The sequence below is a fragment of the Malania oleifera genome, chromosome 4 (genome assembly GCF_029873635.1).
Source record: "Malania oleifera isolate guangnan ecotype guangnan chromosome 4, ASM2987363v1, whole genome shotgun sequence".
Taxonomy (NCBI): Eukaryota; Viridiplantae; Streptophyta; class Magnoliopsida; order Santalales; family Ximeniaceae; genus Malania; species Malania oleifera.
Genome location: NC_080420.1, coordinates 121,123,524 through 121,184,471, shown reverse-complemented (window position 1 = coordinate 121,184,471; position 60,948 = coordinate 121,123,524). Strand labels below are relative to the sequence as shown.

The 60,948-nt window shown below is 37.0% G+C and overlaps 2 protein-coding genes and 1 non-coding gene across 3 annotated transcripts; 1 reads left to right on the top strand and 2 right to left on the bottom strand.

Annotated features, from left to right (window-relative positions):
* Positions 1 to 3,855: 3,855 nt before the first annotated feature.
* LOC131154539 (pentatricopeptide repeat-containing protein At1g09190) lies at positions 3,856 to 5,544 on the bottom strand. The gene has a single exon (XM_058107366.1). The coding sequence runs from the start codon at positions 5,428 to 5,430 to the stop codon at positions 3,976 to 3,978; it is 1,455 nt and encodes a 484-aa protein (XP_057963349.1). The 5' UTR covers positions 5,431 to 5,544; the 3' UTR covers positions 3,856 to 3,975.
* A 1,504-nt stretch (positions 5,545 to 7,048) lies between these two features.
* Positions 7,049 to 23,332, bottom strand: LOC131154538 (uncharacterized). The gene is made up of 10 exons (XM_058107365.1): positions 23,116 to 23,332; positions 22,913 to 22,993; positions 22,783 to 22,810; positions 22,536 to 22,618; positions 21,886 to 21,918; positions 11,979 to 12,057; positions 11,829 to 11,881; positions 7,962 to 8,022; positions 7,715 to 7,797; positions 7,049 to 7,482 (listed from the first exon to the last, which is right to left on the bottom strand). Exons 1-10 carry the CDS (start codon positions 23,134 to 23,136, stop codon positions 7,393 to 7,395), a joined length of 612 nt encoding a protein of 203 aa, XP_057963348.1. The 5' UTR covers positions 23,137 to 23,332; the 3' UTR covers positions 7,049 to 7,392.
* TRNAP-CGG (transfer RNA proline (anticodon CGG)) lies at positions 23,307 to 23,378 on the top strand. Its single transcript has one exon. It is a non-coding gene; the product is annotated as a tRNA-Pro (tRNA).
* Positions 23,379 to 60,948: the final 37,570 nt, after the last annotated feature.

The window sequence follows — 60,948 nt, the reverse complement described above, 5'->3', positions numbered from 1 at the left end:
AGACTAGCCATGTGAATAATCTCAAATTGGTTCAGGCCCGGTTAGGAGAACTAGGTGCACCAACCTGTAAGGTGTTGCAAACGGTGTTGCTCCACCCGTGAAGTAAGCAACTAGTGGAATCCTCTTACTTGTGAGCTTGAGGCGAGGACGTAGGCAATAGTGACTGAACCCCAATAACTTATTGTGTGTCTGCTTTTAAATTTCTTACACTTTATATTCCTACACATGTATATTATATTCAATTGATTGTAAATGTTGCGCATGAACTAATTTCTTCATATTATATTTATCTGTGCAAATTGGTATTTTCTTAGACAGACCCTAAGTTGTGTTATACTACTGCTGGAATTTAAATTGATCAAAGAGGTAATTTTTAATACCCAATTCACCTCCCTCTTGGGAATACACCAATTCTAACATGGCTCATGCGAGCGTTTCCTTAGGGAATGAGGTAAGGGTGATAAATATTTAATTATTTGGAGTTTCATTAATAAAATGGAGTATATGAATCCAGGAAAAATGTGAATGTGATATTATTCTAGGGTTACATGATTTCAGGTTTTTTGAGTTCCGAACACCGCAAGCGTGGGTATAGAGTTTTTTTTAGCAGACCTCTCAATAATCAGGTAAGGAGAATAAGTTAAACCAATTAATTTCGGGAATTTTATCAATTAAAGTATAACATGTGTTTATAGAATTTTAGCATATGATTTACAGGATATTACAGAATATAAAATCTAGAGTATGGGATTTGAATTTTACATATGTTATATGTTTGTGAAAATTCAAAAATTTTGGGATATAAAAAAGTTTTATAAATGATATATATTATTTTTATATAACAGGAAAATATAGTTTTTCCCGTACAGATTATAGTATAAGAGTTTCAATTAAATTGTGTGGCATGAGAAATAGTAGATATAGTACAGAGATTTAATACAGAAATTTTTACAACTTTTACAGAACCATGATATTATAATTTGTACATAATTATGATTTACAGTTAATACAGAACCATGATATACAGTTATTACAAAATTATGATTTATAGTTATTACATAATCATAGTATTATAGTTTATACAGAATCACTGTAAAACATTTATATACAGAAATAGTATTATATAGTATCAAAACCCTGATGGACCAGAGCAAATCACAGAGCACGGTACCATAGCTAACACGATATAAATAGTGCAACCACACATCTCAGATAGAGTGTGGTGTTGATAGTCAATTGTGCCTCAGTGAAGAATAGAGTAACTCCCTGGCAGTCCGGACTAGGCTGAACAAGTCAATCGTACTACAGACATATTATAGTTTGACTTAACCTGGTAGGCCAGTTAGAGCTAAGTCCAGCTCACGGACTGCACAACCCAATCATGTGGGGTTAATCCATGATTACAGTTATCCATCCAGGGAAGCTTTCACAGTTATATAAATAAATATATATAGTTTTACAGAAAACAAGAACTATCTATTATAGTTAAAAGTATGTTCAAATAGAAAATTTATTTTAAAAGGCATAGGTGTGAGTTATGATATGTTTTATATTGAAATGTTATCATAGTTATAGTTGAATTAATAATTATGTTATTCAAGTAAAACTCATTTGCCACACAGTGGTTGTAACTTATTTTGTCTTACTAAGAGGTGTCTCAACCCAAAATTTCAAACTTTTCAGGTGATCCAGATAGGCGTGCGGAGCGAGCTCCGAGATAGAGGGAACTTTAGTACTGCTCTTATTGAAGGGTAAGTGTTGTATTAGGAGATGTATTTTGAGTAGTCCCTAGGAGTTTTTGTGGATTTTCTAGGAGATGTAAATGTACGTTATGGGAAATACTAAAACTTTGGTATTGTAAATAAGGTTAATGTAATTTTTATGTTTTCCACTGCATAGGTGGTATGTTTTGTGAACAGGTATCCTTGGTACCACTTGAAGTTTGAGACGTTATAGTCGACATTATTATAGGTATCAAAGTAATATTATATTGTTACAGGATATATATATATATATATATATATATATATATATATATATATATAGTAATAATTTTGGGGTTGTTACAGGTGAGGTTTCCAGTGTGGAAGAGGGTGATAGGATGCAGTGGAGTGATGTATCTATTGTGTGTGAATGACATGTTATTGGCTGAAAATGCTTTAACTGAGACTAATCAATTGGGAACCCTGTTTAAAGTTTTTGACATGAATGTGTTGGGTACGGCCAAGATGGATCTTGGTTTGCTGATTCACATGTACAAAACTATAGGGAGATTAGAGTTATCTCAGGATGGTTTTGTGGACATGGCTACAAGGAAATCAGAGTTATCTCAGGGTGGCCTTATGGATGGAACCACCAGGAGACTTTATTTGTTGTCTCAAGGGGGTTCTGTGGAGAATCAATATAGAATGTCTATCATTCGGTACCCAAGAACGGGTTGTGATGCTCGAGATATGTCAAAGGTTTCCCATGATTATGCAGTGGGGTGTTTCAGCAAACAACATAGTGGACTGTTAGTTGTAAGTTTTGTTGAAGACTATATAGGAGGCTGTGATGATATAAGGCTTGCAGCAACTTTTGTGTTTACTATTGTGGGATAGTCTTATTGGAAGCCTAAGGTGAAGTCTTTGGGTGTTGCATCTACAACTATATCGGGGTAGATGATAGCAGCTGAATCTGCCATCTGCAAGTTCAAGTGATATTGCTTTAACTTGGTGTTTGTCTCCAAGTGCTAGAAGGGAGACAAACCCAACTGAACTTTCTAAGGTCAAGTCTCCTAAGGGATGTATAATCGTCAAGGTGGAGATTGTTGTGTTTTTGTGACTCTTATACTTGGTGGAGTTTATAAACAAAGGAAGAAAAACATATGTGTGAAGTCATTGGTACTGTGCAGCAAGCATTTGTCGACGAATGGAGATACCGAGAGCAAATAAAATTCAAACATTCAGAAGTCGTCGACAAATATGCCTGATTCGTCGATGAATATGCTTGATTCATCGATGAATGGACTCGGGGCTGCGAGGATGATTTCAAATTTTGAATATGAACGTTAGAACGGTGGGGTATTTGGAGGGAAGCATTCGTGGGGTTGTTAAACATACTCTTCTGGGTATATTGTGAGTAGTGAAGATAATTGAAACTCATTGTGTTGTGTATTTTGTGATCTTCATAGTGAAATATTTGCCAATTACTCTTGTAGATGTAGGCTTTGCTGAACCACGTAATTCTTAGTGTCATTGCTCTTATTATTACTTTATTTATTTGATGTGGTTGTGGAATGATCTGGATAATCACCATTTATATTGTTGCATTTGGTTTTATTTGATCCTTTACACAATATACATATTCCGATGTGCATTGTTTGAGGGGCATTTTTCACAACAATATTGACAAAAGCTTTCCTATTGTCGAGTTCATGGTCTTATTTTGATTAAGATATTGATTTTATCATTTTATTAACATTTGATAATGAATTTGTAATTTCAAATTTATTTTACACATAAACATGAGACTTATGTATGGGTGCTTGTGCATACGTGCATGTGCGAGTATGCGCACACGTATCTAAATTATACTTGATATTAGGTGAGTTAGGTACTTCGATCGGGCTCATTTCAAGTGATGTTTGTCCTATGCCAACATATGCTCTACTCAAGCCCACAGAAACTATGCAATTATATTTAAAGTTACAATGTAAAAAAAGTCAAAATTTTATATAAACATGTTACAAACACTCGTGCACGGGCGCGCACATATTGTTGTGTTTGTGTGAGCCTGCCAGATTTTAAAATTAGCCAACTTGGGTTCAAGCTTGTACCTCTACATAGGTGTTATACTAGGGTTAGGTCTAAAGAATGAAATAAATCAAAATTTCTGATTTACATGTAATTTTCATATTTGTCTCTTCAAAATCCACACCCTCACATCATTTCAAGGAAACATAAAATTACAAGACTAAATTACTTGCTGCACAAATTACCTGACCATGCTTGCTCCTGGAACTTTCTTGACACTTCTTTCCCTCATCAACACTCTCACCTTCTCCACTTCATCCCATTTCCCCTCTTCAGCATAAATATTCGACAACAACACATAATTACCAGAATTCCATGGCTCAAGATCGATGAGCTCTTTAACTGCATATTCTGCAAGTTCTGTCTTGCCATGAGTGCGACAAGCACTAATAAATGCACCCCACAAAGCAGCATTTGGCCTAACTGACATACCTCTAATCAAGCCATGAGCCTCATCAATGCATCCACTTCGCCCGAGAAGATCAACCACACATCCATAATGCTCAATTTTAGGCTCTAAATGGTGATTTACAGTCATTGAAGCAAACAACTCCCGCCCTCTTTCCAGCAACCCAGCATGTGTGCAACAAGCTAAAACCCCCACGAAGGTAGCATCGTTAGGATTGACGCCTTTGCCTATCATCTCTTCAAACAAGTTAACTCCAAGTTCACCTTTACTGTTAAAAGCCAGACCAGAGATCATGGTGTTCCAGGAAACAACATTTTTATGAGCCATTTCCTTGAAAACCTGGAAAGCAGTTTCCAAACTACCACATTTACAATAAAAATCCACTAACGAATTCCCCACAGAGATAACATCTCCAAATAGTCCACTAGATTTGGCATTAGAGTGGATCCATTGCCCGACATCGACAGCTCCCAAACGAGCACAGATAGGCAGCATAGTGACCACCGTAGCCTCATCGGGTTCAAAACCGTGATCTTGCATTTCTCGAAATAGGCCCAAAGCCTCACTGTCCCAGCCACTTTGTGACAAACAAGAGATCATGGTATTCCAAGAGACAATGTTCTTTTCGCTCATCTGCCTAAAAAGATAAAACCCCATATCAATGTCTCCCATCTTGCAAAACCCACGAATCATCAAATTCCAAACAATGGCATCTCTCTGAAGCATTTCATCGAACACCTTCTTGGCCTCGCCCATTCTCCCAGAGACCGCGTACAATTCAACAATCCCAACACGAATCGAACCATAACATTCAAACCCACTTGTGAGAATCTCCGCGTGAACTCCTTCTCCGAGTCTGAGATCACCAAGACTGGAACACGATTTCAGCAAAGGGGCAAACGTGTACTCGTCGGGCCAAATTCCGCGGTTTTTCATCAAGGAGAAGAAGCAAAGGGATTCTTCAAAAGGCCCTGAAACGGAATGCCCTTTGATCATGGAGTTGAAGAGGATGAGATTGGGGTTTTGGGTTTGGCGAAAGACGAGATTCGCGTATGCCATTTTATTAAGGGAACCACAAACCAAGACGAAGTGCGCGAGTATCTGGTTCAGTTGATGGAGGTGGTGGCGGAGGAAGTGGGCGTGGATTTGGGTGAGCTGGGTTCGGGTTTCGCGGCCGTGGAGGAGGCGGAGGATTCTCCGCTCCACCTCCCGGCAACCTCTGCTCATCTTCTCATTCACTCTCTGTTTGATGATATGACGCAGAGAAGGTTAACCGAATACCTGAAATTTGAAAGGAAGAGGCTGGCGCTGGAAATTGATAACGGGAATTTAGATAGTGAGAACTGTGAGAGACAACTAGTTCAAAATTAGGGTTACAAACGAGTCGAGCTGGGTCCATTGGTTGAGGATTTGCAAGCTCAAATTTAACATATTTACTAAATAAATTTTTTAAACCGAATTTAAGTTGGGCTTATTAACTAAACGATTCAAGATTAGGATTGGAAACGAGTTAAGTTGAATCGAGTATTTGCATTTTTAAGTTAGCTCGTTTACTTAACGAATCTTTTAAACCAGGTTTGACTTAGGCTTGTTAACTAAATGAGCCGAATTCTTTTTTTATTTATTTATATTTTACTCATTTATTGTCGGGCTTAAAACGAGTTAAAACTAATCTTCTTAAAATTTTATTCATATATCAATAAACTTTAAGAATAAATGTAAAATTACTTAACAGTTAAATAATTCAGTTCATTTAAAACATAAAACTAATTTTTATTAATTTATGTTTTACTTTCTTATGTCATTAAAATTTTTTAAAAGATAAATAAGATTATGTTACTTGTGATGACTAAATAGAAAATAATTTTAAATAAAGATATGTGTGAAATAATATCAATTTAAAATAAATTCTAAGTTAAATATATATATGTATATATTATTGAGTGTCTATATTGCCTTTTGTCTAAATTTATATGGATTTTATTTGTGCTGAATGTTAATAAAATATAATATAAATCTATATTACCTTTTGTCTAAAATTCATGCTCCCAAACACTACTAATTTTTGTCTTCAAAAATATAGATTTTGAGTTCTAAATTTAAATTTTTAAGGATTTAAAAAGAACTCAATATAATTTAGTGTTACATTTTATTGAACTCTACAAATTTATATTGAGAGTCCAAATCTCAAGTTCACAAACAAATGGTGAGTTTTTTTTTTTTTGGTTTTTCACATAAGGGATTCTTCCACGTACTAGTTAAGGGATCAAATTTATTATCAAGCCAAATAATTTTTTTTTCCTTTTCGCATAAGCTTACACCATATAACCCAATAATAGATCTTGATATACTATTTATTTTCTTATAATTAATTTTAACAAAAAATTCATATAAATCATTTTTATTATTATTCTAACAGACAAAATATAGGGAAAGTCTAGTTACAAATTTGCATTATATTGTTTGATCGATTAAAAGTGGGTTAAATAATTATCATAGAGAAGTTTATTTTATTTTATTTGTTGATATTTATAGATGGATACCATAATGTTATCTAATATGCCCTAGAGCTGTGCACAAACTTCAAAATATTCGTAACACTCGAACTTTCACTTACTTACAAACTTTAAATTAATAATCCTTCTACCTGTGAGCCATAAGACGACAAAAACAAAAGAGAATACTGTAACATGAAAAGGCAGAACGCCACCCAGCTGCACGATTCCGAGACACTTCATACTGCTCTTCATCTTCTTTTTCTTTTTTTGTGTGTTTTTTGGATGAAAACAGCAGTCCCTACTTAAAATCAAAGATTTTGTGAGAGAATAAAGAATGAGAAAACATGAAAAAGGGAAATATCTTCAGCCTTATTGTTCCATTTCATTACAGCATCAATGCTTCCAGTGCTCATTTGCACTGGCTGCAAGTACAAACTAATTAATCCCCGGCAGTACAAATGCTTCTTAATTAGGGAAATAACTCTACAAGAATAAAAATGATACACAAACTGCAAAATCCATGATAATCATTGAGCATGTGTGCCTTTCTTTTGTGTGGTGGTATGGTTGCACTTTCAAATGGGCAACCACCAGCAGCAAGGCCATGCTTCCTTCGGTGAAGGAAAAGATCTCCAAAGATTAACTGGGCAATGTGAGCAACTATCAATTTTGAAAGGCAAGTCTACCATGATCATTTCTTTGATGATCGAAAGCCCCCAAATCCCATCATAGATGCAACATCAGGATCCATCTCAGCTTCCTCTTCGGCTGCTTTCTCTTTCTGATTCAAGAAAGAAATAGTAATCAGTCAAACCCTGTGCAGAAGTGCGCTGTAAATAAAATGACCCAGTAAATATGGGGACTGGTATGGGACAAAGACAGCCTAATTTTCTCTTGGTGAGGGATAATCTCCAGGGTACACAAAGAGCTTATGCACCTTTTCTTGCAATCTTGTCTTTAATTATGTGGAATATCTCACAGCCTCTCAAGCTAATCCATCAAATGACACTAACCTTTTTCTCTTTCTTCCTTTCCCGACGCTGGCGCTTCCGCTCCTCCTCTTCCTGCTGCTGTTTTAAGATCCGCTCATCAAGATCTACAAAACAATGAATAGAAAAGGTAAAAAATGCATGATTTTATCCTTCCTGTTTAGAGGCATGATGAGAATGGACTACAGCGTACAAATCAATTGAGTAATACATAAAGCCCCTGCTAAAAAATGGGGGAAAAACTTATGATCTTTTAGGCTTCACATCATACCCTGCTCTGTGAAACTGCCTGGAACTCTTCGCTTCTTGAGCACTTCAAATCGCTGCTGCACCTGCGCCCAACTGAATAGATCAGAAATGAAATGTTCACAAAATACATACCCATCTTGTTAAGTTTTAAGCAACCACGAGATCCAAAAAGACATGTCATAAATAATGGAATATTTAGATCTGCTTCAGGAGTAATCTGTTGTAGCAATATGGATAGATGTGAAATAACTTCTGCAAATCATCCAATAATTGCAAAGATTTTTACAGGTTCTTTCAATTTACCCTTTTCTTCCTGAAAAGGTATGTTATTTTAGGCCCGCAATATAGGGATCATGTGCCAACCATGGAATGCCAGATGAAGCAACTACTCAAGACAAATCACATGATGTTTGCCATCAAGCAGATTGCTTACAAACAAAAAACCTAAATCCAAAAGACAATCCAACCATGAGATTTTATCTTCTTCTTTTTTTATTTTTTTATTTTTTATTTATTTATTTTTTACTATTTTCATTCTAATTCTTTCTAATAAAAGACTAAATGCACAAATCTCCCAAGCCATATTGGGGGTCTGAGGCAGGTGTGATGTACGCAGCTCAACCTCCACATTAGTGAGGTTTATGTGACTTGAGCCTGTGACTTGGTTCAAGTGTAAACCCTTGCAATTGGGGTCAAGACATACTTTACTTTCTGCCTTTCCTTTTTTTTCATCTATAACTCAATGTTGAAAATAAATTCCAGCAACCAATGAAACCTACAGGTCAGCAGTTGACAATCATTCAACTGCTTTTGGCATAACCTTTGTCCAGGTATACACATAAGGAAATCATGGTTTTTAAAACCCAGATTGCACCAATTGGTCTGATTGGATTCGTCTGGAACTGATCACCAGCCAATCTGATTACCACCCTAGAACCAAAATTGAGGCAAACCAGATTTGACTGGGCACGCACAGTCAGAAATAGCCTGAACCAGACTGAACTGGGATCAATGGAGGGTCAACCAGCCCCTCACACCGAAAAAAAAAAAAAGAACATGCCACTGCTGCTCTAATTCGATCAGGGAACCTTATCGCTATGGAAGGTGTGGAACTGAGTTACCACTATCCCAATATGTATGTATGATACACATGTGCAAACCAAAGTAAATTTTAATTGAATCAAGTTCTCTCTCTGCCTTCCAATATTTTGATTGATTTCTAATAATAATAATAAATAACAATGATAGTAGTTACTATTTTATCTACATTGCTGCTAGTATTATTTTCTAACATAATTGGTTAATAGATTGTTGCTAATATTACTGTTGTAATATTATCCTAGATTCGTGTCATATTTATTGTATATAAATGTATATAAATATAGATAATCATAGTGATATATGTTATTTTTTTCTATGAGCAAAGAAATTTATTAGAGAGAGGGAGAGAGAAGGTGCATGGCGGGAAGAAAGGGAAGAAAAAGGAGGATAAGATATTCTCCAAAAGAAAAGAAAAATGAAAGTACAAAACAAAAATCTCAAGAAACAAACATTATGAAACAGCTTTACTGGAGTACAAGCAACCCAATCCTGCTGAAAATCTGCCATAGGTATACAAAAGAATCCATTCGCTGAAAGCCTGAAACCCACGATGATGCAAGGAAAACCACTGAGTTCCAAAGCAAGTTAATAGGTGTTAAAGGCTTGATATACATTGTTAGCCCACAACCTAAAAGCTTAAGCTTTTAGGTGAAGTGATAATCTAACATGGTATCGGAGTTGGTTACCAGACTGCTCTGCATTCTAGTCTTGTTGTATGCATTTATTGTGTGCTGTTTAAAAAAAATTATTGTACTCCCTGTAATGGGCATTATTTATCGTTTCTTTATCTCTCCGCATGTTGTTGGGCTGCACATGCGGGGAAGTGTTAAAAGCTTGATATACATTGTTAGCCCACAGCTTTTGTGGTAATCTAACAACAGGAAGTTTCCATACTCTATTAACTTTTGCTCAAAAATCTAGGGCCTGTTTAGTTTTGGAAAACATTTTCATTTTCCATTTTTTAGTTTTCCAACAAATTATACAAATTTTAGCTTATTTTTTTAATTTTTCAAGATTCACATTAAAAAGGCAGAAAATAAAGAGTTTGTTTAAATGTGCAAAACAAATTTTCATTTTTTATTTCTAGATTTCAAATAATCACAGAACAGACAATTTGTTTTCCAATTTTCCAAAATTTAGGTAGGGTAACATTTGGCATCATGGAATTTGGGGCTTGAATTTGGATTGTGTAAAACTATAGATTAAGAAAAAAAAAATCTATACATATTACATAATCCACAAATTAAATTCCAAGATCCGAATTCCATAATCTCATACACAAAGTAAGAGTTAGAAATCTAGAAAAATAATGAACTGATGTTTTCCAATTTTTCTATATAAATTTGGAAAATTGGAAAATGAAGTGGCATTTTTTGTAATTATTTAAAAAATTAGAAGAAAAAAAACTATTACCGCAAACGAATAGTGCCAAAACTGTTCATTGTTGTCCATTTATTTCGTACAAATGATGTAAAAATGAAAAATTAGCAAACTTTTTGTAATTTTTTTGAAAAACTAAAATGAAAAATTAAAATTGTTTTTCACAACTAAACGGGCCTGAAAATTCTGGCATCTCCCTCCATCCATATACACCAAAACATATCCATAATAAAACACCGCCACAAAGCCTTTTCCTCTTTCCCCTTCCCAAACCCCTAAGCATCATAGCACAAAACGCCTCCAAAGAAAAGAGACACACCCAACTCTCCAAAAATACAAAGCACCTAGCTCCAAAGGGTTCAAGAGAACTTACAAATTACGATGAACAAACAAGTGTAAACAAATCTCTCTGCCCTTAAAAACAAAGGGCATACAGATAGGGTGACAAGGACTTATTAGGCCTTCGTTTCTGAAACAAGTCATTGGTATTGATTTTGTCCAAGATCACTGCCCACATAAAGGCCTTAATCTTAGAAGGAGCTTTAGCTTTCCAAATCAAAGAGAAAGGGGCAAAAGGAGTAGCATTAGGGATGCGAGTCAAGGAGAAATGAAAGATTTTCAAGAAATATCCCCTAGGGGTCTAAACCCCGAACTCTTTTCACTCCTCAACTGGAGCTGAAAAGAATGAAGCACATTAATCAAAGAGACAAGCTCATTGGTCTCCCTCAAGCCCCAAGAATGAAGACCATCGTGATAAATGCTATCATTTTAATATACTATAAAATACTGCATCACTTGTTCAACCACTGCCCCCACCAGTCTGATCGATATAGTGGCTTCACCAATCCAGGTTTTAAAAACCACAAATAAAAACCAATCAAAGAGTGAATAAAATTGCGCAATTATCATCCATGCAGTATAGCCAGGGCCCAGGAGGCAACCACTAGTCTTCCTAAATGAAGTTTCATTTCACAAGATGAATTCTTGAAATTTCTAGTCATATAAGTAGTAAAACACATTCAAATCACAGAAACAACATTGTAGGACTTCCTGATGTCTTTTAAGGGGAAAAAGTTGTTATATATGAGTAACTGAGCTTACTCAGTGGATGTGAAACATCAAATTCATCTTTGCTAATTAAGGAAATTCACTATCTATATAGAACTATCTGCAGTGGTTTCGACTCTTAATTTCCATAGAGTTAAAGGAATTCATTAATCTCAATCTGCTAAATTATATGTTTACAATGTTGACATGCACAGTGTACATACAGTTCCATCGTGCATTTCTTCAGTGGCATTCCTTTTTCCAAACATAAAGCTAAAAAAAACCAGCTTCTTTACTTCATTTTTATCTTTGAATATCCAAATGCCCATGATAAATTGAAAAAGGTCTTGTTGAACAGTACCTGTTCAAGAGATGCACGCTCTACCCGCATAGACATGCCCAAAGCTCTTTGATCTGAAGAATAAAAACAAGAAAACCATTAGTGAAGAGCCTTCAAAGATTAACTTGTGAAATTAGCAAATAAATCAGTGATTCAATAATAAAGGCATACGCTTTTTCCCATTGATATGGTCCAAGTAATTGGCAGAATCCTTTACTACACATTCACAGATGGAACAGTAGTACCCAGCCTGCAAAAGAATTTTTCTGACTGAGAAACCCAAACAACTTGCAATAGATAACAGAAATAAAACCAGTCTTCCAGTTTCATAAACAAATTTAAAATGTATAATAGATTTCAAAACTATTAAACAAATTGAGGATAACAAACTAGTAGTGACAATAGGCCAGTTGTGCCTGGCATAGCACTGTCAAGAGTCTGGGAACTTGAGTATCCCATAAGAAACTAGCTCCTTCCCTCTTACCATGCTTACCCACATAATGTCTTCATTAGCAGCCTTTAGCAAAGGCTACCTAAAACAGAGTCATGTATGCACCAACCAATGTTTTAAAAGGCGAAGGCGTTTTAACCCTTAAAAGGCGAGGCGTAAGCCTTAAGGCGTTGGGGCGTAAGCCTTTTGAGAATTTGTTTTTTAAGATAAAAATTTGATAAATAAATTATATATATTTAAAATAAAGTAAAAATTAAGAAAATCACAAATATAATGTAAAAACGAAAAACTAGCTGTACTTCAAAAAAATACTTGTTGGCCATTCAAAAATTGCTAACTTGAATATAACATAAATCATGACAAAAGATAGCTATACCATTACAAAGTTCAAACTATTTTCATGACGTAAGATATAAATCCAGTTATTTTGGAAAGGTAGAGGTTCAATATTTTTACAAATAAACTCATATTATGACATTCCTTTTGTACAAACATGCAGTTAAAATTTTCTAACCAATTCTAACTTGAGAATCATGCACCCAAAATGCGTAAGCCCTCAACTGAAAAGGCGCAAAAGGCGTGCTTTTGTAAAAATGCATAAGCCTCAACATGTAATGCGTTAGCCTTTTTAGAATTTGGTATTTTAGATTGAGCCTCAAGGTGTTTTAAGCATGCTTTGCCTCAGGCTCGCCTCGATTGAGCCTTTTAAAACACTGGCACCAATTATGAGGAGCAATTTTTTTTTTTTTTTAACAGAAGTTAAAGACACTAAAGGGCTCAAGAAGGCCAAAGAGCAGCAAAGGAAGGCTTGATCAAAGAGACATAATTAATCAAAGATAAGACCCTTCCACCAAAAATGAATCTGTGATCCCAACCCCCACCTGCTAGGATTACAGATGCATCAAGGTAAGGTGCATCTAATCTTTTAACAGCCAATGGTCATATTAACAGAACTATTAAATATTCCAGAGAAGTGCAAAGACTAATTGCCTCAACAATCGGTGCAATAACAAAAAGAACTAAGCTCAGGAAAAGCATCTGCTTCTTACTTCTGACTATTTTCAAACCTATATGGAAAATAAGGATTCTTCTTGATCCATTTGCCTCTTCCTACTTCAATTGAAACTGAGATCACAAGCTTTAGTCAAAGCCTCACCAGAAGTTTGGAATATGTTGATTTCAATATTTGAATAACATATCAAAAACTTCCTGTTACACACAAGGGCTATTCTTGCGTCATTACAAATCCCTAAAAACAACTTAGTTTCCCTTGCCAAAAACAAATTGCTTCATGGTCTTAAATGGCTGATCCCCGGCTCCTCATTTTTAACCTTCTGAAGGAGGACATAAATAGAACTAAGACTAGTATCTAAACCATAACACTACCAATTCATGACCTCTTTGATTGCCATTCTTTTTCCAATGAGCCCAAATTCATGACCTCCTTGATTGCCAAAACATTGTGTTTTTTGTCCCCTTTAATTCAGTTAACAAAATTCTAACAAAAATAAAAAATAATAATAAAAAAATAAAAAAAGAGGAGAAGTCTAGAGATTAAGAGTCAAGAAGGTCTCTACATTGAGTGGTTGGATTTTGGAGCCCTAGCACTACTACACCATCCTCAAGCACTATGGGACCTCCCAGCCCCCAAATCCCCCAATCTCTAAAGCCATTGCCAATTTGCTACTCTATTAATCTCTTCCCCCAACAAGCCATGCTCATTGCCCACCTTCAATGTCACAAGCTAAGCTTGTTCAGGGCATATGCTTGCTTATGAGTTTTAACCGCTTTTCTTGTGTACATGCATGAGATAGGAAACCATCATGTAAATAGTACTATAGGTTTTCTTCATTGTGTGGCAATGCATTTGTGTAAAATGAGAGTACGACTCCTCGGTCAGTTTTATGTTTCCTAGTATTAGAGCTGAGCTAGAATAACATAGAAAGCTTTTTAGCAAAGGCTGAATGTTCATTGATCAATTGGAAAACTCACTAGCACTTGTAACGTGTATAGCCTACTAGTTTCCCTCGCTAAACACACGTTGTCTACAGAGGTCTTAAGAATGATTTATGTTGCTTTACTGTTTACCATGTGACTCTTGTCTACTTGCTTACTACTTCTGCTTTCTTTGCATTTGTTGGTTGTGAACATGTTCTTGTGGTAAGCTGCAGTATACTTTCGGCTTACTAGTTGAACAAGAGTGCTTTAGCTAGTGCTGCACAGACCTTCACTAGGTGCGAAGTGTTTGGCTCATGACAATCAGCCATGTTCTTGAGTTGGTTTTTTGTTCTTGAGCCGATACCATATAATATGAATGTAGTTCATGATTGTATAAGTGTAATTTGTAAAATGTGTAGCTGATAATTTTGCATAAATGGTGCTTACATTCCATTTTAAATCAATATTACCACAATCTTTGTCATCTAAAGGAAAAACCTCCATGTTTGTGTGTGTGTATGTATTAATAAATCCTCATTTTTTTTTAAATTGTCGTATCCCCTGTCAGTATCGTGTCGTATTTGTGTCTCGTGTCGATATTGGTGCTTCCTAGTCTGCACATAAGCTAAAAAATTTTATACTTTAACAAAACCATTCCAGAGAGAGAGAGAGAGCACATATTAAAATAATCCAAAAGAAGAGGGATGGAAATCAAGTAGGAAGACATCCAGATGCAAAGCTTAGTTTACAGGTGGGGAAAGGCTAAAGAGTGGGGGTGGGAGGGGGGCCTAATTTCATGTTGCATAATAAAAATCCTAAATGAGCAGAGAATAAGAGGGGATTATTTACAGAAAAAAAATTGTAATGGTTTCTTGATTTCCCTGCCTTTTTTTTTTTTTTTCGTTTTCTTTTTCTTTTTCTGATGTACATTCTTATCTCTTCTAATACAATTCTTTGTTTACTAAAATATAAAAACCAGTAAAGTTTTGAGCAGGTATCAACTAAAATGGCCATCCAACTTATCAGCTTGACTGCATAATTAAAACTTTAGATCTACAACCAGCCTTAAAATACATCTGATCAACCTCAAATTCCACACCTATTCTTTAATGCATAGAATGCAATATGGAAATATTCAACAAGAGGAACACCAATCAATTTAACAGTTTAACCAGCCTTTCTTTCCAGTTTAGCAAATCCAAAATACTAACGTTGACCCTCAATGGATTTGATAAGTATCTAAGCCCTCAATGACCGTATTATTAACCATGATATTTAATGGCTTAAAGAAATACATAACACAAACTTTTCTAAATTAGATTTAAGAGCTCTTAAAATTTTCTAAAAGAAGCATCCCCTGTATGCTATACCTACTCTTACCCAACCAGGAAAAAATCTTTCTTTCTCTTCCAAGTGGGCCAACTGTTGAGGGTTGATTTAACATTAGGTGAAGCCCGCCAAGCATTAGGTTGTAGCAAAAAGCCAAACATGAATGATTTCAGTTAGGGTTCTTGTGCTTTTCATGGAGTGGCCCATCCTGCAGCAAACTCGCAATTTGGCTGGGGAAGAAAAATATAAAAGCCCAGGTCAAAATCAGGGCATTAGGCACGTTGGGCTCCATCTCTTTCAGGCTTTCAGCTAACAGGCTTGCAAAGCAGTTGGGGTAGGGGAAAGCTCATGGTTTAGTTTTGTCTTCAACCAGGCAAGGGAATCCTCTCCAGTGAAGGGTAATTTTGTCAAAAGGATTTTTCTGACCCTAGTATTGTGCCCAAGGGCCAGGCAGGTTCCAAGGTAAGTCCTATTGGAAATGAGTGGTTAAATAGACAAAATGCTAAGGGAGCAACGGTAGTTGTTTGTGATACTCTTAACGACGAACAGGTGGCAACAGTACCTAAGTTGAAAAATCAATCAAAATTGATGTTGGGAGATGTTGAAACATGTGCAAATATTGTGAGGTTGTGTTTGAGAATGAGTATTGACATATTTCAGTGAATTATACATTTCATATATTTTATGGTATTTGATGATACCCCAACTTTTCTGTGATTATTTTTATGTGGTATAACAATTTAAAACTTGATTTCTGTATTAAACAAGTATAATGAGTAACTCATGAGTGCATCATTAGACTCATGAAGAGCAAGGCTTATGAGCATGCTAATCAGTCGACTCATGGACAGAGAGAACTGAATATTGTAATCTGCCTAGCTTTGATTCTCATCGTTTTACTGTAATATTTTTATACAATATGCTTGCGATTAATTCATATATTGTTACTCATTATAGGTACACGATATATATTCTTCATTGAGCTTCAATATTGGATTTTTAAAGAGATATTTCAAATAAATAGTAGTTGTCCTGAGTAACAAGTAGGTCAATTTCAGATTGTTTTCCCCTTAGTCTGAATTCTTCTGGTGTCCGGGAGACCTGCTCCATTCTGTTTTAAAAATATGGCTTTCCTCATCCTTTTTGTCTTTCGTGGAGGTTCTTGAGGTAATAGTTTAAGTGAGGGTTGGGATGGGTATAGATCCATGAAGAGGTTAAAAAATCTCAAGGTAGCTTTGAAAAGCCGGAATAAGGAAGTCTCTGGTGGTGTGAGGATTAAAAAGGCTCGTATTTTGAAGGAGACATAGGATATTGATCATTTGGACTAGTTGAGTAACAACTAAAATTCCAAAGATCTTAGCTTGTAGGAGGGTTTCCCCAAGAATGTTTTGTTAGAGGAAGTGAGATGAAGCCAGAAGGTTAGATTTGAGTGATCTAAGGAGGGGCATTGCTGTAACAGAACTTTTCATAGATTAGCAGGAGGGAGAAGTAGTAGAAGTGTGATTAAAGAGTTGGAATCTGATGAGGGTGTTAATGTTGGGATCTAGCATATATTTCACAGGAAAACTGGGTTGTTTAGGAATCCAAGCAAGGAGAGCTCTTTCCAACTTATGATTGAGGAGTTGGATAGGTGTCCTATCTATGATCACATGTCAGGTAGGTTGGGGAGACCTTTTCAGGAGGTGGAGGAGATTAAGCAGGCTGTGTTTATTATCAATAGGGAGAAAGCTCCAAGTCTGAATGGGTTCAGTTTAGACACCACTTTTTTTTTCCCCAGAATTTTTGGGATGTGGTTGGGTGGACTTGTTAAATTTGTTTCCTGGCTTCATGCTAATGGGGTGATCCCCAAGAGTACGAATTCAACATTTATCACCTTAGTTCCCAAGAAAGAATGTTCTACTTGAGTTAGTGATTTTAGACTCATTAGTTTGACTATGAGTGTATAGGAGGTTATTGCCTTTTTTATAAGATTAAAGAGGTGTAGAGAGTATCATTTCTAGTTTTTACGGCGGTCTTCATGAGAGGTAGGTACATTTTGGATGTCATACTTGTGGCCTATGAGGTTGTGGAGGACATTAGGTGGTAAGACGCAGGGTTTTGTTTTTAAGCTGGATTTTGAGAAGGCTTATGACAGGGTTACTTCACAGTTTTTGGATAGGGTCTTGGACAGCTTTTGTGTTAAACGGAGGGGCTGGTTTAGGGGTTGTCTTTCTTCTACTTCATTTTCAGTAATTATTATTGGCCAACCTAAAACTTGGTTTTGAGCCTCTAGGGGTGTGAGGCAAGGGAACCTTTTATCTCCTTTTCATTTTATTTTGGTTGCTGATGTGTTGAGTAGGATGATTGAGAGAGCCATTAATAGGGCCCTTGTCTAGGGCATGGTTTTGGAAAGCGATGGTGCATTCATGCCTCATGTGCAGTTTGCTGATGATACAATTCTTGTGAGGTGACAGGAACTCTTTTTGCAATATCCTCACTCTTCTGCAGGTCTTTGGGTTAGTTTCAAGGCTTAAGATTAATTTAGTTAAGTGTGGTCTGCTGCTATTAATCTGAGTCTGAGGTGACTTCAAGCTTGCCGTACTTGTGCAGTGTGAGAGTTTGCAATGGCTTTTGTCTTATTTAGGAGTCACTTTAGGTGGGAATCCTTAGTCTGCTAGGTTTTGGGATCTGACAATCACTATGGTTTCTAACTGTCTGGAGGGGTGGAAAGGTGTATTCTTCCTCTTATGGGCTTGCATTACTTTGTTTCATGTGTGTGTTTCTTCGATTGCATTGTATTTTCTCTTCTTTTTTAAGATTCCAGTGGCTGGATTGTAAGCTTGAGAGGATTGTGCAGGATTTTCTTTGATCAAGAGTGGGTGAGATGAGGGACTATCATGTAAGTTGGAGCTACTTGCTAGGTTTAGGGATGAGGTTGTGGTTTGGGTCTCAGTAATTTGGTGTCTAAATACATCACTTTGGTGGGCAAATGACTCTGATGGTTTTTTTGCAAATTGAAAGTAAATTTGGTTTGCAAGAGAATGGGTGGGGAGCTACTTTATAGCTAGAGTACCACATATAAGTCCAAGGAAATTCATCTAGCACGTAACTTCTTTATTCTTCCCTTGTATCAAAAACACTGTGGAAGATGGGTGTAGGGCTTGGTTTTGGAAAGAGATTTGTCTTGGGGACATTTGCTTTTCTATTGCCTTTCCTTCCATTTTTCACCTCTCTTTGCATTTTGATGCTACTATTCCTCTCTTTCTCTCTCTCTCCCTCTCTGGATTTGGAATTTCTTGGGATTTTCAATTTCATCACAATCTTCTTGCTTGGGAGGTGGAGGAACTTTCTTCCCAACTGAGGTTGTTTGATTCTTACTGTTATTCTCATCGTGAGGATATAGCATATAGAACATGGGGGCTTAGATCTTTCAAGTGTTTACTCTTGTAAATTGTTCTATTCTTATCAAAAACAGATCTTCCCATTCTTTTCCTCTTGCTAATGGATTTTGGAGGTCAAAAGTTCTTTCAAAGGTAAAGGCTTTTGTGTGGATTTACATTCTCAATAGAGTGTACAGTATATTGCCAGCTTGAAGATCACACATGGCTCTATCTCAACATGTTTGTAATGTGTTATGGCAGTAATGAGGATCATGTTCATCTTTTATTTGCACTGCCCACAGCTTGCTGTTTACGGAACAAACTATTTGATATGTTGGGCGTGTCCTTATTCTTTGGAGGCTTTCTTAACGGTTGACTTCAGAGGCTTCAGCAGACATGAATATTTTTTCTTTGATAAATAAACTTTATTAAAGAGGCATCAAGGGGATGCCAGCCCATGGTACACTAAATCAAGCACCCTAAAGGGCGTCACACAAATCAAAGATTACATCAAAATCATTAATAACAGTCCTACTATGCCAGCTATTGACTGCAGTAAACCAGTGTTCTTTGCTGATCTGAATTGTTGAGGATGAGTTTTTGAACACTTGCCTATTCCTCTCTCTTGAAACGCACTAGAAAATTGCACAGGGGAATGAGGGACAAAGCCTTTCTCTTCGCCTTTGTGGCCCGAATCCCTTTCCAGAACCTGAGTTCCCCTCTCACAGAGTTAGAGATAACCCACCTTTGTCCAATCAGAGTCAGCAGACGTGAATAAGATAGATTTCATGGTGGTGTTCAATTTTTGCTGTTATTAGGGTAATTTGGTTGGAGAGAAATGCAAAGATTATCCGAATCACGGGTCTTCAGCGGATTTGATTTGGGTCAAGTTTGTACTTTTAGCATTCATGTGGAGATGTTTTGGCAACACAAATGTGGCTCATATTCTCGCGATTGGCATGCTCCTTTGACTTGGTCTTGGATTCTTTTGGTAATGGCTTCTTATGTTTCTTTTTGTTTTTTGATGATTCCTCTTTGTACATCTTTCTTTGTTAATAATTCTTTTTCTACAGAAGAAAATATTCCATTGAAGATATTTGGAAAAAAGAAACAAGGAAGGCACCATTTTGGATTTTTTGGAGCGCAATCAGTGCTCGCAGAATCCTAACCTGGGTTTGCTTTTTAAAATATCCTAACATGAAGCTCTTCAAAGTAGCAAGCAAGAGAGAGAAAAGTTTACACATACAAATAGAAGAAACACAACAGCTTGTTCTTTATGTGAGAAGAAAAATGAGTGTTCCATTTGTAGAACAGAAAAATTACAGGTGGCCTCTCTACATCAATAAGAAGTGATTTTTAGTTGTTAATTGTTGGAAAGACTCAGTGAAAGTGTATCGTCATGCTGAATCCTTGCTCAAAACATTGTGTTGGGCTGAACATACTGAAAATGCTGAATTACTGATTCGCTGAGTAGCTACATAAATCAATAGTACTTTGCCAACCCCATAAGTTGACCCACAGGACTACTGAATTTGCTGATTTGCTCTTGCACAAAATTCTTTTTCATTTTTTAGGCACTGATTTCACATAAACTACTGTGTTATTATCTCAGTTATACTTGTGAGTTTAAGATTCTTTGTTGGTTTGTTAAATCATGTTAACTAGTACACTTTATCTGTTTGACAATGTTGTCCACTAGCTGTTATAGCCTGTGTGTAATTGGACAAAGTGCCTCTGTTCTAAGAGCTTAGGTTCTAGTTTTGATAGATATAGTGAATACCCAACTAGAGTTCTTTGGCTTACACGTAGGTCACATGTGACAGAACCAGTACAAACTTTGGTTTCTTGTTTGTCATGCTTGGTTGCTTTGCATTAAGTTTGTGATTCTTTATTAACTTCTGCACTTTATTACAAGAATTGCTTTTGAACATTTTTTTTTTTCAAATCACACACAATTCAACACCCAACATGTGTGCCATATCTGGACCAATGGAAAATGCTGCTTAGGCTGGGACTCAGATGGCTAGGTCTAACAAAATTGATAGTTTTCGTCACCCTCAATGGGCAATGCAGTATTCAGATGTACACAGTTTAATCCTGAATCAAGTACTACAAAAGCTTTAAAGAGAAATAAATTATAGTAGTTTCTCTCATAGAAAATCCGATTGAGATGAAGGCCGGTTCATGGGAAAAGCCTAGTGAGGGTGATTTTTCACTGACAAATAAAAAATTAGGTGAAGAGCTTGATGAGGAGAGTAAATTGGATAGTGAATCGGCACCAGTTGTTTATTTTTAGATGAATTTCATGGGCAATACAGACATAATTTGAATTACTCATACTTTGTGTAGCATTTCCATTTGTCAGAAACTCTTTTAGAAGGTTTGGCAAGCATTCTTGTTCTTGAGGATGTTGGTTTGGGTGAAGAACAACACGTTTATAACTTCAGGGGAGGTGGTACTTTGCCCACTCCGAACGTGTAGATAAGATAATTTGTTGTTGCATGCTCTTGGAGGCCAAGAAGTAAGGGCAGATTGCAGCAACAGCAAGACGAAAAAAGTCAACATGAACTAGCCAACTTAAAATGCTTTACCAACTATGATTGAAAGGGGTCAAAAGGGTTTTTTTATTTAAATGTGTGAAGTTTTTTTCTTTTAGTTTTCTTTTTCTTTTTCCCTCTGTTTTATTTTTAAATTTTTAGCGACACATGAACAACCTTTTGTTCTCCCTCAGATTTTAATACTTTCTCCTATTCTACTATCAGGAAGGGGGGGGGGGGGGGGGAGGGAGAGAGAGAGGAAGGGAGGGAGAAAGAGAGAGAAGCATCATCTCCTTGTTGAACCATAGACTACAAAATAACTACCTCTAAACCAATTTGACAGTGCTCCCTATGCTTTTGAAAGATATAACAACAAAAATCAATGAAAACAAATGAAATATATATAGTTGTTCAATCATCATTAAAAAATGAGAATATAATGATAGAGAATGATTTTACGGTACCTGCTGGCTTAAAGGTGCTATTGGTGTGACAACCTGAGACAACAAAATAAAAAGATAATAAGACAACGTCCTGAAGTAGATGGACATGGCAGAACCACCAAGATATCCATTGGGGTACAAATCATCAATCGTCTAGAGATTGAACTAAGAAAAATGAACAGACTTCATTTTCTATGAAATTCATTAGTAAGGATAAATGAAATGATGCCAATGAATGGAGAGGAAGAGGTTTCATTACTGCACGATTAAAATAGTTTACAAAATTACAAAAAATAAAACCACTGACTTTATAAATGCGATAGCGCCTAGCATTAAATTGATTCCTTCAGAGAAACCTACACCAATAGCTCTGAAACAGTGGCTATTAGTATCAATGGAGTACAAGGCCTCATCAAATTCAAAACCTCATCAGGTAGTGCTCCAACCCACATTTAGGATCATTTTTGAATGCATGCTCGCCCTCAATTAGGAAGCCACATAACATCCATAATTTATGCAATCTTGGGTTCCATAATCCAAAAGAAGTACATACAGAATGTATACTAACCTCACCTAAACTGATATTGTGAGTTAATGAGAAATTCACCATTAGAAGTTCAGAATATAAACTACTGTTCTTTAATTCAAACCTGAAATATACTGTGGTTTACCTGAGTTTTCCCCAAGCGGGACTCAAGGTCAACTTCATAGTCCCTATGCTTTAAAGGTTTCCGTTGCACCAGCGGCCCTTTCGCTGCACACAACCCGCAACATCATCATAAAACTCCCTATAATTTCAAAATTCAGAAAACCCCAATTCACCTAATTCATTATTCACAAAAGCACCACAAACCTACACACAGAAACACAAATGCACAAACTGAAAAATGAAAATAAAAATAAAATTAACCAACTCACATCTGGATTTAACCCGTCCCTCCGCCTCCTAATTTACACAACGCAAAACATAAAAGAACACAATTAATCAAAGAAAACGAAAGAACATACATAAACAGACAAAGGGTATGAGAAAAATCAGAGGAAAAACCTGTTCTTCGCGCTCGAGTGCGCGCTCCAAGTACTCTTCCCGATTGAACTTTCTCCTGAAGGTGTTGTCTACCCCAACAGCCTACGATAAAGGCATACGCATACAATAGATCGATCATGTGAATGCAAATATAACTCTACACAAACTTGGAATCAATGCAGAAACATAGGAATTGTAAAAGAATTGGTGGCATTTGAGCTTACAGTGTTGCTGGGCTGCGCCATCGATTACAAATCCTGACCTAAATTGGCAGCAATGACGAGGAGAATATTGAATAAAACCAGCTGATTTCGAGAGGGAGAGAGACGAAGCAAAGTTGATGAATTTAGGGGTTTAATCAGGCGGATTGACGGCGAAACGTCAAAAAAAAATTTTTTGAGACCAACTCATAACTGGGCGTTTGGTCTAGTGGTATGATTCTCGCTTCGGGTGCGAGAGGTCGCGAGTTCGATTCTCGCAACGCCCCCTTCCAATTAAGCTTTTTGTTTTTTTATGTGCTAAAGATTAAAGAAAAGGCAAAAAAATAAAAAATAAAAATAAAAATTTGAAATATATTAACACATAATTACAATTTATGTGTTACAAACTTGTGATGAACGCACATCATATAGGAGGAATATTTTCCCTATGGGGATATTTAGTAAAATTGAAAATTAAGTATTAAATATAATTTTAATTAGTTTAGAATATTAACTTGAACTTAATTTGGAGTATTTAAAATTTAAATATATAACTTTTTTTTATTTTATTTGTATTTTTTTTTAATTTTTTTTATAAGGGGATAAATAAAAAGAGAGACTTGGAAAAAGATATTGAAAGTATGGAAATATGTCTATCTTCATTTTCTACATATAATTGATAATAGTATTTACTCATTTATTAGTTGCTTACTTTTCTACAGAGGTGCGAGTTCATATTACTACCAACGTCTCATCTCTTAAAATTACTATTGATTTTTCTTTTTTTCCCAAATAATATGAATGAACGTAAAATACTATTTAGAGTTTTATCTTCTTCTATCTGTTTTTCCTTTCCTCTTCTACTTAAAAGTGTATTACCAAGCATATTATCTTAAAACACTCTCTTATAGCATGGTTCCATTCTAAATAGATTACAAGCACGGAAGAGAATAATCATATGAAACGATTCCTTTGATTATACATATAAAATTTGTGTTTCCTATCGTTAATAAAGAGATCAGATATTTTTGTATTATTTTGACTGGTTGCCCTATCGTACTTATCAAAAAGCTTGCTTGATGATGAATTTGTAAAAACAATTTTGGGGAATTATAAACATAATGAGATCCAAAACATCAGTAACCATCATATCATTTATGAAAGGTCAAATTTGAGATGTTATTTGAAGGTAGGATATCGCATCTCGCGCGTTATGATATTGTGAGTGGGCAATTGGAAGGTCATCCCTAATCCCTAATCTTGTTACTTTTATTTATTTACTTATTTCTTTCTTACAAGTCTATTTTTGTTATAAAAATATACTTCAAAAATTCAAAAAGGGTGAAATTTTCAAATATGTATTTTTATTTCTTCAGGCAATATCATTATATTACAATTATTATGGTATTAATGCTACAACTATTGTAACGCCCCAGCCCTTTGTACGTACCCAAGTGTCACTCACTATACGTAATACTTATACCTGTTCCAGATACATAGACAATCCGCCCTAAACAGGAACATACGGGTCTAACTCATACATAATAATAATGTAAATGTTGCGGAAAAACATAAACATTCATTGGGATTTCTACCAGTCTTATACCAAAGTTTACTAACACATCCACAATTACATAAAACCGGATATAGAATAAATCTTGTTATTACAATCCTCCAAAAAAAAAAGGACTTTCATCTAGGTTTAATACAAGGTTCAAATGCTTATGTAAGCTTAACCAAAAATAATCTTCCCAGTCCCTTTAGCTACAAGGACCGACGTGCTGATGAACTTGAAAACAAAGGTTGTATGATAGGGTGAGACACCTCTCAGTAAGGAAGAAAGAGTTACAACAGTGTGTGACTGCATATATGCACATTTTTATAAGAACTCATACATTTGAAATATTTGTTTATAATACTGTATCATATAACATTTATCTGCACATCAAGTATTTAAATCATGCATATGATTATTAGAACAACTACCAGCTTGGTATGATAGTTTGTCTATTTACCCCGTGGCACGGGTTGTGCACTGATTGCCTCTGACAGTGTCATGTTCATGCAGATAAAACCGAGCATCTTTTATGATCTGACCGCCCCCTGGTTTATTTTTACAAGCAGCTTACTAACTCCTCGCAGGTCGACCATCTAATATACCCATACTGATTTTACACATGCATGGATTGCACTGCCAGCATCGCTACCTAGCCCTAGGAGTTTATTTCAACCCCCAAACTAGAGTATTTTTCAACCCCTTTTATTGAAGTTTCTTTCAACCTCTTTTGGTCACAAGCTGTGGTTCCAGTATCATATATACAATTTATAGCAAAACAGTAACTTGTGCAATTCCAGTATTTTTCACAAATTCAGATAATTACATTGGGTTCAAACCGGCGCCTTTCCACTCAATTTATCCCTCTTTGCTTTCTGATTCAGATCGGTGTATCATCGACCTCAGTTTTTCACATTCTTAGTATAACAAATTGGAACTTCGTTCCCATATCTATATCAATAGTATGGAAAATTCATACATTTCCATTTCAACATATATCACACCAGTTTAATTCAAAAAGCCGCTAAATGATAGAAATCCAATAAAACATCATTTGAAAGGAAAAGTAAAGGATTCAAGCATCTCCTATTACAGTATAAATGCAAATAAGTGATTTTTGTAAGATTTAGAGATCATACGCCAAAATCCTCATTTTTACCGAAAATCGTAAAATCGTAAAACCGGCATTTCTACTCGGAAGAATTTAGCAAATAAGTACTTAAATCATACATAATAACATAAACTAGCTTTTTAACGGTTTAGTTTTCCAAAAATGTTGTTGTAATCAAATTCCCTTTACCTTATACTCGAAATGAAAGTTCGTGTGAACACAGTCCAAATCGACAACTCGAGATCCCGAAAACCTAAAACCACAGAACATAACCTTACTATGTTTTCTACTGCTATCTAAATACCCAATCAAAACTAAGATCAGATCTCTACCTCGACTTTTGAGGAAAACCAAAAAATCTCCGAAAACGACGATCCGATCCGCTAAAATTGTAAAGTTTTCTCTTCTAATCCATGTAGTACCCTCCATTTTTGGAAACGGATGACGAACGGCGAAGAATCCTATAGAGAGAGAGAGAGAGAGAGAGAGAGATTCGCAGGTTAGAGAGAGAGAGAGAGAGCTTTTGGGTGAAACTTAGCTCTTAAGCAACTCAAATGGGATATTTATAGGGCCTTTGACCTGGTCCAATTCATTGACGAGGCGGCGTCTTCGTCGACGAATCCACCACACAAATCGTCGACGAGGCCCTGAATTTCGTCAACGAGGATTTCCCGAGAACCTCCCAAAACCCGTCAGCATTCTCTCGTCAACGAGGCTCTAAAGGACTTCATCGACGAACGTGATCCTTCGTCAACAAATCCAGCTTATAAAGGTTTGGGTCTCTACAACTATTGTTATTATTGTCGTCTTTATCGTCATTATTATTATTATTATGCAAAAAAAAAAATATTTCAACTTTATTTGTCCAAAATTCAATGAATGATCATGTCAAAAATTTTCAAAAAAAAAAATCTCAAAAATCTCATAAAAATTCCAAAAAAAAATCATGATATAAAAAGTTCGAGTCCATTTTTTGTGCTAGGTGAAGTTCAAATATATCTAGAAAAATTATATAAATAATTTTAGGGGATACTTAGACAATATTATGAGAAAAACAATTATGGATAATTCATTAAAAATTTAAAAATAAAAAATAGAGAAAATTCACTGAAAAATGGAAAACTATTTTGATGGCTTAGAAAGTCTTTTTGAACATCTCTAAGTAGCCATTCCCCCCCCCCCAAATGGCTGCATAACTCTTTTTTTTTTAATATCGTCGGGTGTTCACATGCGTTTTACGCTTCGTGACTAATCCCACGCCCTGTGGAGCTAGCCCCACAACACCACAAGGAGGGTAAATTCAAGAGCCCAAGGGAAGAATCGAACCTGGGAGGCTTCATCAGCTGACCGTCAAGTGGCACTCCTAGGAAGCGACCTTGCTACCTGAACCACACCCTGGGGGCATCATTGCTTCTTGCTTAACCCTAGATCCTAAAGTCTAATCTTTAATAAATATGTAATGGTGAAAATATTTTACTCACTAGTTTCTTCTTCCTTTATCCTTAGGTCCAACAGAGACCCCTAACTCTCGAAAATTAGATGATTAAGAAGGATTTGGATCTCAATTAATAGAATTAGGTCAAATAAATCAAAAACATTTGATTAACCTACATTAGTGTTGCTAGTATGTTGCATGTCTCTTGAATGTCATAGGATTACCTTATTCCCACAAACCTAATCTTGGCTTCTGATAGTGTTGTCTTTCTCGTTTGCTAACCAAGACAAGGGTTATCTCTCCACAAAGATCAAAGAGTGGATGCCTTGACCAATAAGATTAGGTCAAAAGAAGTAAGCTATGTCATGTTGTGATTGTTTGAAGTCACCTAGAGGATGCACTTGGTTCAAGCTAAATCTTGTTTTTCAAAAGTTTTTGTTTTCAACAGCTAACGATGAATCATTAGATTTTAAGAAAATTAATGCATACTTCAGTTACAAATCAATAATATGACGCAATGTCTTTTTCTAAATACTCTCATACATGCTTTTATTCAAAACATGATACTTGTTGTTGTCAAAAATTGAACTGCTTTCGTAAATTGACCTTCGACTGTGACCACCTAAAAAGAACCAAATGAGAATGGCTTGGAGGACCCAGGGTGTACTTAGGGGGATCACTGTGATGCCTATGTTAGGGAATAGGAGGTTCAAGTTGCAACAGTAAGTAAAGAATGAGTGAGAATGAGATCCTTACCTCCTATTGGGATCCCCTTTTTATAGTGGCGGAGGCAAACCCTCTTTCAACTTGACATTTATGAGTGTACCATTATGCTTTTGGGGGGGGGGGGGGAGTTATAGATAACTTAAGGGAGGTTATGCAAGACATAAATAGTAACTCTCTTGTAATCGTATCATTATGCTTAGGGGGGTTATAGGTAACTTAAGGGCGGTTACGTGAGACATCAAATGTTGGTCTTACAACTGTCTAACTCTATGAGCATTCCTATCAAATTTGGGTGTATCAGTTGCCCCCCTCAACACTCTTGAATAATTAAAATAAATTTATTTTATTCAAGAGTTGTAATTCGAACTGGATCCCGAGTGATTTAGCTCTCAATGCACTTACTATCAAGCTCACTTTGAGCCGACACGCTTACTATTAGGCTCACTACGAGTTGACTTCTACATTACTTGGCTCAATACGAGCCGGTAAGTATGCTATGAAAAGCATATTATGGCCAATCTAGCCTTATTCGAGTAGCGTTCGTTAGATGGGGCATTACAGGTGAGTCGTGCTCACTCCTTCGTGTCATGTGCTTATCGAGTGGGTAGGTCTCTAGGGCTTAAAGAGTGTTGCTCATCAAATTAACCATTACATGTGAGTCTTGCTCACTCCTTTATGTCTCATGAGCTATGCTCATCAAGTGGACAAGTCTTCATGGCCTCCTGAGTTGTGCTCATCACATGAGCCATTACGGGTGAGTTGTGCTCACTCTTTTGTGCATCATGAGTTGTGCTCATCAAGTGGGCAGGTCTTTAGGGTCTAAAGAGCTTTACTCATCAAATTGGCCATTATAGGTGAGTCGTGCTCACTCCTTTGTGCCTCATAAGCTGCGCTCATCAATTGTGGGCAAGTCTTTAGGGTCTCATGAGTTGTGGTCATCAAATGGGCCATTACGGGAGAGTCGTGCTCACTCCTTTATACCTCATAAGTTGTGCTCATCAAGTGGGCAAGTCGTCAGGGCCTCATGAGCTATACTCATGAGATGGGTCACTATGGGTGTGATGTGCCCACTCCTGTGTGCCTCATGAGTTGTGCTCATCAATTAGGCAAGTCTTCGAGGCCTCATGAATTGTACTCATCAGATGGGCCATTATGGGTGAGATGTGCTCACTCTTTCGTGTCTCATGAGATGTGCTCATCAAATGGGAAAGTCTTCAGGGCCTCATGAGCAGCGCTTATCAGATAAGACGTTGTTTGTTTGGGCATGTTGATCCACGCCATTGGGATTCTCATCATTGGGATTTGCGCCATTGGGTTCGCACCACTAGGGTTTGTGTGTTGTGAGTCTATAAGTTGCTTCCTTCCCTTCCTTAGCCATTTCACTTAGGTCCCTCAGATTCTTCCTTTTTTAGATCGGTTCGACTCCTTCTTGTGGTCATGTTCAATGATAGAAAACCTCCCAAGGATTCCCATAGATGGCGCCAACTAATGCTGCTAAAAATCAAACTGCTTTTATAAATTGACCTTCGACTGCAACCGCTTGAAAAAAACCAAATGAGAATGGCTTGGAGGACCCAGGTTGTACTCCGGGGGATCACTCTGATGCCTAAGTTAGGGAATGGGAGGTTCAAGTTGCAACGATAAGTAAAGAGTGAGTGAGAATGAGATCCTTACCTCCTTTGGGGATCCCCTTTTTCTAGTGGCGGAGGCAAACCCTCCTTCAACTTGACATTTATGAGTGTGTTATTATACTTAGGGGGGGTTACAGGTAACTTAAGAGAGGTTATGTAAGATATCAATAGTAACTCTCTTGTAATCGTACCATTATGCTTAGGGGGGGTTATAAGTAACTTAAAGGCAGTTACTTGAGACATCAAATGTTACTCTTATAATTGTCTGACCCTATGAGCATTCCTATCAATTTTGGGTGTATCAATACTTTTCAAATCAAGTCTTTTATGATCATCCATACCATTTTTTGAAAAACAAGGATTGCTGGGGCTAGTAAACCCATTTTAAAGAGTAATATATACAAATGCATCATCTTCATTTTTTTCATTTTCTTCAATAGAAACATCTAGGTTTCTAATTTTTTTTTTTTTATGCTTTATGCTTATGATCACAAACAAGTAAATAACCCCCCCCCCCCCCACTCTTTCCCTTTAAGATTTCATGTACATATAGAGTTGACAATTTGATGAAAGAGAAGTACTATTCCAAGAGACAATCAACAGGAGGGATTGAGGTAGTGAATTTGCCATGGGCATTGAAGCAGTGAGAGAAAGTTGGAGAGTAGGGAGTTGTAGATGTTACATTGATTTGGTGGAGTGTGATGTTGGTACATCCCATGCTTTGGCTGCACTTGAAGTTAATTGCTGCTTTCTTCATTGATGTCCCCCTCACTCCCATGTACACAATGTCCCTCACTTCGACCGCCGATGTCTTCACAATTTTGTAAATTAATTCACACACACGCACACACATACGCACATATAGATTAATGCAAATATAAACAACTAATTAATGCATGTCTATTATCAAAAGTGGAGAAAGGAAAATATTTGATGATACCAATCTATGTCATTATGAATCCATGTGATGGGGTTTGATTGGATAAAGTAGTGTGAGGCCCACATTACTTTATCAGTCAGGTCCTGCATATGGGCTTATGAGATCATGTATAACATTACTGGACGAGAAATCATACAACATATCCATCATTTCATGTATTAATTTTCTATTTATAAGATATTAAATATGTGACAATGGGTCCCACATACATTGGTATCACACGTATATATAGGGATGGAGACCTTATTTGCCATGAGTTTCACCTATAGAAATTGGTGGGACAAATCTTTTGTATATAATTTCTCCACCGGAAGACTCCGTGGCCATCTCGAAACTTCATAAAAGCTCTATATTTGAAAGAAAACCCGTAATTTTTTTCTTTGTATCGGAAAGGCTACGTATGCTTTTCAAGGCTAGCTTTTTGGTGTTCAATTTGAGCTAGGTCTTGTTTTAGGCATAATTTAGTATCCATGTCGATGATAAAAAAGAAACTATTTATAATGAAATTGATCATAAAAGGAGCCCATTTTAATTCTTATAGAAATTGTTTGACCCTTCTATAGAAAAACGAGCAATTAAAAAGAAAAAGTTGACCCGATCTCTCTTTCTATGTGAATAGAAGGAAAAAACAATTAAAAATAAAAAAAAAATCATTTGAAAAAAAAAAAAGAATATCATACTTAGTCCACCCTTAGAAGAAGAGAAAAAAAAGATCGACAATTGTTTGAAATCTTTTTGAAAAAAAAAAAAAAAATGGAGGACACGTGTCACTTTAAAGTCTACCGAATTCAGTTTTAATAGTAGATAGTAATAATAATAATAATAATAAAATAAACTCACATGGTTTTTGCAATGGTGGCTTGGACAGTAAAATTGGTCTATAATAATTGGATTATCAGCTTCAATGAGTTCTATTCTCTCAAAGTGGATCTTCCTGGCATACCCAGATCCTCCCTACACAATACAATTAAATTAACTAATACACATTCAGAGATTATTAATTGAAATTAATTAATTAGGTTAATTAAACAAGTTTAATTAATTGAGATTAATTATTAATATGCTGCATTAATTGGACTCATCACCTGCCATGTCTTAATCCGGACTCCATTTTGGGTTCTCTCAAAACTGCAGTCCCTCACATATATTTCTTCTACTTTGTCATCTTCCCCATTGGCTCCCAAGCTCCCTATGCTGCATACATTAAATCGAACTTCCTTAGAAATAATGTAAAATTGAACCGTACACTGTCGTTTCTGTTTTACTAAAATCGAAGCAAATCGAACTATACCCAATAGAAAAATCGATTGAGTTTCCCTTTTCATCGATTGCTTACTGTATTTTATATAGTACCAACTTATTTGACATTCCAAAAATACATTTCAAGTGGTGGCGAAACTAAATATAAGAGCAGATAGACACTCACATTATTACTCAAAATCCATAGAAAAATTGACTAATTTTTTCAAAATTAGATAGGCTCGAAACAAACCTTATGCCATGACCCGGCCCGCATGCTATTTCAGATATGTAGATGTGGGAGGAGCCTCCACGCACAGCTACGCAGTCATCACCTAATGATTTAAAAAGCATTTAAAATTTGCAGTTCTCTAAAAAGTAATTTTTTTTCTTGAGAAAATTTTCTCGAGAAAATTTGATAGATATGTAAAGATGGATGAGTCATGGATTGATTAGAAGTACCAGTAGCGATGTGGATATGGTGGAGGTGGACATGGGTGGACTTGCTAATGACAATGCCATCGGTGTTAGGGCTGGTGCTGGGGGCAACTATGGTGAGGTTGGAGATGGATGCATTCCTGCAGCTGAATATGGTAATGTGGTTCCTTTGGCTGTTCTTGTGCTTCAATCCATTCACCTCTATGTTGCTACAATGTGAAAACTCCAATGCCTGCACTGCCCATCACCAAATTGTATTAATGTTCGGGTTTCGAGTTTTGAATTTAGATTTAGATGGATATATATAAAATTTGATATACTTTTATATTAGGAGCAGAGATTTTGAACCTTGAATTTTTATTTGGATGATTTGGACAAATTTTAGCATAATTTTTTTTTTTTATATATTACATCGATCTTATCTAAATCCGATGCAAACCCAAATCCAAGCCTCTCCTAAACATAGGGTTTAAAAAACAAGTTTTCATTTTTAATAGAATTTAGTATAGAAGGAAAACATAAAGCAAAATAAATTTTCTTTTTATTTTCATATTCCTTTCTTTTCCCAGGTGGAACCCTTAATCCAAACGGACCCTAAAGGAGGAAAAAAAAAAACATGAAGCTTTTACTTACTGTTGGTCTTCTTCTGTTCATCAATTTTCCCTGAACAAAGTAGGAATATAATGAATTAAAACCAAAAAAAAAAACCCCAAATTACGGAGAAAAATTTGAATTAAAAGGAGAAAAGGATTATCCAAACAGTGCTTATCGCCATGCACACACATTTGATGGGTGTGATTTGCGAGTTTTTCCCCACCAAACATGTCCCTCTCCATTGATTTCTCCATTGCCATTCACAGTGAGCCCACTAATGTGTGAGAAGATAAGCCAATTTTTTAGGTCATGACCTTTCCATGCTGATATTTTGTTAGGAGCAACTATATTTCCCAAAACCTGCATATCAAATTGCCAAACATCTTATAGTAAGCCAAGCTTCTTGTTCTTTTATTAAATGTAAACTAATAATATCGAAGGGGAATGATAATTAAATAGTAATCGATAGTGATCCCGTATCGTGTATCCTAACTAGAAAACAATGGTGGGACTCATAGGCCTTACACCCACATTGGCCCCATAACTATATTGCTATCCAAATTGTACCACTAGTGACAAAAAGCATTTGTTGTTATTTAAATGGTAATAGCATTAAGATAGGATAATCCAAACGGACGCTAAAGGAAATTATGTAGATTTCTTTGTTAAAACGTGAACTAATAATATCAAAGGTGAATGACAATTAAATAGTAATCGACAGTGACCTCGTATCATATGTCCTAACTAGAAAACAATGGTGGGACTCATAGGCCTCACACCCACATTGGCCCCATAACTATATGTCTATCCAAATCGTACCACCTGAGACAACAAGCATTTGCCGTTCTTTAAATGGTATTAGCATTAAAATGGGCACGCATGAAAATTTTACCCAACCATACCTCATCTTTTTTAAATCCTCGATTTTAGCTACATGTAGAATGTGCTATGTTTGTTTAATGAGGTGTGGGGGGAGTAAGATAGGGTAAGATGTTCATTTAATGAAATAAGAGAGATACATGATATATAGGATAAGATTAAATCCAATCGAAAATAGTAAGGCTTTTCAAACTTCTGCGCTTGTGCTTTCTCGAGAAGCTCCCAGGATACAAGGTTAAGAAAGGATGGCTCTCGCTAATTCTATTCCTCCTTGATCATTTCATGTTTAGTTGCATTGTAGCTGCAAAGGACATCATAATTCAGGATGATGGCTCGATCATCTTGTGCAAATGAGGTGGATTTATTCTATTATGTAAATGGGGTGGATTTATTCTACGAAGGAGATAGTATACAGTATTCTAGGAATAAGAGGATATTGGAGTTTTGGATTCAAGCCTTAGTCCATTTAAAAGAGATGAATATATTTTAAATTTCTACAAAGTTCTTTTTAGAGTTAATTATATATATGTGTGTGTGGGCGCCCGCGCGTGCATGCATACATAATGATAAACATGAAGAAAATTTAAAAAATATAAAGTAAAAAAAATGAAAAATACTCGCCTTTCCAAAAAGCTGGAGAGTATTCTAGACACAAACAATTCAAGTGGGTCTCATATTGAGATATACACAATGTGGGACCTACTTGAGTTCTGTGTGTGTCGTCCAAAAACTATCATGACACGTTTTTTCAGAAAGTTTGACTTTATCACAATATAGTGCCCCATAAATACAAAAATAAAAGATAAAAAATAATGAATAATTTTATTAATAAAATTATGCTATTACCTGTACTTTCATGTAAGAAGATTTGCATGGGCCTTTGAATCTCATAGGATTCAATAGAAATGTCTTTTCCTTTGGGATAATAAGCGTATGATTCTTTGATGTTAGAGCTCCACAAGCTGCTTTCCATGCTTTCATAAATGCCTTCATGGTGTCCCGAATTCAAAATTAATATTGAGAGTCAAAATCAAGAAAAGATAGATCAATTTTTCAAAAATAATTAACTTTTTGTGAGTTTCGATTATTGTCTCAGATAATTAGACACTTGCAAAGATTGACCCAATAGGCAAAGGGGTGGGGTCCACATCAATCTCAATTATCGTTTAAAGTCAATATGGACCCCATACGTAGGCAATCGGCACAAGGGTGGACCCTACACCTTTGTGTGAGATTTAGTACCCTTTGTGTCCATTCAAAGCGACAACTGCAGCACACACGATGCGAGAAACTAAATATTATTCGAACTTATCATTACGACTATATTAGCCTTTTTAGGAATTGTATCCAAGAATGATTCTGATGAGAAACTTGACAGGTGTTAGGCTCATCTCTCACCCTTATCTTATTAGGACGTCCTGAAATGCAACTCCAAAAAAAATTAGCATCTTTATTGTCACTAAACATGAAGTTAAGTTTTAAATAACCAAGGCAAGCAAATACATGCCATACATGCATGCAGTGAGGCAGTGATCTAAGAGAGCTTCTTAAGGCAAAGTTTCAATATTAAATTTTTTTGCCCAGCACATCCAAATATCTAAGCATGCATGCCGTCAAAAATTAAGTATAGGCTCTTTGAAACCTCGACTAATTTATCAAAAAAAATTAAATGTATATGATTTCGGTATAGAAAATTAATTACGGGTGAATCGTTGGTAACTCCATCTCCCACTGCTCCAAAATGGATCACATTGTAAGAAGTTGAAGATGAGCTCTTCAACCCTATGCTGAGAATCAAAATGACAGTCACAAAATCCTGCACAAACAGTAATTTCACACTGTAATTTGTTCAACATATCAAAGTGAAAATGATTGGCCTTTTTTTTTATTGAAAGGTGGAAGTGTAAGGAGAATGTGTTCTTCACACCATGATATCTAAGAAGAAGGAAAAGCTTAGTCAGTGGAGAACAAACCAGTGTATGCCATCGCCATCAAAGCTCTAGTATTTATAATATTGCCTTTAACATGAGTGTGTGTGTGTGTGTGAGAGAGAGAGAGAGAGAGAGAGAGAGAGTCCACCACATTGGTCATTCAAAGAGTCTTACTAGTGAGAAGGAGAGAGAGAGGGAGAGTGTGTGTGTGTTACCATAGAGAGGGAGCGTGTGTGTTCCATACTTATCATACAAAGAGGGCCTTACTACTTCAACTATAGAAATGAAAATTTGTTTTAGACCCGATTTTTTTTTTTCTTATGATACTTGTATACCAAGATTTAGATTGAGAATGGAATGAATAAAGGCGAAATTCAATTTGCTTTTTTTTTTTAATTGAGTTTTTAGGTAAATTAAAATAAATCCAAATTTAAAACTTGAAATTGAAGTTTTCAAGCGCATAATATGTAAGTATATAGAGAATATGTATTTTGAGTATTGTCCCGAAGCAACACAGGAGTGGACCCCATGATATGTGGGTCTCAAATGTAAGGTCCACCTCTCTATTTGTCTAAGATACCTGCACATCTGTGTACCTGAGATATGCAGCTTGACCTAAATTTTTTTACTTTTTTGGTCGATGATCTCATGCTATTTTCCATATTTAAAAGAAGGGAGATTTGAAACCCATTGCTTGAATGAAAGGGAGCAACTAATTTAATAAAAAGAACTCTTTTTAATAATTTATAAAAAAAAATTTAGATTTTGTACACTATTTATGGAAAGTTATGACTTTGCCCATTAATTTTTTTAAACCAAGATGTAAAATCATTAATTGTATGGAGATGTTGTTTTTAATTACTATTATTTATGGAAGGGAATAATGGCACTTTGAAAATAATATTAGAACTCTTTTTTTTATTATTTTTTTTTAATTTATTAAGTGACAAATTTATCTCTCTTAATCTTTTTTTTATAAGCAAAAAGATTGAAAAAAAAAAAGGACAAATTTATCATTTTATTGTGTGAAAAAAAGTGTAAGTGGTAATTACAATTAGAGGTGAGCATAATTCGGTTAAAACCAAATTAACCGAGTAAATTCAGTCGGTTCAGTTTGGTTAAAAATTTATTCGGTTTGGTTCGGTTTTCATTTTCGTTGAATTTTGATTTTTGATTTTCAGTTTGATTTTTGGATTCTGTTAATTCATTTAACCAAAATAGTCGAATAGTATAAATTAATAATAAAGAATTATATATATATATATGTATATATATTATATTAAGATATTTTTTATATTTTATATATACTAAATTTTTTATATATTATATATATATATATATATATTAAAATTTTATATATACTATATATACTATTTATATTTTTTTACATATTAAAATATTAAATCGGTTAACCGATTTAACCAAAATTCGGTTTGCTCGGTTTTGAGTTTGGTTAAATATAGAATTTCAGTTGGTTTAGTTAATGAATTTTTTAACCAAAATTTTTTGGTTAATTTGGTTAATTAATCGAATTCACCAAACCGACCAAATGCTTACCCCTAATTACAATTTGATACTTAAAGTGTAGAGACCCGAAAAATTATAATTATTAAAAAAATTAGGAAAGATAATAAATAGAATAGATAAATAAATAATGGGGAAAAAAGAGAAAATTTTGAAAGAAGATTCCTCGAGGAGTGATCTTCTAGGGATCGTTGGCGAAGTTCAATCCCTCGTCGATGAAGATATCCCGAGAGAGTGAATTTCAGATTTTAGGTTTCGTCAACAAATGAATCCTCTCGTCGACGAATTCTCTTCTGTGGTTCGTCGACGAATCCATATGGCAACATTGTGTATAAATAGATTTGAAAAAGCTTCTTCGCGAAGAAATCATTTTTTTTCGTTTTTCTCTCTTTAAAATGCCTCTTTCTCTACCTTCTCTCTAAGATTCCGACCCGGATTCAGCTCGAATCAACAAACGAGAACCGCTAGAGTGTTCTAGGGGAGATTTTCTACACATCTAACGAAATAGATTTCTAAACTGGGCTTTTCAGGAATCACTTCAAAGTTGAGGTAAGGGTTAAAATTCCTAGTTTTGGGGGTTTTAAACGTTTATTTGAGGTTTATGGGTTGAGAAAATGTTGAAATAGTAGGTTATTTGGGGTCTATTTGATTAAACTAGGGTTTTTGATTCAGGGTTCGGGTGAGCGCCACATGCATCATTTTAGGGTTCCTATTGGCATAGTTCAGGAAATCAGGTAAAGGGAATATATTAAATTAGGATTTTTGAGGAAATAATTGGTGAAAAATGAAAATATTATGTATATATGTATATGATTTTCACATGAGTTCTGGAAAAGCCAACCGTTTGAATTATAAATTTCTGAGCCTAGGTGTAGAGATCCGGTGAATTATATTAATTAAATAATAGGAGGAGGAGAGGAAAAGAAATTGAAATTGGAAATTCAGCAGGGTTTCGTCGACGAACGCAGTGTGTTCGTCGATGAATGGGCTTCTTGGGCTCGTCAATGTGGACACGTGTCTCGTTAATGAGAAGATACTGAGAAGGCTGTTTTCGAACCTGAAATTCGTTGACGAAGAGTAAGCGTTTGTCGACTAAATTATTAAATGGCCTCGTCGATGAAGTAACGCGTCTCGTCGACAAAGACACGTGGCTAAGCATTCTATTTAAGGTCAAAATGACCCTTTCTGCGAGAGAACATCTTTCTCTCAGCTCTTTCTCTCTCTCTCTCTCTCTCCTATACGGCTCCCCTCCCCTTCTCTTTAGAAATCCAGGCCGGTTCGACGATCCAAAGCCGCCACACTACTCTTGGGAAGTTTCTCTTCATTTCTGCTGGAGTAGAACGTTGGTAGGGCTAACTTGGACACCATCCCAGATTTAGGGTAAGTTGATTTTCTTGGGCTTTGTAATGAATATTTGGTATTTCTGGAGTTGTAGGAAAGTAGTATTTGGAGAAATACTGAAGTTCTGTTTGGAAAAATGTTATTTTTAGGGTGTTGAGTTGAGAACCTAGTGGGTGTAGGGCTAGTTATTTTTGGGGCTTTCTAGTGGTCAGGTAAGGGAGTAAAGTAAGGCAATAATTTTCCATAAAAATTATTATTATTTAATAGCAGATTAATTTTCAGAAAGCATGTATTATGTATGAGTATATTTGGAAAAATATATTTGGGAAAATACTGTTGTTACACAGGAATATGTTTTTAGTATAAAATGTCAGAAAATATAATTCTAGAATAGATTTAATGTTTTATTCAACTTGTGTGGCAGGAATATTATTTCTCGTATATTGTATTATGTTACGTCAGATTTACAGAAAATGCATGTTTACAAATATTTTCAAGAAAAACATGGTTAATACAGGAAATTATGATTTCAACACTTATGATAAACAATACATTTATTCATATCAATATGTATGAAATGTTCGGCGCAAGGTCGTGATTGATAGCCGCCGCAAGGCCGTAATTATGTACTTTATCCGACGCAAGGCCATGTTTACTATGATATGCCAAAATTCAGAGAAATGCTATCAATCTAATTTTCATGTTAAACCAGTATGGATGTATATGTACTATATGTTATCAGAACTCGGATGGTAGTTTAGATTAGTATTCAGGGCACGATACCGTAGCTATTTAGTTTAGTTCAGACTTGTGCTACCACCCCTGCTAGTAGAGGAGGTGGGAGATGGATAGTTGAAGTGGTTTCAGTGTAGTGTTGTAGACGTCTTACTGGCAGTCCAGACCAGGGTGGGGTGGGCCCATCATACTTACAGACATATTTGACTTGACAGTGGTCAGCCAGCCATTGTCAAGTCCCGCCTTCGGGCTGCACAACCCGTCATGGGGGGTAATATATGACATCATCTAACTATCCATCTTAGGTATATTTCAGTACTATCAGTTATAGCATATGATTTTATAATAAAAAAAAATCAGTATGATTTAATACTGTAACGACCCGAATTTTTAAATGGAATTTAAATAATAAAGAGAGAGGGAAATAGAAACAGAAACGAAAGGAGGCCGTAGACTTCGTCGACGAAGGCTTAAAAGAATTTGTCGACGAACACAGGGTTTCGTCGACGAGAAAATACCGAGAAGGGTTCTGAGGCAGCCTGAATTTCGTTGACGAATACAGGGTCTCATCGATGAAATTTATGAAGAACTCGTCGACGAAGATCAGGCTCGTCGACGAGTTCCGCCGCCTATAAATATGAAAAATCCGAGTTTAAATTCATTTTTAAGTTTTCTCTCTCTCTCCTCTTCGGCTCTCTCACTCTCTCTCTTCGATTTTGGGTTAGTTTTACACCGAATCGAAGATCTGGGGCTACCACGACGCTCCTGGCGAAGTTCCCTGCAAGTTTGCCGGAGCAGATCGTCGGGAAAACGAAGTTGGAAACCATCCCAAAGTTGAGGTAAGGCTTTTTAAGTCAAATTAGACTTCATGGTAGTTATAGAAATTGACGTACGCATGAAAATACTAATGATTAATACTGGGAGTTTTGAGTTTCAGGATATTGAGTAGGAAATCCTACGGGGGTCAAGCTAAGATTTTATGGGGCTTTCTCAGTAGTCAGGTAAGGGAGTAAACTAAAACAGTTCTTTTCCATGCAAAATACTATTGATTATGAGTAAATTTATTTTCAGAAAAGCATATGATATACCTGTATATTATAGATGAAATGTACGTTTGGGAAATACTGTTATTATGATGAAACGTATATGTATATATGAGATGATAGAAAAGCACGATTTTAAAATATGAAATATGACTTTTAATAGAGCATGTGTGGCATGAATATTATTTTACATGAAATGAGACAAGATATGAATGCTTTTACGAGTAAAACACATTTTCAGATATTTTGGAAAGATGGGTTATGTTATATTGAGTTGACGAATATATGATAAATGCGTTATTTTCAAATGTAAATACCTGAAATGTATTTGGCGCGAGGCCGTATTATTATGCTATCGGCGCAAGGCCGTATTATTGTGTTTTGGGCACGAGGCCATATTTATGTTATCGGCGCGAGGCCGTATTTATTATGCTATCGACATGAGGCCGTATTGATGTTATTGGCGCGAGGCCATATATATATTTATTATGATTTTGGCACGAGGCCATACGTATGATTTCGGCCCGAGGCCGTATCTATGCTTTCGGCACGAGGCCGTGTGGATGTTACGTATGTTCATGTATTGTACGTTATTGTAACCAGGATATTAGTTTAGTTCAGACCAGGAGCTCGGTACCGTAGCTATGGGTTGATTTTGGCACGAGACCTTATTAGTGCTACCGTCCCACGAGGGGATGGGAGATGGATAGTCGATGAGGCTTTTAGTAGAGTGTAGACGTCCACCTGGCAGTCCGGACCAGGGTGCGGTGGGCCCATCGTACTTACAGACATAGTTGATTCGGCAATGGTCGGCCAGCCATTGTCGGATCCCTCCTTTGGGCTGCACAACTCGTCATGGGGGGTAATGCATGACATTAGCTAGCTATTCATCCTAGGTTGATTTTTAGTATTACGAGTTATAATAGATGTTTATGTATGTTATGATTTATTAACGAATATGAAAATACATGATCATCTAGCATGATATTATGATTATTTCCAGAGTTATGAAATGTAATGTATATGTATAAGCACTTTAAATATTCATGTTGCCACACAACTGTATTTAGTTTACTTTCCCTTACTGAGAAGTGTCTCACCCCCAACATAAATATATTTTTCAGGAAACCCAGAGAGACCGGCGGGTCTGGGCCACTGTTGAGTGATTGGTGCTTCCCTACTAGAAAGGTAAGCCTTGAGCTAGGACTAGGAGATTTTGTTGCATAGTCCTAGTGTTATTTTGACTTTTTGGAGATTATACATATGAACAGTATATTGATGTTAATAGAAAGCTCTGGTATTATGTTTTATGCATGGATGTATGGATTTTTTATGTTTACTGTTGCTAGATTTTCTGCTATGTATGACAGGAGTCCCCGTTACCCACGGGTTCGGGTTGACTATTTATTTGTTATGTTGTATTTTATTGAGGGACGTTACAAATACGCTTATGATCATATATCTATTACTCAGTTATTATATTACTAGTTTTCACCAGGCATGTATCATGTATTGTTTATTTATTATAATACAAAAATATTCATGTTGTCACATAACTATATTTAGTTTATTTTCCTTACTGATAGGTGTCTCACCCAAGTTTAAAATATTTCAGGAAATCTAGACAGATAGGCGGACTGAGCTCCGCATCGTTAAGGCCAGTTTATGCTACTCTGCTTAGAAGGTGAGTTTTAAACTAGGATCAGGTGGTTTTTAATGAATGATCCTAGTTTTATCTTTTAATGTCTTTGGGGATTGTATATATATTTATAGAAATATTGTGGACTGTGAATAGCTCTGGTACTGTTATTATGGATGAATTTTATTTTTTTTACCGCTGCTTAGGTGTCCGCTATGTATAACAGGTGTGTCCCCATTACCCACGGGTTCGGGTCGACTTTGCTATATCATTAGTTATTGCCATCAAGGTATCTAATATGATTTATTATGTAATAAATCAAGCAGGTCGTTACAGTTTGGTATAAGAGCCTGGGTTGTTAGGTTCTGTAGACCCTAGAATGCAGCGGAAACTATATGAGAACTTAGGATAAAGGAATTTGAGGTCTCGTTTTGCAATCTAAATACAGGACTTCCATGATGGTTTAGGTGTCTTTCTTGGGGTGACAATTTCAGGAAAGCCATGGTAAATTATTGTCGGGTTATGTATCTAGGTTGCAGGATTGAACTTTGAATTGAGATAAGGGAAGATAAACCAGTTAAGGATATGATATACTAGTTAGATGATTTGTGTGGGGTATGTTGTGGTAATAGGGTCTTAAGCTAAGTTTATTGTCTTTTCAAGATGGACCCTGGAGGTGGTAGCACCCATGCTAGTGGTAATAAGGGTGCTAGGCCCTCAGATGCAGCTGGTGGCGACTCAAACACAGTACTACGCAGCGCGGCTCAACAAGTCATAGCTGAAATTGCCAGGAACTCCAGAGAGCAGGGAGGTCCGTTTGCAGGCCATAGTAGTTCGTTTGAGAAGTTTATCAAGATGAATCCTCCAGCTTTCTCAAGAGGAACTGATCCTGCGGTCGCTGAGAACTAGGTGCAAGAAATTAAAAAGGTGCTGACAGTACTTTAGTGTACGGAGGATCAGAGGGTGCTATTTGCTACGTATAAACTGACAGGAGAGGCCGAGAGATGGTGGACGGTAGTGAAGCTCCTGGAACAGCAGAGAATAGTGCCTATAAAGATGACATGAGATCAGTTTAAGGAAGTATTTTTTGATAGATACTTTCTAGCCTCGTCTAGAGTAGCCAAGATAGAGAAATTCCTAAACCTGAAGCAGAGATAGCAGACAGTGCAGCAGTATGCGACGAGGTTTATTGAATTATCTCGCTTTTCTCTGTACATTATTCTGGACGAGACGAAGAAAGTAAGATAGTTTGAAAGAGGCTTGAGGCGAGAATTACATAAGCAGATATCAATACTAAAATTGCAAGATTTTACTGTGCTGGTAGACAGAGCAGCTATGGCAGAAGCTGGAGAGCGGTTGGAGGTTGAAAAGCGGAAATAGAGAGAGATTCACGCCTTCTAGTTCCCAGCAAGGGTCCATTCGGGGTTCATGGAAGAGAGATGGTTACTATAGAGATCGAAGGCAGGAGTAAGGGAGTCGTGGGTTTTAGGGTATGCAGTCATTCCCAGCTTGTCAAACTTGTGAGAAGAGGCACTGGGGGCAGTGTCGTGCTAGGTGAGGTATTTGCTATTGTTGTGGTGAGCCAGTGCATATGATGAGAGATTGTCAGGCTCAGATTAGAGTTGCTCCCGCTCCTAAACCTGCTCGGGGAGGTTATCAAGCGTCTCGTGGAAGTTAGCAAAGGAATACGGCTCCAACGAGAGTTTACGCCTTGACGCCAAGTGATGTTAATACAGCCGGCGACGTGGTGACAGGTATGGTTAGCATACTTTCATTTAAAGTTATTGTACTATTTAATTCAGGAGCCACACACTCATTCGTGTCTATGGAATGTATTAAATTATGTGGGGCAGAAACGCAGTTATTAGACACTAAACTATTAGTAACTACACCGACCGGGTCAGTAGTGAGGTGTAGTAGGGTGCTCCGAGGCTGTCCAGTTGATATCCAGGGAAAAGTTTTATCTGCTGATTTGATAGTTCTGGACATGCACAGGTTTGGTGTAATATTTGGCATGGATTGGCTAGCAGCTAACTTTGCCAATATAGATTTTTGATTGAAAGAAGTGATTTTTTGACCTCTAGGAAGACCAGAATTCAAGTTCATAGGGTCGCGAGTGTAATCCCTGCCTCAATTAGTAATAGCCATCCAAGCGAGGAGACTGCTTCTGAGCGGTTGTGAGGGATTCACGACATTTATTAAAGATATGTTAGGGAATGAATTGAAGCTTGCTAATACGCCAGTGCTGAAGGAGTTTTTAGATGTCTTTCCTGACAAGCTACCCGGTTTACCTCTTGATCGCGAGGTGGATTTCCCTATCGATCTACTTCTAAGGATAGCGTCGATCTCTAAAGTTCCTTACAAAATGACGTCAGTAGAATTAGGAGAGCTTAAAGATCAATTGTAAGATTTGTTGGATAAAGCATTTATACGATGTAGTGTATCTCCGTGGGGAGCTCCGATATTATTTGTAAAGAAGAAAGATGGGACCATGAGGATGTGTATAGATTATAGGAAAATTAATAAGGTAACAATCAAGAATAAGTATCCTCTACCTTGTATAGATGATTTATTTAACCAGTTTCAGGGTACACGAGTTTACTCCAAGATTGATCTCAGATCAGGTTATCATCAAGTAAAGGTAAGGGGAGAAGATGTATCGAAGACAACCTTTTGAACCAGGCATGGGCATTATGAGTTTCTTGTTATGCCTTTTGGTCTGACGAATGCTCCTGAAATATTCATGGATTTGATGAATAGAATCTTCCACCAATATTTAGACCATTTTGTTGTGATTTTCATTGATGATATACTGGTCTATTCGAGGAGTTATGAGGAGCATGAAGCATATTTGAGACAGGTTCTTCAGACGTACAGGGAGAGGAAGTTATACGCCAAGTTTAGCAAGTGTGAATTCTGGCTTGAGAAAGTTACATTTCTAGGGCTCGTTATCTCATGGGATGGAATTTATGTGGATCCCAACAAGATTGACGCAGTGGTGAATTGGGCTAAACTAAGGAACATCCAGGAAATCAGGAGTTTCTTGGGGCTGGCTGGTTATTACTGTCGTTTTGTTAAGGGAGTCTTAGCATTATCAGGGCCTCTAATATGACTAACTAGGGAGAATGTCAGGTTTGAATGGATGACAGCTGTGAGCAGAGCTTCCAGGAATTGAAGCAAAGGTTTGTTACGACACTGGTGTTGATTATCCCATTATGGGATGAGAGTTATGTTATCTACAATTATGCATCCTTGAAAGGGCTCGATTGTGTATTGATGTAGCATAGTAGAGTTGTAGCATATGCTTCTAGGCAGTTAAAAGAATATGAAAAGAACTACCCTACCCATAATCTAGAATTGGCTGCAGTAGTACACGCATTAAAGATTTGGAAGCATTACCTGTATGGCAAGCGATGTGAGATATTCTCCGACCATAAAAGTTTAAAGTACTTTCTCACTCAGAAGGAACTGAATATGAGGAAGATAAGGTGGTTGGAACTTCATAAGGATTTTTATTGTATTATCAGTTACCACACAGGGAAAGCAAACGTGGTAGCTGATGTGCTAAGTAGGAAATATGTGGGACCAGCACTGGCAGCTATGGAGGTTCAACACCCGATCTTGATGGATCTGGAGATACTTGGTATAAAATTGATAGATAGTGATCCTCAGGTATTTATTGCCAACTTAGTGGTGCAGCCTACGTTATAGGAAGGGATAAAAGTTGCTCAGGAAGAGGACCCAGAATTAGTAGAAGTAATAGTTAGAGTACGGGATGATCAAGGAGAGGAGTTTAATATTTCAGATGACGGAGTTTTGCGGTTTCATTCTAGATTATATGTTCCTGTTGATGCGGATATTAGGAGGACCATCCTAGAGGAGGCTCACAGATCTTTGTACACAATTCTTCATCCCAGTAGCATGAAAATGTATAGAGATTTGCGGGAGTCTTACTAGTGGAGTGGCATGAAGAAGGAGATTGCTAAATATGTAGCTCAGTATTTGACATGCCAGTAGATTAAAGCTGAGCACCAGAGACCGATGGGGCCATTGCAGCCACTATTCATCCCAAAGTGGAAGTGGGATCATATATCTATGGATTTTGTTTCAAGTCTGCCGTCAGTATTACATGGTCAGAATGCAATTTGGGTGATCGTGGATCATTTGGCGAAGACCGCCTATTTCCTTCCCATTAAGATAAACTACTCCATGGACAAACTGACGGAGATTTATATTCAGAAGATAATCCATTCTCACGGTGTGCCAATGTCTATAGTATCAGATCGAGACCCGCGTTTTACATCACGATTTTGGAGGAGCTTGCAGGAAGCTCTGGGGTCTTAGTTATCTTTTAACATGGCATTCCATCCTCAGATGGATGGACAGACTGAGAGGACGATCTAGATATTAGAAGATATGCTTCGAACATGTGTGCTAGATTTTGGGGGTAGTTGGACTCAATTTATGCCACTGGTGAAATTTGCATATAACAATAGCTATTAGGCCAGTATTGGCATGACACCATTTGAGGCACTTTATGGAAGAAGATGTTGTTCTCCTTTATACTGGGATGAGATGGGTGAGTGGTGAGTTATGGGGTCAGAGTTAGTGCAGTAGGCGTATGATAAGGTTCGACTCATCAGAGATAGAATCAGTGTAGCTTAGAGCCGGAAGAAGAGTTACACTGACACTCACCGCAAGGAACTGGAGTTTGATATTGGAGACCATGTGTTTTTAAAGATAACTCCTTTAAAGGAAGTTATGAGATTTGGAAGGAAGGGTAAACTTAGCCCTAGGTTTATTGATCCGTTTGAGATTTTTTAGAAGATAGGGCCATTTTCCTACAAGCTAACTTTACCACCCATTTTGTCCATGATACATGACGTATTCCATGTCTTCATGTTGAGGAAATATGTCCCAAACCCCTCCCACGTAATCCATTATAGTGAATTAGAGCTTAGTGATTCACTAGCTTATGAGGAGGTACCAATGCAGATTCTGGATAGGAAAGAACAGGAATTGCGCAATAAGAAGATTTCTTTAGTAAAAGTTCTGTGGATAAACCATGCGATAGAAGAAACTTCTCGGGAGCTTGAGGAACGGATAAAACAGAAATATCCACACTTGTTCAGTGGGGTTCATTTATAATCAAGAAAGTGTGAGTGGTTATGTAATATTTCTTTTACAGGTTAGTCAGCACATGTAGTAGTTTTGTTAGTAGGTAATGTTTTGTTATAGGAGAATTTTATTTTATGTGTATATGTAATTTCCCAGAATCTTAAATGTAATCACGGTATTCCTCCACCATAAGTGAGGGTAAGTAATAAAATAAGTAGCCCACTTTTCTTTTAGAGATGGTGAATCGTACAGATAGTAAATTTCAGGGACGAAATTTTTATAAGGAGGGGAGAATGTAGAGATCCGGTGAATTATATTAATTAAATAATAGGAGGAGAAGAGGAAAAGAAATTGAAACTAGAAATTTAGCGATGTCTCGTCGATGAACGCAACGTGTTCATTGACGAACGAGCTTCTTGGGCTTGTCGACGTGGACACGTGTCTCATCAACGAGAAGATGCTGAGAAGGTTGTTTTTGGACCAGAAATTTGTCGATGAAGAGTAAGTGTTCGTTGAAGAAATTCCTACATGGCCTCGTCGACGAAGTGACGTGTCTCATCGACGAAGACACGTGGCGCATTCTATTTAAGGTCAAAATGACCCTTTCTACGAGAGAACTTCTTTCTCTCAGCTCTCTCTCTCTTTCTCTCTCTCTCTCTCTCTCTCTCTCTCTCTCTCTCTCTTCTATACGGATCCCCTCCCCTTCTCTCTAGAAACCTAGGTCGGTTCTTTTCTGGTTTGAAGATCTGAAGCCGCCAAGCTACTCTAGAGAATTTTTTCTTCATTTATGCTGGAGTAGATCGTTGGTAGGGCTAACTTGGAGACCATCCCAGATTTGGGGTAAGTTGGTTTTCTTAGGCTTTGTAATGAATATTTGGTATTTCTAGAGTTGTAGGAAAGTAGTATTTGGAGAAATACTAAAGTTCTGTTTGGGAAAATGTTATTTTTAGGGTGTTGAGCTGAGAACCTAGCAAGTGTAGGGCTAGTTATTTTTTAGGCTTTCCAGTGGTCAAGTAAGGGAGTAAACTAAAGCAGTAATTTTCCATGAAAATTATTATTATTTAATTACAGATTAATTTTCAGAAAGCATGTATTACGTATGAGTATATTTGGGAAAATACTGCTATTACACAAGAATATGTTTTTAGTATAAAATGTCAGAAAATGTAATTCTAGAATAGATTTCATGATTTTTAGAAAGCATGTATTACGTATGAGTATATTTGGGAAAATACTGCTATTACACAAGAATATGTTTTTAGTATAAAATGTCAGAAAATGTAATTCTAGAATAGATTTCATGTTTTATTCAGTTTGTGTGGCATGAATATAATTTCTTGTATAATGTATTATGTTAAGTCAGATTTACAGAAAAGACATGTTTACAGTTATTTTTAGGAAAAAACATTGTTAATACAGGAAATTATGATTTCAGCACTTATGATAAACAGTACATTTATTCAGATCAGTATGTATGAAATGCTCGGTGCAAGGCCGTGATTAATAGCCGGCGTCAGACCGTAATTATGTACTTTATCTAGCGCAAAGCCGTGTTTACTATGATATGTCAAAATTCAGAGAAATGCTATCAATCTAATTTTCATGTTAAACCAGCATAGATGTATATGTGCTATATATTATCAGAACCCAGATGGTAGTTTAGATTAGTATTCAGGGCACGGTACCGTAGCTATTCAATTCAGTTCAGACTTGTGCTACCACCCCTGCCAGTAGAGGGGGTGAGAGATGGATAGTCGATGTGGCTTTAGTGTAGTGTTGTAGACGTCCTCTTTACAGTCCGAACCAGGGTGGGGCGGGCCCATTGTACTTGCAGACATATTTGACTTGGCAGTGGTCAGCCAGCCATTGTCAGGTAATGCCTTCGGGCTGCACAACCCGTCATAAGGGGTAATACATAACATCAGTTAGCTATCCATCCTAAGTATATTTTAGTACTATCAGTTATAGCAGATGATTTTATAATAATAGAAAATCAGTATGATTTAATACGCTTATGATCATATATCTATTACTCAGTTATTATATTACTAGTTTTCACCAGGCATGTATCATGTGTTGTTTATTTATTTTAATAAAAAAATATTCATGTTACCACATAACTGTATTTAGTTTCTTTTCCTTACTGAGAGGTGTCTCACCCAAGCTTAAAATATTTCAGGAAACCCAAACAGATAGGCAAACCGAGCTCCACGCCGTTAAGGGCAGTTTATGCTACTCTGCTAGGAGGGTGAGTTTTTGAACTAAGATCAGGTGGTTTTTAATGAATGATCCTTGTTTTATCTTTTAGTGTCTTTGGGGATTGTATATATATTTACAGAAATATTGTGGACTGTGAATAGCTCTGGTACTGTTATTATAAATGAATTTTATTTTTTTTACCGCTGCTTAGGTGTCCACTGTGTATGACAAGTGTGTCCCCGTTACCCACGTGTCGGGTCGACTTTGCTATATCATTAGTTATTGGCATCAGGGTATTTAATATGATTGATTATGTAATAAATCAAGCAGGTCATTACAGTTTGGTATCAGAGCCTAGGTTGCTAGGTTTTGTAGACTCTAGAATGTAGCGGAAACAATACCAGAGCTTAGGATAAAGGAATTTGAGGTCTCATTTTATAGTCTAGATACAGGACTTTCGTGATGGTTTAAGTGTCTTTCCTGGAGTGACCTGAAAAAGGGTATAGTACTATTGCGGATATGTATGATAGCGCTAGTGCACCCACACGTCTTAGACAGAGTGTGGAGACGACATGGTCGATTGTGCTAGGAAGGGTAGTGTCCCCCTGGAGTCTATGTAGAGACCCAAAGAATTATGGTATTTAAAATAATAAAAGAGGGAGAAAAGGAAATTGTAAAGAGGTCACAGCGGGATCGCATTCGTCGACGAAGCGGCTTATTGGGATCGTTGAAGGGGACACGTGTCTCATCAACGAGGAAATACAGAGAGGGCTAATTCGAGGCCTGAAATTCATCGATGAAGGTTATGAGTTCGTTGACGAGCCCCCTTCTTGACCTTGTCGACGAAGTGACGTGTCTCGTCGACGAAGGTCAGTGTATAAGTATGCCAAATTCGGATTTCAACGAAGAAAACTCGTATGCAACTCTTTTTCTCTCTCTAGATTTTCGTTCTCTCTACCTTCTCTCTAAGTTTCTGGCTCGGATTTTCACATGTTCGATGATCCAAAGTCGCCACGCTACTCTTAGGAAGATTCTCTTCATATCTACTGGAGTGGATCATTGGTTAGGCTAACTTATGAACCATCTCAAAATTTGGGTAAGTTAGTTAATTTCAGTATTATTGGGTATTTGGTGTTTTTGGACTGAAGAAAATATGTTAGGAAATGAAATATTGAAGTTTTATTGGGAAAAATGTTAATTTCAGGGTGTTGTGTTGGGAACAGTGTAGGTGTAAGAATCGGGGGTTTTGTGGGCTTCTTAGTAAGTCAGGTAAGGGGATAAACTAAGTCAGAAATTTTTCATGAAATTATTTATTATTTTACAACATTAAATTTCAAGAAAGTACGTATATTATATAACTATGTTTGGGAAATACTTTTATGAACAGGATTATGATTTAAACATGATTTGTCAGAAGTCATGATTTTAGAACAGATTTTATATTCAGAATGTTACCCATTTCTGTGTGGCATAAGGTTAAATTTTCATGTAAATATATATATCAGAATAATATGTTTTCTCAGATCAAGTATGATATGATAGTTTTCAAGGTAATTGTAAAAGAACATAGGAATCATGATTTTATGATTATAATATTAAACTATACAGGAAAATTATGTTCGGTATGTTATGTTATGTTATGCCGGCGCAGATACCGTGATTCATGTTATGTTATGCTGGCGCAAATTTCGAGATTTATGTTGTTGCAGATGCCATAATCAAGTATGATCAGACAGAATTTATGAAATATTTACGTGACAGTTATTATTATGAAATACGAAACAGCTATGTTCAGTATATGGAATTTATTATATGATATCAAAACCCAGATGGCATGGTTTAGTTCAGTTTCAGGAGCATGGTATTGTAGTTGTATGTTCAGAATTATGATAGTACTACCACACGACCAGTAGTGTGGGAGATGACAGTCGATGTGGCTTCAGTGTAGAGTGGAGTAGTCCCCCTGGCTGTTGGGGACCAGGTAAGGGCGAGCCCATCGTACTTACAGACTTATGATTGATCTAGCGTGGTTGGCCAGCCATTGCTAGGTCCTGCCTTCGGGCTGCACAACCTAGTCATGTGGGGGTAAGACATAACATCAGTTAGCTATCCATCCTAGGTGTATTTAAGTATTGTACAGCTATATAAGATGATTTTCATGTTAGTAATTTAGTACATTATATTATGTTATGAGGAATCATGTTTTATTCAGGTATGATATCAACAGTTTTTTTTTTACCAGATATGATGTATGTACTGATATTATGTATAACACGAAAACACTCATGTTGCCACACACTAATGTTAGTTTATTTCCCTTACTGAGAGGTGTCTCACCCCAGCTATATAAACATTTTAGGAAATCTAGGTAAAGGAGCAGATAGAACTCCGCAACAATAGAGACTGGTGGGGCTACCCTGTCAGAAGGGTGAGTTGTAGAGCCAGGGTTGGATTTATTTTTGGGAAGTGACCCTAGGCTACTTTTGGTCTTTTGTGGATGATTGTATATATATAACAGTTTTAGTGGGACTCTGGTATTGTGGTTGGTTGTATGGTATGTCGTAATTTACGTTTCCTACTGCTTAGGTATCTGAGTTGTATTTTGGGTATATCCTTGTTACTGACGAGTTCAGGTTGATTATGTTATACAGTTTTACATGAATTTTATATTGAATGTTATTATGGAAAATATATATATATATATATATGGTAAATTAGGTAGGTGTAGTGACCCAAAGAATAATAGCATTTTAATAATAAGAGGGAGAGAAAATAGATACAGAAACAGAAGGAGGCCGTAGACTTCGTCGACGAACACAGGGTCTCGTCGACGAAGGTCTTCAAAATTTCGTCGACAAACACAGGGCTTCGTCGACGAGAAAATACCGAGAGAGGGTCTGGGGGTGATCTGAATTTCGTCGACGAACACAGGGTTTCGTCGACGAATTTTGTGAAGGACTCATCAACAAGGTGACATGTCTCGTCGACGAATCCGGCAGTATAAAAATGGGGAAAACCGGGATTTCGTCATTTCTCTTTCCGCTCTCTTTCTCTCCTACGACTCTCTCTCCCTTCTCTTTTTGATCTGGCTCCACCAATCGCCGAATCGACGATCCGAAGCTACCACGATGCTCCTGGCAGAGTTCTCTACACATCTACTGGAGCGGATCGTCGGGGAAACAGAGTTGGAAATCATCCCTAATTCAGGGTAAGGTTGTTTAGTCTCCTTTTGGCCTTGTGGTAGTTATAGGAAATGATACAGGCAGAAAAATACTGATGTTTAGTTCTGAAAAATATTGGTTTCAGAGTGTTTTGTAGGAGGCCCTGCGGGTATCGGGCTAGAGTACAGTAGGGGCTTTTCAGAATTAAGGTAAGGGAAATATGTTATGCTAGGAAATTTCTAAATATTATACAGTTTATTTATTTACGAAAATTATGTATTTTAGTATGGTGTGGCTTGTGATTATGTATATGGTACGAGGATATGTTTATGAATTTAGTTTCATGATTTTATGAATTTCAGTACTATGGTTATATGAACTTCAGTATCATGATTTTATGGATTTCAGTACCATGATTTTACGATATTTCAGTACCATGATCTTATGAATTTCAGTACCATGATAACACGAATTCCAGTATTACGAATATGCAGTTCCATGTTATGATTATTCAGATTTCAGTACGTTATGCAGTATCATGGTTATTTCAGTACTTCAGAATCATGGTAAATCAAATAGACATGTATATAGAAGTATATATTATACGATATCAAACCCTGTTGGACTTGCAGCTACAGAGCACGGTACCGTTGCTACAGATACTATGTTACGTTATGAGTGCAACCACCTATTCAGATATACGTGGTACGGTTGACCACCTAGGCCCTAGAAGAGGTTAGGCTCCCCATCCAGATATGGGTTGAGGTGGGCAGGTCGACTGACGGAGTTCAGTGATTTATTCCTGGTTGGCCAACCAGGGTAAATCCAACCTACGGGCCGCACAACCTCGTCATGAGGGGCAGGTCATGACACAGATAGCCACAAGGAACAGTTTCAGTTACTATTACTTACGTATTGATTTATAGAAACAGGGATCCTACTATATACACTAGAAGTATTTTGAATTATAACCATAATACTGATATGTTAAGCAATAGGAAAAAGGGGTGGTGTGCTTTATTATTTGTACTGTACTTTTGTACTCAGTTATTCATGTTTATATGAAACAGATTCCATGATATATAGTAGCTCATTTGCCACACACTAGTCATAGCATAATTTCTCTTACTGAGCGTTGGCTCATCCCAGTATTGAAATATTTTTCAGGTGATCCAGGTAGGCGAGCAGACCAGGCTCGCAAATAAAGGGCATCTGTAGTGCCCCATCAGAGAGTGAGTATCATTTTTGGGAATGATTTTGTGTAGCCCTAGCTAGTTGAGGGCATTTTTGTGGATACAATTATCTTTGTATATTTTGGAAAACATTTGAGAACTATGGTATTGGTTCTGGTATTGTATATATTGGTTTATGGGTATGTTTGTATGATTCCTGCTTCTTGCTGCTTACGATAATGCTATGGTATTAGAGTATGTTTTAAAAAAAAAATCAGATAATTAGGCAGGTCGTTACAGTAGGTCATTACAATTTGGTATCAGAGCTTAGGTTGCTAGGTTCTGTAGACTCTAGAGTGCAGCGGAAACAATACCAGAGTATAGGAAGAGGATTTGAGGTTTTGTTTTGCAGTTTAGAGGCAGGACTTCTGTGGTAGTTTCTGTGTCTTTCTTGGGGTGATGATTTCAGGAAAGCCATAGTAAATTATTGCTCGATTGTGTTTCTAGAGTGTAGGACTAGATCTTGAAATAAGATAAGGATGTTAAGATAGGGGATTTAGGTTAGATGTGTAAGTTATAAGGATAGGGTACCTAAGTCATGTTTATTGTCTTTTCAGGATGGACCCTAGAGGAGATAGCGCCCATGAGAGCGGTAGTGATGATGCAGGGCCCTCGAGTGCAAGCAGGGCCGACTCTGATGCGGTATTACGCAGTGTGACTCAGCAAGTTATGGTTGAGATCGCTAGGAGCTCCAAAGAGCAGAGAGGCCCATCTATAGGACATGGGTGCACAATAGAAAAATTTACCAAGATAAATCCTTTGGCATTTTCAAGAGGAGTTGATCCTGTAACTGTTGAGAATTGGATGCAAGAGATCGAGAAGGTTTTGGCAGTGTTACAGTGCATGGAGGAGCAGAGGGTCCTCTTCGCCATGTATAAACTGACAAGGGAGGCCAAGAGGTGGTGGATTGCAGTGAAACTTCTGAAGCAGTAGAGGATGACATCGATAGTTATTACATGGGTCTGATTTAAAGAATTATTCTTTGGTAGATATTTCTCAGCCACTGTCAGGGAAGTTAAAGTGGAAGAGTTCCTGAATTTGAAGCAGGGACAGTTGATGGTCCAGCAGTACGCAGTGAGGTTTATCGAGGTTTCTTGCTTCGCCCCGTATATTGTTCCTGATAAAGTAAAGAAAGCAAAATAGTTTGAAAGGGGATTGAGGCATGAGATCTGCAGGCAAGTTATGGTGTTGAAAATATAGTATTTTTTTGAGTTGGTGGATAGAGTAACTTTGGCTGAGGCCGGTGAGCGGTTTGGTGCAGAGGAATAGGGACAGAGGAAGAGGTCCACACCTTCAGGCTTTCAACAGGGTTTTGGTCGTGGTCAGTGGAGGAAAGGAAACTACGACATGGGTCAGAGGCAGGAGATTGGGGGCCGTGAGGTGCAAGGTGCTCAGACCTACCCTGTATGTCAGATATGTGGAAAGAGGCATCAAGGGGAGTGCTGAGCCAAGAGAGGTGTATGTTATCATTGTGGAGGATTGGGGCATCTGGCACGAGATTGTCCTACACCTACTAGTACTGCTCCTGCTCCCAGGAAATTCAAGGGAGGTTACTAGGCACCTCGTGGAGGTTAGCAGAGGAATGTGGCCCCGGCGAGGGTTTATGCTCTAATGCCAGGGGACGCTGAGACAGCCGCAGACATCGTGACAGGTACCCTTACTATTTTGTCATGTATTGCAATTGTTTTATTTGATTCGTGTGTTACTCATTCTTTTGTGTCTATGAATTTCATTAAATTTTCTAGAGGCAAGACCCAGTTTTTAGATGTAGAAATACTAGTAGCTTCACCGGCTGATTCAGTGATAAAGTGTCGTAGGGTGCTCAGGGGCTATCCTATAGAAATTCAGGGGAGAGTGCTATTAGTCGATCTAATTGTACTTGACATGCATGGGTTCGATGTAATACTGGGTATAGATTAGTTGACAACTAACTATGCTAATATTGACTGTCATTTGAAAGAAGTAATTTCCAAACCACTAGGCAAGCAAGAATTCAGGTTTGTGGGGTCGCAGGTGTGTTCCCTGCCTCAGTTAGTGTCAGCTATGCAAGTGAGAAAGCTACTCCTAGATGGTTATCGAGGATTTGTGGCTTTTGTAAAAAAGATGTTAGGAAATGAATTGTAGCTTGTTAATACGCCTGTAGTAAAGGGGTTTTCGGATATTTTTCTAGAAGAATTGCCAAGATTGCCTCTTGATCACGAGGTAGATTTCCCTATTGATCTATTGCCTGGGACAACACCGATCTCTAAAGTTCCTTACAGAATGGCTCTAGCAAAGTTGGGAGAGCTAAAGGATTAGTTGCAAGACTTGTTGAATAAAAGATTTATTCAGCCTAGTTTGTCACCGTGGCGAACCCCGGTGTTATCTGTAAAGAAGAAGGATGGGTCTTTGATAATGTGTATAGATTATAGGGAAATTAATAAAGTTACAATCAAGAACGTATTCCCTACCCCGTATAGATGATCTATTTGACTAGCTTCAGGGTACGCGGGTCTATTCGAAGATTGGCCTCAGATCAGGCTACCACCAGGTGAAAGTAAAAGCAGAGGATGTCTCGAAGATAGCCTTTAGGACTAGGTATGGACATTATGAATTTCTTGTTATGCCTTTTGGTCTAACAAATGCTTCTGTTGTATTAATGGATTTGATTAATAGAATCTTTCATCAGTATTTGGACCAGTTTTTTGTGGTTTTCATTAATGATATATTGGTCTATTTGAGTAGTTTTGAGGAGCATAAGGCACACTTAGGGCTGGTACTTCAGACGCTCAAAGAAAAGAGATTGTATGCCAAGTTTAGTAAATGTGAATTTTGGTTGGAGAAAGTAGCATTCCTAGGGCATGTTATATCAGGGGATGAAATTACTGTGGATCCCAACAAGATTGAAGCAGTAATGAATTGGGCTAGGCCGAAGAATGTTCAGGAAATCAGGAGTTTCTTGGGATTGACGGGATATTACCGTCGGTTTGTTAAAGGATTCTCAGCATTGTCAGAGCCTCTAACGCGTTTGATTAGGAAATATGTCAACTTTGAATGGGATGACAGCTGTGAACAGAGTTTTCAGGAATTGAAAACAGTGGCTTGTCACTACGCTAGTGTTGATCATTCCGTCAGGGGGTGATGGTTATGTAATTTATAGTGACCCATCTTTGAAAGGACTCAGTTGTGTATTGATGCAGCATGGTAGGGTTGTAGCTTATGCCTCCCGACAGTTGAAAGAATATAAAAAGAACTACCCTACCCATGATTTAGAATTGACTGCAGTGGTACCCGCATTGAGGATTTGGAGGCATTACTTATACGGTGAGAGATGCGAGATATTCTCCGATCACAAAAGTTTGAAATACTTTTTCACCCAAAAGGAGCTAAATATGAGACAGAGGAGGTGGTTGGAACTTATCAAAGATTATGACTGCACTATTAGTTACCACCTAGGAAAGGCAAACGTGGTAGTAGATGCTCTGAGAAGGAAATCAGTGGGACTAGCACTGGCAGCTATGGAGGTTCAGCATCCGATCTAGATGGATCTAGAAAGACTCAGTGTAGAGTTGGTAGAGAGTGATCCTCAGGCATTTATTGCCAGCCTGGTAGCACAGCCTACTCTACAGGAAAGGATTAAGACAGCCCAGAAGAATGACACAGAGTTGGTGGTGTTGATTGAGAAGGTGCAGGATGGACAGGGGGAAGAGTTCAATATCTCAGATGACGGAGCTCTGCGGTTCTGCACTAGATTATGTGTGCCTGTAGATGTTGATATCAAGAGGACGATTTTAGAGGAGGCTTATAGGTCCTTGTACACAGTTCATCTAGGTAGTACTAAAATGTATAGGGATTTGTGAAAGTCTTACTAGTAGATCGGCATGAAGAGGGAAATTGTCGAGTTCGTACAGCAATGTTTGACGTGCCAGCAGATAAAAGCTGAGCACCAGAGGCCGGCTGGTCAGTTGCAGCCACCTTACATCCCAGAGTGGAAGTGGGAGCATGTATCTATGGACTTTGTGACGGGTTTTCCATCGGCACTGCATAGTTAGAATGCTATTTGGGTGGTCGTTGATAGATTAACGAAGGTCGCTCACTTCATTCCTATTAAATTCAACTACTCCATGGACAGACTGGCAGAATTATATATTCAGGAGATTGTACGATCACATGGAGTACTAGTGTCTATTATATCAGACCGAGACCCACGTTTCATGTCACAATTTTGGAGGAGCTTTTAGGAGGCTTTGGGGTCTCAGTTATCTTTCAGCATGACGTTTCATCCTCAGGCAGACGGCCACACTGAAAGGGTGATTCAGATACTAGAAGATATGTTGCGGGCGTGCGTGTTGGATTTTGGGGGCAGTTGGACCTAGTTTATATTGCTAGTAGAGTTTCCATACAATAACAGCTATCAGGCCAGTATTGGCATGACACCTTATAAGGGGCTCTATGGTAGGAGATGTCAATCTCCTCTTTACTAGGATGAGATTGGTGAAGGCGAGTTTTGGGACCAGAAATTGTGCAACATGCGTACGATAAAGTTTGGCTCATCAGAGACAGGATCAGTGCCGATAGGAGTTGGCAGAAAAGCTACACCGATATGTGCCGCTAAAAGTTAGAATTTGAAGTAGGAGACCATGTATTTTTTAAGATAGTGCAATTTAAGGGAGTTATGAGGTTTGGGAGGAATGGTAAGTTGAACCCTAGGTACATTGGCCCTTTTGAGATTCTTGAAAGAGTAGGGTCAGTTGCCTATTGGCTGGCTTTACCACCAGCACTATTTAGAATTCATGACGTATTTCATATTTTCATGTTAAGGAAATACGTCCTAGATTCCTCCCATATCATCAGTTATGGCGAGTTAAAACTCAGTGATACTTTGGCTTATGAGGAAACTCCAGTGCATATTCTAGAAAACAAGGAATGAGAATTGCACAGTCATAGGATTCCACTAGTAAAAGTCCTGTGGAAGAATCATGTAGTGGAAGAGGCTTCTTGGGAGCTTGAGGAAGAGATACAACAAAAATACCCTCATCTGTTTAGCGAGGATAGTAGTAATCAGGAAGAGATACAAATGGATATGTAATGTCTCTTTTATGCCGGTTAGTTAGTATATGTAATAATTTTCAGTTATAGGTAGTGTTTTGGTTTTAGGAGAATTTTATTTTATATATTTGTAATCTTCTAGAACCTTGAATGTAATTATGGTATTCCTCTGCCACAAGTGAGGGTAAGTAATAAAATATGTAGCCCATTTTCTTTAAGGGATGGTAAGTCGCTCAAATAGTAAATTTCGAGGACGAAATTTTTATAAGAAGGAGATAATGTAGAGACTCGAAGAATTATGGTATTTAAAATAATAAAAGAGGGAGAAAAGGAAATTGTAAAGAGGTCACAGCACGACCGCGTTCGTCAACAAAACGTCTTATTGGGATCATCGACGAATTTCAGGCCCCAAATTAGCCCTCTCCTATTCATCCTTTCCCCCTTCTCTCTAAGATCTTGGGCCGGATTCTTGCCCTTTTGATGATTCAAGGCCACCACGACACTCCTGGGAATGTTCTTTTCAAGTCTGCTGGAGTGGATCGTTGGTGGGGCTGACTTGAACTCCATCCCAAATTCAAGGTAAGATTTTTTAGTTAGTATTTGGCTGTTCCACAGTTGTAGGAAATGTAATACTCGAAGAAATACTGAAATTTTGTTCAAGGAGATATTGTTTTCAGGATGTTGAACAGGGAACCCTGCGGGTGTAAGACTAGACATTGTAGGGGCTTTTTAGTAGTCAGGTAAGGGAAATATACTATACTAGGAATTTAGAAAATTTATTAGAAAATTTTGTATTTATTAGTATTATTATTCAATTTCTCAAGAATTCTAATATTATATCAGGGGATGCAAATTATTGAGCATGGGATTTAATTACTCTTTTGGTGTGGCATGAGTTTATTATAGTTTAGTATAGTATTTATACAGTTTTACAAATATCATGTTTTACAGCTTACTAGCAGGAAAATATTGATATCAATTTTCAGAAAATATGATTTAAAGTATTATTTAGTATGTCATGACTTCAAATCCATAACACTCAGTTATTCAGTTTATTCAGCTATTCAGTCAGAAATTCAAATTATGTAGAGCAGTTTAAAGATGTTATGGTTATTTCTATATCATGGTAAAAATAGTAAGATAATATATATATATATATATATATATATATATATATATATATCAGTACTAAATAGTATCAGACCCTGTGGAAATATTCAGTCAGATTCAAACAGCGGAGCACGGTACCGTTGTAATTTCATATTATAGTGCAACCACATATCTCAGATAGTGTGTGGATTCCATCTAAGCGCGCTATGAGAGATTGTAGTCTCTCCAAAAAGCTGGGTTGAGGTGGCCGGTTAGACGAGATAGAGTAGTAGTATGCCCGGAGAGACTGCAATGGGCCAGATTGTCAATAGAGATATGGATTGACTTGCCTGGTAGGCCAACCAGAGTAAGTCCTGCCTACGGACCACACAACCTTGTCATGAGGGGTTAAATCATGACATTCAGTTCCGAGGGTATTATCACAGATGTTTCTATATGTATATATATATATATATATATATATATATATATATATATATATATACAGTGAAGCAGTAGTTTTATTATTAAATTAGAATTATGTGTGACTAGAAAACTCAACTAAACAGTTGTATTTTAAGTTATGATAAATGTGATTTGTACAGTATACTAGACTAGAAGCTTTACAATTTCAGTATTATTTTAGTAATTCAAATGTGTAACTCAGTTGCCAACACTAGTAATGTGACGACTTGCTTATTTTTCCCTTCTTCTTTTTTTAACATCAATATCACATGTCTCGTATTCCAGCTCAGCAGATCATAATCCACCTGGACCCGTGGGTACCAGGGATACATTAGAACAACCAATGGAAGCCTAGGCAGCAGGAAACATACAATCATATACATCTCAATACCATATATCACAATATACCAGAGTCACTACAATCACTGTAATTCAATATATACATCCCAAAAATCTTATCTAGGGACACTTCCCACAAAAATCTAACTGTCCCTAGTAAAACTTATCCTTCAAAAAGGGCAGACAACAGCTCTAACTTGGCGGGGCTTTTCCCGCTCTCCTATCTGGGGTTCCTGAAAAGTTTATAAAATTTAGGGGTGAGACACCTCTCAGTAAGGGAAATAAATTAATACTAGTGTGTGGTAACATGAGTATTCTGTGTTCTACATATATCATACATAACATGCTCAGTAACTGTTTATCAAATCTGGGAAAACATATATATTATTATATCATGGTAGAACATACTACATTTTCATAAACATATTTCATCTCATATAATGATAATACAAAAACATCCCCAGT

Excerpts from the sequence above, each read along its gene's own strand:
- LOC131154539 (XM_058107366.1), bottom strand. The coding sequence starts at position 5,430 with ATGAGCAGAGGTTGCCGGGAGGTGGAGCGGAGAATCCTCCGCCTCCTC.
- LOC131154538 (XM_058107365.1), bottom strand. The coding sequence starts at position 23,136 with ATGGCGCAGCCCAGCAACACT. Across the intron at positions 7,798-7,961 it reads AGGCAGTTTCACAGAGCAGG|ATCTTGATGAGCGGATCTTA; the intron begins GTATGATGTGAA and ends ATTGTTTTGTAG. Across the intron at positions 7,483-7,714 it reads AAAGGAAGAAAGAGAAAAAG|AAAGAGAAAGCAGCCGAAGA; the intron begins GTTAGTGTCATT and ends TTCTTGAATCAG.